At 40.8% G+C, this 72,089-nt stretch overlaps 1 protein-coding gene across 1 annotated transcript; it reads left to right on the top strand.

Annotated features, from left to right (window-relative positions):
- Positions 1 to 46,107: 46,107 nt before the first annotated feature.
- On the top strand, positions 46,108 to 70,144 carry NEDD9 (neural precursor cell expressed, developmentally down-regulated 9). The gene is made up of 7 exons (XM_075270808.1): positions 46,108 to 46,212; positions 56,423 to 56,839; positions 65,617 to 65,715; positions 65,947 to 66,036; positions 66,355 to 67,491; positions 68,745 to 68,834; positions 68,933 to 70,144. The coding sequence occupies exons 1-7, from the start codon at positions 46,201 to 46,203 to the stop codon at positions 69,440 to 69,442; spliced, it is 2,355 nt and encodes a 784-aa protein (XP_075126909.1). The 5' UTR covers positions 46,108 to 46,200; the 3' UTR covers positions 69,443 to 70,144.
- Positions 70,145 to 72,089: the final 1,945 nt, after the last annotated feature.

Below are 72,089 nucleotides of genomic sequence, written 5' to 3'. Positions count from 1 at the left end.
ATATGCCATTCGATGATTATTATTATTAATAAGAGTTTGACCTTTAGGACCCCCACCAATCCTGATACTGCAGGTGCTGCAAGTCTGACTTAACATTATGTCCCTTTAAGGTTAAGGCTCCACGGGATGTCCCACAGCAAAAAAGCGCTGCGGGAAAAACCATGGTGGCAACGCAACGCAGTTCTTGTGGTAGTGCTTTAGACAGAAAGTTCGGAGAGTTTTCCTCCGCTGACTTTCTATTACAATTATACCCATGGGGAAACCGACGGCGTTTCCATAGGTATAATTGACATGCTGCAATTTCCAAAACCGCACTGGTTTTGGAAATCGCGACGTGTCTGCAACACAGTTTTTACCGCAAAGTGGGCATGGGATTCACTAGAGTCCCATCCACTTTGCCATTACTGTAAAACACTGCGATTTTCCCGTGGCATTTCTGGCGTTGGAAAATCATGGCGTTTTCGTCCCATGGGGTCCCAGCCCTACATTGAATTGGTCTGACTGGAGCGGATGAATGGAAACACTGGGATTCAGTGTTGTTCTGCAGCTGTATTTTCAGTCTTGGCAGGTATCACAGATGTAAAGCCCCCTCAGATCATAAAACGATGCCATACCCTAGTAAAATGCCACTACTTTATAAAATACTTAGAACACTATGCTAAAAAAGCGCACTGCCACAGAAAATGTTTAGCAAAAAATATATAAAGCTTTATTTAAATACATTTTAAAACATATATAAGACAGAAATAATGAATGGGGTGATACAACCAAACAGAACAATGAAGGCCCAAGATGGAATACTAATGGTTGATGATGAATAAATGACACTTGCATTACATATATATATAAGGATATGTGAAACATCCATAGTTTCTAAAGTGCATATATAACATACATAGTTTTTTAAAGTGCAAATATTCTGTGAAATAACATGATACCAAGTAGTAAATTACCTATGGGTGGACCTTCATGTAGTGAACGCGCCCCGACGCGCGTTTCGCCACTACCGTGGCTTCGTCACTATACTTGTCTACCATCGTCAAAATACTTGTCTAACATCTAAGGGCTCGTTCACACAGGGCAAGAGGGGCGGATTTTGACGCGGAATCCGCCTCATAATCCGCTCCCTCACAATGGAGGTCTATGTAGACCGCTAGCTTTCTTTTTTCCGCTAGTGGCGGAAAAAAGAAGTGTCATGACCTTTCTTCAGGCGTATTCCGCCTCTTGAAATCAATACAAGTCAAAAGGAGGCGGAAAAACCACTAGTGTTCTTTGGCTAAAACCGCTAGTGTTCTTTGGCGCGTTTTTTGGCAAAAATGACAGGCAGTTTTTTCAAGGTCCATTCACCTGTGCTGGAGGAAAAAACCTGAAACAAAAACGCCTCATGTCAAAAAACGCTCAAAAAAACGCTTCCTAGTTCCTGAAGCAGATTTTTTCCTGACAAAATTCCTTGACCACCCTAACATGTGTGAACTAGCCCTTTGATAGTGAAGTGATTCTTGTGAGCCACATGAAACAGGAAAAATTATTACTCTGGCGACATGTGTGAAAACTGTCATTTATATGTGCAGAATATTTTTATTTGCCTAATCAAAAAAAAAAAGAAAAAAAAACACCACCCAAAAATTTAGAAATGTTTATAAAAAAAATAATTTTCTACTAATATATGCACTTTAATGACTTTACTCAATTATTTCATACTAGCACTCTATTTGCAGGTTCCTAGTACATGAGTATTACTTGAATATGTTTTAGAGTAAAGGCTTCCCTGATAGTCTGGAAAAAATGACAGATTGACACTGATTGACAGAGATGAGCGAACACCGTTAGATCGAATATCAGGCTGTTCGAGGTATTCGTTCCCAATCGAATACCACGCGGCATACGCAGTAAAAATTCTTATCCCCTCCCACCTTCCCTGGCGCGTTTTTTGCACCAATAATTGTGCAGGGGAGGTGGGACAGGAACTACAACAACGGTGGCAGTGAAAAAAATTGAAAAAACCCATTGGCTGCCGAAAACATGTGACCTCCCATTTATATGAACGGCCGCCGCCATATTTACCAGATTTGCGGTCAAAGATAGGGAGCGAAACATATCTGCTGAAGGCTAGATAGGAAGGGAAAAAACGAAGAACAACAATAGCTCTTCTCAGAGCTATACACTGCAGGGACAGGAGTCCAGCTTTCCATGGACGGTGGAAAACAGGGATACAGAACAGTTACTTGTTGCTATATATGTGCAAACCAGCTTTTATTAGGGGTGTCCCCCACAAAATAGCACAAATCCACAGCAGTTACTTCTTGCTATATACGTGCAAACCAGTTTTTCTTTGGGGTTTCCCCCCACACACACACACACAAATTTGCAGGAATACAGAGCAGTTACCTCTTGCTATACGAGTATACGTGCAAACCAGCTTTTCAGGCAGTGTGTAACCCCAAAACAGGGATACAGAGCAATCAGATCCGGCTATGTACGCTCAATCTAGATATCCAGGGTGTGTACCCCCAAAACCTAGGTGGCAGACACCGAAATTCAGTCCGGCTATGTACGCTCAATCCAGATATCCAGGATGTGTACCCCCAAAACCTAGGTGGGAGACACAGAAATTCAGTTCGGCTATGTACTCTCAATCCAGTTGTTCACGGTGTGTACCCCCAAAACCTAGGTGGGAGACACTGAAATTCAGTCAGGTTATGTACGCTCAATCCAATTTTTAAGGGTCTACCCCCCAAAGCTAAGTGGGAGACACAGCAATTCAATCAGACTATATCAGCTCAATCCAATTTGTACGGGTCTACCCCCCCACCACCACCCCCGGAGCTAAGTGGGAGACAGCCGTTCATTCAGTCAGGCTGTGTATGGTCAATCCAATTTTTAAGGGTCTATCGCCCGAAGCTAAGTGGGAGACAGCCATTCATTCAGTCAGGCCGTGTATGGTCAATCCAACTTTTAAGGGTCTACACCCAAAAGCTAAGTGTGATACACAGCAATTCAGTCACGCTATATCAGCTCAATCCAATTTTTTGTTCAATCCAGTATTGTTTGCTCTCCATGATCTGAACTATGCCTTTGTCTCTTGAAAAGCAACCCAACATGAAGACAGCCATGTGTGCCAGTGTGTTACTTGGCATGACGTCGCTGCCCCCAACTGTAAAGGGTCACTCTCCATTTCCTCCATTTTCCACTCCCTTCACACCATCCGTGCTGAAGCAATGGGATGCACTTAACTTCACCCTCAAGCCTCGTGTGGGACAGTGACATGAAATGCCACTTCATCCCCCTCATCTTCCTCCACCAGCCAATGGTGTGAAGATGACAGGAGTGTGCTCTGAATGTTTTCAGCCTAGCAGAGGCTACTTCTCACTTACTAAAATGGCCGCAATTTGACCAGTATATCAGGCACAATGGTGTAGGTTTCAAAGAACCTTTGCACCAACAAGTTGAAAACGTGGGCCATGTGTGGACAGTGTTTCAGTCTGGCAAGCTCCAGATCTGCTACCAGGTTCTGGCCATTATCACATACGCAAACATGCCTGGGCCCAGGTGCAGCGGGGAAAACCATATTGCCATATCATCCTGGATGGCATCCCTCACCTCGGAGGCAGTGTGCTATCTGTCCCCCAAGCTGATGAGCTTCAGCACGGCCTGCTGACATCTCCCCACGGCAGTGGTACAGCGTTTCCAGCTCGTAGCTGGGGCCAATTTAACGGCGGAGGAGGAGGGTGGTGTTTCAGCACTCCTGCCAGGAATATTGGGCGGGGAGACAAGGCAGGCCGCAACAGTTTGCGACCCGGTCCCAGCCTCAACTACATTCAGCCAGTGTGCCGCGATTGAGATGCAGCATCCCTGGCCGCATGCACTTGTCCACACGTCGGTGGTCAGGTGGAACTTTGTGCAACATAGTGCAGAACTTAGGGCCTTCCTGATGTTACAGGACACGTGCTGGTGCAAGGCTCAAATGACCCTAAGGGCAAAAAACACTGCTGGTGAATTTTGTTCCGTTCCAAAGGACTCTGTGTTTACATTTGGCTCAGTCGCAGCTCCAGGACATGCCTTTGAAGGCAAGGTTTCCTTTAGTGGCTCCATCTCAGCAGGATGATGATGGTGAAGCGTGGTTAAATCTGGTGTCAGAAGGGAAAGTGGTTTCTGATCTACATCTAAAGTACTGGAGCATGTTGTTTGGACTATTAACACCTGATCAGAACCCTGTAGAGGTAATGTAGAGTCCGATATTAGAGGACCATTACCGGTAGTAGTAGTTGCAGAAAATTCTCCACCTTTGCGGTCCTCAAAATAAAAGTTACCCCCAGGACTTGATGCCAAAATGTTATCAATTTTCCAATAAAAATCAAGGTCAATGTCTGGGTCCTCAGTCCAATCCACTGCATCAATCCAACACAATGAGAGTGATTGTTCTGGAACCACCGTTTTAGGGGCTAAGAATTTTAAAGGGGCTAAAACTCTGCTGGTGCAAGGATGAAATAAGTTAAAGGGCCTAAAACTCTGCTGGTAAGAGGCTGAAGTCACCTAAAGGGCCTCAATCTCTGCTGGTAGCTCAGCTTAAGGGCCTGTAACTTAATTTTGAAGGACTCACGTTAAGGGCCATAAAAGTGAATTTTGGAAGGTCTTACCACATCTCACACACATCCACAATGACAGTTCAGGTGGGTATTGTTGGCTTTCCCATTGCCTATTCCATCTGTGGTTGTCATGGGCAACGTGATTTAAAGGGGTGCTTGTTAATGTTTCTTTAGCTTAAATTTGGGTTTCTGTCCATCCATTTGGGGAAGAAAGAAGGTTTCCAGGTATTTTCCGACTTTGATAGAGGTTTTTTTGAGTGTGGAAAGTGTGTAGTTGATAGACTGTGATGGTGGGGTAAAACTGTGACTTTGGCGTGTTAGATGCCCCCAGGCATGCTTCCCCTGCTGTCCCAGTTGCATTGCAGAAGTGTTGGCATCATTTCCTGGGGTGTCATAATGGACTTGGTGACCCTCCTGAGTCGAATGGTGGGTTCCCCTGAAACGAAGCATTTTTCCCCATAGACTATAATGGAGTTCGATATTCGATCGAATAGTCGAATATTGAGCGGCTATTCAAAATGAATAACGAATATCGAATATTTTACTGTTCGCTCATCTCTAACACTTATGAATGTTATGTTCCCAGAAGATATACATGTGAAATTTTAACACTTGACAACAATAGGATTAACTTGAAACTGAATCATACATGAAAGAGTGAAAAAAGTTGTGTGTGCTTAGCTGCTGATGACAGTAATGGCAGGCCCTGGGGTGCTGAGTGACACTTCCTGCAAATTAGCTGAAACGTGGGCTTCTAGAAAGAAAGCTTCCCTAAAACATTTGGACATCCTTTTTCTGTGTGATATTGTTGAGAATAACTACATTTGGAACTTAGGAGCAATGTCTATTTATATATGGAAGTAAGCTTCTATATAACTGGTGTATATGGCATGAGCAAGCTCTCTTTAAAAATATGCTATAGATTTACAGCAAATCAGCAGATTTTCTATGAACTTCCCAACTACACATAAAAATCCACTATAAGACAGGGGACCCATATAGCGTAAATGATGCAATTTGACTGTGGCGGAAATGCAGAAGCGAAAGCTTTAGCATTATACAGTACCTGCAAAGTGGGTGGGATTCTGGCTAATCCCATCCACATATTGCAAATGCAGCAATTTCAAAAACCCTTGCGTTTTTGTAAATTGTAGCATGTGAATTATACTTAGAGAAACATTGGAGTTTTCCATATAGGTACAATAGAAGCTGAAAGTCCACAGAGGAAAACTCTGCAGACTTTCTGTTGAAAGCACTACGGGAAAAAACCACAATGTGTTTCAGCCGTGGTTTTTTCTGCAGCAATATTTGGCTGTGGCTCACTATCAGGGGTGAACCTTTCGCTGCCCGAGGTGAACTACAGAAAGCCGCCCCCCCCCCCGGGAGAAGGGGGCGTGGCCGTGCGGAGGGGGCGTGGCCGTGATGAGGGGCGAGGCTTAGCACCGTTCGCAGGCAGAGAGCAGGCACGGAGATGACCTGCTCTCTGCCTGAGCGTGAGTTGAGGCTGCTGGAGCAGCGCTGCTCCAGTGGCCTCCCCAAACCACCGCTCGGTGCTAAGCCAGTCCAGGACAGCTTGTCCTGGACTGGCTTAGGGAAGCAAAAATACCACCCTCCCTGGGGCCCTGACATAGCGCCGCCTGAAGCGCTCGCTTCAGGTCGCCTCATGGGAGGTGCAGCGCTGCTCACTATATGGGGCCGTAGCCTAAAATCCATAAAAAAATTGTGAAATAAGATGCATGGTTTGGATTTGAAGATCCTCAGCTTGCTCAAACTTAGATACATATATTTGTCTGCAACATTCGGATACTATTTTGAAACTTTATTTATGCACATTGTACTGATATTTGCTGCAGATTTCCAGTTTGTAATCCACACCACAAATGTACATTTATAAATTTAGGCTTTAGGTCTCCTCTAAGGGGAGTCCTGACAATTCCTTAGAGGATAACCCTGACTGGCCCATGTCTGTAAAAACAAAATCTTGTTAAATAAAAGTATGAAACCGCTTCCTGTAAATTCTTCTTTTTACGCAAATAAAAGAACCAATAATTAGAATGAATTAAAAGCAGAGAAAGTTACAACACAGAGAAATCCCAGGAAAGATGAAGTGAAAGAGGAAGAAAAGCAGATGGGAGAAAAAAGCCGAATACGGTGTATTTTATTTTTTTTTCTGATCATTTCTAATGTGCATGCTCAAGTTATAGCAAAGCTAATCCTCAATATCATAGTCAGAAATACTGTCATTCTAGTTATGAGAAATATTGCTGTGGCACTGTAGCTCTTAAGTCTGAAATTAGTGTACACCTCCTTTTATAAATCCTCTTTTAGGCTAAGGGGGCATTCACACGATGTAACGCGGCGTTGATTCTGACACGTAAACTCATGTCAGAATCAGTGATGCAAAACAGAATCCCATTGACTTCAATGGGTTCTGTTTAGCGCGCGTAACACATTGAAATCAATGGGTTAAAAAGCCTCCCATTGCTTTCAATGTATTACACGCGCTAAACGGAACCCATTAAAGTCAATGGGATTCTGTTTTGCAGCACTGATTCTGACACTAGTTTACGTGTCAGAATCAACGCCGCGTTACATCGTGTGAATGCCCCCTAAGACGCCTAGTCGTGGGCCGCAGCAAAAAAGAGCTGTGGCAAAAACTGTGGCGGCAAATTGCGTTTTTTCCTAAATCACTTTTCACAGAACGATTTTGGTAATCATTAGAGATGAGCGAACACTAAAATGTTCGAGGTTCGAAATTCGATTTGAACAGCCGCTCACTGTTCGAGTGTTCGAATGGGTTTCGAACCCCATTATAGTCTATGGGGAACATAAACTCGTTAAGGGGGAAACCCAAATTCGTGTCTGGAGGGTCACCAAGTCCACTATGACACCCCAGGAAATGATACCAACACCCTGGAATGACACTGGGACAGCAGGGGAAGCATGTCTGGGGGCATAAAAGTCACTTTATTTCATGGAAATCCCTGTCAGTTTGCGATTTTCGCAAGCTAACTTTTCCCCATAGAAATGCATTGGCCAGTGCTGATTGGACAGAGTACGGAACTCGACCAATCAGCGCTGGCTCTGCTGGAGGAGGCGGAGTCTAAGATCGCTCCACACCAGTCTCCATTCAGGTCCGACCTTAGACTCCGCCTCCTCCGGCAGAGCCAGCGCTGATTGGCCGAAGGCTGGCCAATGCATTCCTATGCGAATGCAGACTTAGCAGTGCTGAGTCAGTTTTGCTCAACTACACATCTGATGCACACTCGGCACTGCTACATCAGATGTAGCAATCTGATGTAGCAGAGCCGAGGGTGCACTAGAACCCCTGTGCAAACTCAGTTCACGCTAATAGAATGCATTGGCCAGCGCTGATTGGCCAATGCATTCTATTAGCCCGATGAAGTAGAGCTGAATGTGTGTGCTAAGCACACACATTCAGCACTGCTTCATCACGCCAATACAATGCATTAGCCAGTGCTGATTGGCCAGAGTACGGAATTCGGCCAATCAGCGCTGGCTCTGCTGGAGGAGGCGGAGTCTAAGGTCGGACCTGAATGGAGACTGGTGTGGAGCGATCTTAGACTCCGCCTCCTCCAGCAGAGCCAGCGCTGATTGGCCGAATTCCGTACTCTGGCCAATCAGCGCTGGCCAATGCATTCTATTAGCCCGATGAAGTAGAGCTGAATGTGTGTGCTAAGCACACACATTCAGCACTGCTTCATCACGCCAATACAATGCATTAGCCAGTGCTGATTGGCCAGAGTACGGAATTCGGCCAATCAGCGCTGGCTCTGCTGGAGGAGGCGGAGTCTAAGGTCGGACCTGAATGGAGACTGGTGTGGAGCGATCTTAGACTCCGCCTCCTCCAGCAGAGCCAGCGCTGATTGGCCGAATTCCGTACTCTGGCCAATCAGCACTGGCTAATGCATTGTATTGGCGTGATGAAGCAGTGCTGAATGTGTGTGCTTAGGAGGGGAATCGAATTTTGGCGCACTTTACCACGTGGTGTTCGATTCGATTCGAACATGGCGAACACCCTGATATCCGATCGAACATGTGTTCGATAGAACACTGTTCGCTCATCTCTAGTAATCATAGCATCTCCACTCTGTGTATTTCTCCGCAATGTGTGGATGGGTTTGCTAGAATCCCATCCACTTTGCATGACTGTAAAACAACTTGTTTTTTTCTGCAGTGGGCAAACTGTGACGTTTACGTGCCCAACCCCCCCAAGGTTCATGACATATTTTTTCACACTGATTAGTTTATATTCTTAACTTTTTTTTTTAAGTGTAAATCTACGACATATATAAAATGTAAAACACAGGGGCACGTACTGTATGTACTAAGGGAATTTTTTATGTTACGTTTTTGACTCGGCTTAATTTATACTACTGTGTTTTTTTGCAACAAATTTATCAAAATGTCTCATGCTGATTAATAAATTTGTCACATATTCTGCAGGAGGGAGTACCAGAATTCACTAAGGATTTTAATCTAAGGCCCCACATAGCAGGCCACAGCAAAAAAGAACTGAGGGAAAAACCACACCAGAAACATATTGTGGTTTTTCCTGCAGTGCTGGAAAGTCCACAGAGGTTTCCTGTAGACTTTTTGCTTCCATTATACCTATAGGGAAAAAGGCAGTATTTCCATTGGTATAACTGACTTGCTGCGATTTCCAAAACCACCACATATTTTTCTGCAATGTGTAAATGGGATTCTTTGCAGTGACTGTAAAATACCACGGTTTTTACCGCATCGTTTACACCATGTGAGGCTACAGCCTTAGGGCCAGTTCACACGGAGTTTATGGGCGCACATTCTGGCACGTATACACGTGTCATTCATTTCACAATTTGCAGCCGCAAAATTACGCATGCAAAATTACGCGCGTTATACGCCCGTAACGACTCATTGAAATGAATGGGATCTGTTTTCAGCGCTCACATTCTGACATGTGTATACGTGCCAGAATGCGCGCCCGTAAACTCCGTGTGCACTGGCCCTTAAAGCGAAGTGTATTTCCTCAAAAATGTGGTGACTGAGGCTAAGGCCCCACTAGGTGTAAAATCAGTGCTATCAGTGCTAAAGTGCTGCGGAAAGAACCGTGACGTGAATGCATTGCGGTTCTTCCCACAGCGCTTTCAACAGAAAGTTCACAGAGTTTTCCTCCGCGGACTTTCTGTTTCAATTATATCTATAGGAAAGCCAATACAATGGCCTTTTAAATTACAAGAAGACACCTCAAATATATTTCAACTAAAAAAATAGAAAATATACAATTTCATTACTATTCATCAGTAAAAAATTCTTTACAGACTAAAAAACACCCCAGTAAGGTACAAAAACAATGAATTCCTCCCATATAGCCACATATCAACACTAATAATGTGACTCAATAGCTAAATACTGTTAAATACTATTAGTTACTTTGAGCACAAATAACAATACCAAGTCTCCTATAGTAGAAACTACAAACCCCTAAATACATAACTATAACTCAAATAGCCATAGTTACTAGTTTGTTTCTGAGTGATACAAAGAGAGAGGAATTGCTGCTGCCTCAATTCACGTTTTGCGTTGGCTTCTTCAGGAGACGGCACTAGGGGAACAGGAAGGGGTGTACTTGTATTACTTTCCTAACAATAGGCATTTCACTACTGGAATGTGTAATCAGTCATGTGGTATATACAGCCTAACTGTATTAAATCATAGGTAAAAAGCATAGAAAAGGGCGTTTGCCCTCAATTACTATGGGACATCCTTCTCTCATCCACAAAGGCACATCCGCCCCAACCAATCCTTAGCTTATAGTTACTGAGCATTGCTTTTTAAAACAAACCACATAGCAAGTAAGTAAGCAAGCAAGTAAGCAAGTTAAGTGGCTTTATTTCTCATAGGGACTTAGGTTAGGTTCACACCTGCACCTGGATTCCGTTCAGGGCTTCAGTCTGCAGAGAGTAAAATGTTTCTGCATTTGTCAGGCAGAGCCCATCCTGGTAGACCCCACTAAAGTCTATTGGGTCTGTGGGTTTCTGTGAGTAACTGGTTTTTAAGCAGATTAGGTTTCCGCTTTTTGGGTCCCCAAGAGGACCCGAAGAACAGAAACCCAGGCGCAGGTGTGCACATGCCATAAATATAATTCCGCTGTTTCCAGCCCCTTACAGCATCCGAGGGCAGACGTCTACCTCCACCTCTTATGTTTGCACTCAACAGTATTTACAATGGACCTATTTTTGCTATATACTATAATATGAAAACATGTTCTTCTAAATACTTTTTTTTTTTTTTAATGTAGATTGTGAGCCCCATATAGGGATCACAATGTACATTTTTTCCCTATCAGTATGTCTTTGTAGTATGGGAGGAAATCCACACAAACATGGGGAGAACATACAAACTCCTTGTTCCTGGCGGGATTTGAACCAAGGACTCCAGCGCTGCAAGGCTGCAGTGCTAAACACTGAGCTACCATGTTGCCCCCCTTCTAAATACTTCTTAAACATACATAGTGTGAATGGTGTTAAATAAAAATCAATACTTCAATTTGAGCGGTATTAGACATATAATAAAAATAGAATTTACAGTGAATTCATATATACACTGTTACTTAAAATGACAAGTGCTATTAGCATTAATAATAAAATCAAAAATTAATACAATCAATTGACAGTTGTCACTTTAGGCAACTATAACAACTTCATCTACCAAGTTACAGGTTTTGATAAATGTTGATTAAAAAAATCAATTTGATTTAAAAAAAACACATTTTTTGCAAAAAAAAAAACCTCACTATGCAGATGATGATACATCTTACTGTCTTACATAGCCTATAGAACATAATGTCTCTTGATGTAAAAGCTGTGTGACCTTTATAAGGCTTCTGCTAGGAAAAGGCATATCATGCATCCTCAGGCATAACTAGATTCATACACTGTCAATTTGTGCAGAAGAGCTATAATTACAGTGATTGCAGTTGCCATGGTCGGAAACAACTAATGATATTATCCACTCACCCAAGTACGGATGAGAAAACTAAATAACATTTCTTCTATGCTAAGTTCATTTAGAGGTAAGGTTCACAAATCTAATAACCCAGATGGAGCAGTTGAGAAACTAAATTAGTAAATTTGGATTAAAATCATATCATTGGTATATTGTTTCTTTTGTCATTCGTGAGCTATTTCACAGATTTCCATTAAGTATGAAAATGTGCTGTTTACCCTAAGACTTGCCATGAATGTCCTACATGGAAGTATACTTCCCAACTTTCAGAGAAGCGAAAGAAGGACAAAATCTATGGCACACCTGGTACACTGTATTCTAGAAACCTCTAGTCTCCTTGTTCCCTCATACAGTATAATGTCACTGTAGTGGGCTTGACAGGGTATAATGCCTTATTGTCACCCTACTCAGTATACTGTCCATGTTGTGGCCCTCACACAGTATAATGCCCCAAAGTATAATTCCCCCTCTATTTCAACCCCACAGTATGATGCTCCCTCATTATGACCTCCATACTATAATCTCCCTTAGTGTGACCCCTACACAGTATAATGCTCCATCATTGTGAGTCCCCATACTATAATGCTTCCTTATTTCAGCCCCCACACTATAAAGTTTCTAGTTATGCCCCCCATGCATTTTAATGGTCTCTTACTATGACCCCTACACATTATTAAAACAAATCATTGTGGCCCCACAATATAATGCCTCCTTCTTGTGACCACTACAGTAAAATCTGCTACTGGTGGCCTGGGAGCAGCAGGCATGAACTCTGCTGCCTGCTTTCAAGGTTATGGCAGGAAAGACAGGGATTGAACTGTGAAGAAGGGAGTAATGATTCCCTGCTTTGCCATTGTTTTCAGCTCCATTTGAGTTGAAGCCAGGATAAACCTCCCACCACCCAGGACAGCACACAACGTCCAGGAGAGTTGCACTGAATCTGGACAGTTGCCAGGTATGTCTATAAGAGTTGTCATTGTAACTAATCCCTAAAACAAAGTGTCAAGAGCACATTGTCTTGTTCCCCATTGACTTCACTTCGTTTTTCTCACTGGCCACATGGTCATAAAATTATAGTCAATGTCCAGGTATGCATTAATGGCATATTCTGATGATATCTCAGCAGTGTGTGAGTACCCCTTAAATTGACTGTGCCCAAATCCAACATGTCTTTTGCTTTATGGATTTTATGTTGACTCATTTTCATATGATATCCTGGAATATTTGTATGACTACAGAAAATTGAATAGTTCATGCATTTGGTAGCCAGAAAATGTAGATGTTTGTGTAGCTAAGATAACCCCTTGTAAAATGTCCTACTAGTGCATGTGAAGATGAAGATTAGGGTCACATAATAATAATAATAATAATAATAATAATAATAATAATAATAATAATATTTTTTATTTGTACAGCACCAACATATTCCGCAACACTGTATACTTTGTAGGGTTCAAGTACAGACAAAAAAATACATTACAAAAAAATAGTCACTTTACACAATGGTACTGAGGGCCCTGCTCGCAAGAGCTTACAATCTATGAGGTAGAGGGGGTGATACAAGAGGTCTTCTATTAACCTGAGCAAAGGGAAGATGCAAAGAGTGGCTTTTGCTCTGGATCACCTGCATGTCTACTAATACCAATATATGGCTTAGTGATTTCAATGAGGGCACAATATAACTTAACTTTTACTTTAATATATAATATTTTTACTTTTCATGCAGCAATGAACAGGAGCGCTGAAAGCAAGTTTTCACCTTCATTAACATCTGGATATAAAACTTTGAAAATCAGCTGGACTAAGGATCCATTTACAATGCCCAATGCAGGCGCGGACGAGAACTAATCGACAATGTAAGGGCTTGTTCACACATGCACAGAGAGGGGGATTGTGGTGCATAATCAACGTCATAATCCGCCCCCTCACAATGGTGGTCTATGGAGACCGCTAGCGTTTTTTTTTCCGCTAGCTTCATGTTGCCGCAGGTGGAAAAAAGAAGCAAGCTGACCTTTCTTCAGACGGACTCCGTGGCTCGTTGAGCTGCGGCGTCCGCCTGGTGGCAGCAACCTCTGGAGTCGGCCCATTCATTTGAGCCGACTCTGGAGGGGGAAGCCGCAACCGCAACAGTCATGGCAGGCGGGTTTTGACCTGAGAGTGATGCAGTGGGGCAACTATGGAGCATGTAATACTGTCTGGGGGCAACTGTGAGTATGTAATACTGTGTTGGGGCCACTGAGTAGCACGTAATACTGTTTGGGGGCCACAGTGGAGCATGTAATATTGTTTGGGGTCCACACTGGAGCATGTAATACTGTGTGGGGGCCACTGTGGAGCAGTAATACTGTTTGGGGGCCGCTATGGAGCACGTAATACTCTTTGGGGGCCACTATGGAGCACATCATACTGTGTGGGGTCCACTGTGGAGCATGCAATACTGTGTAGGGACCACTGCAGAGCATGTTATACTGTCCCAGTACTGTTTACATGCTGGGTGATATGTTGCTCACTCACCGTATTCTTGATAACTGCAGTTGTGGAACTTGGTTCTTACTTACTAACATCTCCAGTCACATTAAAGTGCCAATGTGCTCATCAACTGTGGAGTTGGTGTGTGGTGTTAAAGTCTCACTTGCATGCTACAAGAATAGTAAACAATAGAACTCATTATATGTTCATTGGGGAAACCGAAATTAAGAAGTTATGGTATGTCTTAACATTTGCAGTCTGAAAAGTGACCAATATTTAACAGTTGCATCTTTTTCTTACACTATGTAAAGATGTTATTAAAATATTGAAACACATAAATTAATATTTCAATTTAGACATGCATTAAGCAGATTCACAAATATCACTAAAGTTGGCCATATGCAGTATATCAACTGAACTAGCCAATACCGATGGGATCGACCTGCTATCTAATATATAAAGGGGTATGCTGAACTGAGAGCTCTTTCCTGGTTACTGCTCAATTACTTTCTTCTTGTACTGTTGTCTCTTGTTAGTACAGACATCTGTACAAAGTATATACAGTAGGTGACTGATAGATGGAAGTTGCTAAATATTGAATTATATGATAACGTCATGTCTCACAGAAACTTTTGGCCCTGGGTTGCAATCCTTTCTGCTTTTATTTTGTAGATTAAAGGATAAAGTGACCAGAATAAGATCTCTCATTTTGGGGGGTAAAAAACTAGGTTTAAAAAAAAAATATAAAAAAAAATCAGGCAGCATCCCATATGTAACAACATGTAACTGCATAGGTGTAAAATTTCCATACAACATAAGCTTATATGTTTCAACTTGCCTCTGTCCGCGACTTCGTCTGCGTGTTGTTGGCGTCGATGATCTGCCTATATTCAGCAAATTGCTGCCGTCGATGGTTTGCCTGCTCCAGCGTTTCGGCAGCTCTCAAGCTGTCCTGCTTCTGAACTTGTTTCTCAAGCCATGCCTGTGATTGTTCTGGCACCTCAGCAGCTCACTGGGACCATACTGTATAATGAGTGTGCTGTTGGCATCGATGATCCGGCTGCTCCAGTGTTTCACCAGCTGTCAAGTTGGTCTGCCGCTGAACTCGTTCCTCACACTGTGCCTATGATTGTTCCGGCATCTCAGCAGCTCGCTGGGTAGACAGATAATGAGTGTGTTGTTGGCGTCGAAGATCCGCATGGTCCGGCGTTTCGGCAGCTCTCAATCTGGCCTGCCGCTGAACTTGTTCCTCGCACCGTGCCTGTGATTGTTCCGGCAGCTCAGCAGCTGGCTGGGACACCATATAATGAGTGTGTTGTTGATGATCCGCCCTGAGCTCCGCTTGAGAAGAACTCTGTTGACTTCTGCTACCTTCATAGCTCTCGTTGTTTTAGAATTTTGAGACAAATTAGATTTTTTTTCGCAGCTTGTTTAAAATTTGCAAAATGCCAATTTGGATTCAAGGAATTTTCCCATCCAATGTGTCAGCATTTTGCCTGGAGCAGATCAGATAATATGCAAATGCTTGTACACAATGGACTGAGGGTTAGTTGTGTATTTACATATAGAGATAACAGACCTGGCTTTATCAGCAATCTCAGATAGGCTGCTGCCAAGAGCAGTTTAATATAGTATGTGAACATAAATTCATAACAGTCTTGAGGCCATGACATTTACTGGGATAAAAAGGAGTCTATGTGTTAACTAGGTTACAAACTATCAATGTGCCAAATTTCATTAAAATCCATTCAACTGCTTTTGCGTGATATCCAAACATCCAAACAAAACACACAAACTTTCACATTTATAATAGTAGAATAGGATAGGATGTATCCTATATATATATATATATATATATATATATATATATATATATATATATATATATATATATTGTATATATATATATATATATATATATATATATATATATATAACCACCATTATCATATTCCGATCATATTTACAACTGCATTGTACTCTATTAGTTTTAAAGTACATGTGTTAATGAAATGTTTACTTGTGTCTCACTGTGCATATAGACCTCTGCAAATTCAAATAAATCTGCTATTTACTTACTGAAGGGAAATACTAAACATATTAACTTGTAGGTGTTAAAGTCAATTACAACTCCAAGGCACTCATGTGGAAGTAGTTCACTGAATGAGAAAGCAATTTACTGGCAATGAATGAGGTGGTGCACAAAAATTTTTGACTCAGGCCCGGTTCACATCTGCGTTTCCATTTGGGGAGTCTGCTTGGGGATCCCCTGATGCAAACCTATACACATAAAAAAGCGGTTACCTAAGGAAACCCGTGGACACCATACACTATAATGTATGTTTCTGCACTAAACATGCGGAGAGAAAAGTGCTGCTTGTGAATCTAAGATAGCTCAGTTCAGCACCTGCCAAAGGTAAAGGCAGCCGCCAACTTTAATCTTATGGATGCAGAGACTACTGAAGTGCCCATACAGGGGCTGCAGGGGACCTTCAACTGCAAAAGTTGAGTAAGGTATAAAATAGTTATAGTTTTAAAATCATAAAATATTTAAGTAACACAAGCAGAGCTGCAGTAGCCCGGCTTCTGGCTCCATTTATTGCTGTAGCTACCAGTATCCAGAGGCAGCAGATACTAAATACCTATCGTTTGGACCGGTCACAGTATAAAAATATACAGTATCTGGGTACCCAGAAAACCCATGTACTTCTGACCAAAGTGTCATTATATTGCTTCACTATTATAATAAAATGTTATAAAGCCACACAACGATTGCTGGTATGTTTTACTTATTCCCCCACATTGTTTGCTTTCTTTCTTTTGGCAAGACTCTCTGCTGTGAAAGATAAACTAAACTGGTTTTTATATAGAAGTGTTTTCCGTAAACTGTAAATTCCCCAGTAACATTTTTGGTATAGCAATGGTATAAATATGTGGGTTTTTTTTACAAGAAAGTGGATATTCAACTATCCAAGAGAACCACTTCAAAGTATTGTAGAATGTAGCCAGTAAAAATTACAACTGTTTATTAAAATGGCTTAAAATGGAATTCTCATCTTTTTGGGAGGACACCACTGAAAGGTAGTCACACATCAGCCTAAACTTGGCCATTATACAAATGAGTAGTTAAGTTTGACTTTCTTTATTATTCATTGTTGCTCAGTTTTACTGTTCAAAGTCTTCCTAACTTTGCTCCAGCTAACACATAGAAACCACACACTGCTGTAAATCTGAAGCCACACATGTAAAGGTATGCGCACAAATGGCGAGAGCATACGCATGTTTATCTTATGCGTCATTGCGACTAAAGATGAACGATTTTTCTGAAAAGCCGATTTGGCCAGTTCGCTGAATTTTCAAAAAGGATTTCATTCGATTTGCAGAGAATCGTGTTAAATAACAGATATTTCCTGGATGCAGAGTGCCAGTATAGTGGTGTAGAACACTGTGCCTTGCAGTAACATGCATAGGGAGTCTGATGTGGTAGTGAAACAATACTGTGAGTCAGTATGACATGCACATGACAGGCGTCGCTTTTAGAACCACTGCGCACTTCACTAATAATTTGAATTACACAGGTACGATCTGTTGCAAACCTGTAATGAGCAGCAGTATAATGGTAGTCAGTGCAGCAAGGTGTAGTAGGATTGTTCCTATTACCCAGCCTGTAAACACCCCAAACACCCTGTTCTGCTTTAATATTCTGCATAAACTCCTCCCTATCCTTTTCCTACACTGATAATGCTCTTTCTCTGAACTTCAATTGGGCAAAATATCAGTTTTGAAGTCTTTTCTATCACTTACCTTTGCGCCTGTTGATGTCTCGACTTGCACTAAATACACTGGAAAATGCCTGAATCCAAGATGGCAAAGGGTATTTATAGGGCTGTGACATTACAGGGCTGGCTGGCTGCTGATTGGCTGCACGCATGGCATTGTCAATGATTCCACATTCCCAGAGTTCTTTGCCCCATGTCCTAACATGCGCAGGAGCCATTTTAGGAAAAAATGCGATTCATTACCACGTAGCGTAAGGAAATCCAGATTCGATGAGAATCGAATATTTCCTAAAATTTGGATTGAATTCTACTTCATCAGTTTCGATTTATTCATCTCTAATTGCGACACATAATCACAAAAATACTCTTAATGTTTTATGTAAGGGGGCATTCACACTTGTGCCCCTGTGCCCCTGTGTCATTCCTTCAGTTTTAAAACCCATTCATTGGAATGGGTTTTAAAAGCAAACCACTGGTGTCTGTATGCAGACTCCCCACGGGGAAACCATTTCTGATGGCGCAAAAAAAATAACTATTTCCCTGTGGAGAGGCTGCATACGGACACCGGTGGTTTGCTTTTAAAACCCATTCCAATGAATGGGTTTTAAAACTGACCACCAGGAAGCCGTCCCCTATGCAGTTTCTCTAGGGAACAGGAAGGAAACCCAGCAGGTGGACACGAGCGCAAGTATGAACACCCCCTTTGTTTACCATTTTGTGTTAGACAACATTCATAGCTATCCTGGGCCCTCACATTGTGGGTTGAATACTCTTGCCTTCAAACCTTCATCAACATGTTTCCTACATTTAAGCTTCATGCATATGTAGAACTAAGTGCAGTAAACTGTATGGTAGCACATGGAGTCCCTGAAAATCTATACACTTTGTGTGCCATAGACAAAATTCCTCTGTAAAATGGCACCCAAAGTATTTTTCTATTTTTTTACGAAACTATAAGCATGCAGAGATGTACACGAACCTTAAGCAAATCTGTAGGTACCCTATTATGCGTAAAACATGAAGGTTTTACTAAGCTGAAATATGGCCAAGTGGTAAATCTCTTAGAAAAATATATGTAATTAAAAGCTATAGAATTTACTGTATGCTTTACTGCATGCTTGTTTAACAGTAGACAATCCTTTATTGTTATAGAAAATGGAGGTTTAACTCCTGTGTCCTCAATTCACCATTATGATTGTGAGGATATCATTGAGGTGGGCCTGCGGTGAAGACATCAGGTAGAAAAAACGAAGAAGACTACAAGAGAAAGTCTGTCTGCACACTACAGCTAAGCTGTTCATATTTACACTATGCTAGCCATGCTGAGGGCTCATAAAGGCTTCTCAAACAAAAGATAAGCCTGGCATTTCCTATGTAGGATTGTCAGCCAATTTACTTCTCATTCATTTCCCTCTATCACTTTGTGCTGGCTCAGTTTTATGTTTCATGGTTTCATTATGTAAACTAATTACAAGGTGGAGTTCATATTCCTCATTTCTACAGCTGGATCCTCCTCACTATGCTCAGCCATTACATAGATTGGAGTCATTATTTCCACTAAATTGGCTACATACAAAACAGCCACTTTTACATTTCCATTTAAGCCGAGTTAAACAGGTCTTGACCAAGTAATAAAGTATATCTATAATATTAACAAACCTTTTAACTGATTTAACATGAATGGGCAGAAGGATCCAGCTGAATTATCAGAACCTTATATTTTAGTTCTGCTGTTCTATCGTTTCTGAACAAGCATATATGACCCTTTCATAGATGTGTGTGTGAAGATATGGATATGGGTGCTATTAGAGTCTGACTAAAGGAAAGGAAAGCAGTCTGATAAGTGGATAAGCAAAGATTTTCTCCATCGTGATGTAATTATTCCCCCCAATACATCTAATTCGGCGAGTGATTCCTTTCTATCTGAATGCTTCTCTTCTTCTAGATCATGTGACCTCACTCTGAACCCATAAAATCTACAGGTGTTAATGCTCGTTTTAAAAAAGTCAGACCCTCATTCCCTGAATAATGGACCGTTTCACACAAGGGAGACAGAAACATTTTACCTATTGTGATGTACTAACTACTGATGAGCAGACATTTCCTGTCACACAGTTATAATGAAAGAGCTCATGGCTCAGCCTCCCTGACCATATCCTTACAGTCTTAGATTAGTATAGACAATATAGATAGAAGGATAATTACACTGTCCCAGTAGTCCTCTAGGTGCCCATGTGATACTGTGCTATGCATCATGGGACTGATAGCAGAATACTGACAAAGAGAAATATGAAAGCCAAGATAAAATATGATCAGGAATAGCTGGGCTGAATGGATATGAGCAAAGTAAATATGAAACAAGCCTGGAGTGTGACAAATAATCAGGTGAGTGGTGCTGGAATAGTAAAAGAGTGTTTTCACTGCAGTGCATCTTCAATAAGATATGATACAAAGTTTCTTATATTCACAAGTACTATTTGTTTAAGAAAAGTGGTTTTATCAATGATAGTATGCTGTGATATACAAAGCTACTTTACTGTTATGCTTTGACCCATGCTACTGTTTTAAACACAGGTGACTGCCTCCTTGAGGTATTACACCTATACATCTACAGTATACATGACAATATGCACCACATTTACATATAAATGCTGAATTAAAAACCCACAGTTTGGTGGAGGGTTAGAAGCTGCATGCCTAGAAAAAGAAGTAAGACTAATATAGTCACCAGTAATGTAGAAGTGGTTACATAGTTAGCATAATATTGTCATATGGAAAGTAAATTAGAGGCAGCAAATAACAAAACATGATATAGTCTGAGCTAAAAAAGGCCTTAGCATGGGTGTTGTCCTTTAAAGATTGCATATATTTGCACATACTTGGATGATATAGTAATTGCATTTATCAACCATTTGACAAAACAATAGTACACATAAGATTACTGATATATATATTCTTTTCTTAAAACTGTATTAATTCTTTATTTAGTTTTAGAACGCTGTCACTCATAAGGAAACTATATGGAACAAGGAAATCCAGGAAATGAAAAAAAGGAAAAATTGAATGTGACTCGACTAAAGCACTTTGAACTAAAGGCCGTCAACAGTAGCAAGAATTTCCCAGGGAGACTGCTATGGAGTTAGAATAGTGTATTGCCTGACACACAACGGAAGAGCTAAACAATGGTAAGTAACAAAGTTAGAACATAAATGTAGCATAAAGTGGTAAAACTAAAGCTGTTTTACTAAATTCTAAAGGTGCACACTAGACTTACCCTATAGACTGTAAAGTATTACTTACATTTTCTGAAATGTTCCATGGTTATGAGGTTTGCTATAGAAATGTACATTTACATGAATATATACATGATTATTTTACAAAATTAAGATATCATTCATTATATTTATACACGTTTGCAAAGCCATAATAAACTTTATTTATATAGCGCCAACATATTCTGTATTTTTTATTTTCCCCACATTCCAAGAGCCACAACTATTTTACTTTTCTGTTTACATAAGAGGTATGAGATGATTATTTTCTGGGACAAGATGTAGTTTTTTAATGTCACTATTTAATTCCTACGTGCATGTCACTAAGTATGGCATTTCGCTCTGAAGCAGAGTGGATGCACTTGCTGCCGAGTCTGTGCTATTTCAAACAGCAGGGACACAGCACCATTGCCGTGATCAGAGATGACTCTGATCACAGGCATTTAACCATTTAGCAGCAGTGATCAAATGTGACCCCAGCATCTGAGTGGTTACTTTCGCTTTCCATATCATGCTAACTAACAGGACGCCCCTCCACACCCGGCTGACAAATTCCCCCAGGCCTGCCATAGTAGCTATTGAAGTTTGAACTTGCTGAATACAAATATACAGCACTGAACTCAATTGAATATGCTGTAGGAAATCCAGGAACACTGGGCTCCAAATCCAGGTTATGATGCAGCTACAAAGAATCCCTGACAAAGAAAATGAGGGATCTGAGCACAATAAGGAAAACTGCTTGCTGTTAGTGATACCAACCTTAACATACAAGCAGCTAGTAAGTCAGACTTTTTATATATATTGCACAGTGTGATTAAGAAATGTTAATTGAATTGTTATTAATCTAATTAACAAACCTTTGTGTGGGGCTTCCTGAACAGACAGTCCGTCTGCATGTCTCAATGTGAGGTCTCAATAATTTCTATCAAACAAAAGTAAAAATGAGATCAAAAGCATGGATGTTATAATTTATGTTTTATATTCATGTACCTAATGATGGCCAGGGAACCCTAACCAGTCAGTGGCATCAAGCACTGGAATCTACTATGGAAGGGATAATAATTCAATAGGTAAGATTGGTATGCCTGGACTTGTAACACATTTGACATCAATTGCCGAGTATATCATACCTATATGTAGTACCCATCCATAGATAAGGCATATTCCAAAAATATTAGCTATCTCAGTGGATTTGGTGGTTGCAATTAGTCATCCCAGTCACAGTTGGGAGGTTCTGAAAAAGGGACTGGGTTAGGGTCCTTCACAAAAGGTGCAGTACATGATCCCCAGATTTATTAACTTGGAAACACAGCATAGCATGTGGTCTTTCCAACTTCATGCCATGCTCCATGGCCAGGCATACAAGAGGTCTTCCTTATTTTATTCCCTTTTTATTTTGTATATTGTTACCATGTATGTCTTTTTTATTGTTATTTTGTTAAGCAAGGTACGTTTTATGTATATTAAATCTGAAGTTTAATAAGATTGTCCTTAGTTCTAAATGTCCCCACAGTTTTGAAGAGAGAAAATACTGCTTTGCTTTGTTACCCTTTTGCTTGCTCTGGAGCTTCGCTGTGTGTGCCAGAGGGCAAAATTTGAGTAGTCTGGGTATATCGGTGTCTTGTCTACCATAAGTGGCAGTAGGTGGCCACTATTTGTGTGCATCTGCAGAGTTCACTTAATTTCTATATAGTTTAGTGTGATAGGTGAGAGTGTAAGTAAGCATGTAAGAGGAGTACCCCTTTATGGTCACATCCAGGGTCTCACATGCTTGTGTGGTAAGAGGGTGTTCAGATCCCTGGCATTGTGTGTATATACAGTTAACAATATAGCATGATAATAAAATCTATATATAAACTGTAAATTATGTTTACAGATTGGTATGTGCTTAAAGACAGCCAAGAAGTGACAATATACTGAAATTTCTACGCTTGTACAAAATGTTACTATTTACTGCCACATTTTGATTTTCAGCTTCTCTAAATATCCGAGCAATGTCACTGCCACAATGTCAGGATGTTCTGAATCAGTGTTTGCCAACCCTAGAGCTTAACTGAAAGGCAATAGAAAATTGGTTACCCTGAGGTTAACCACATGAACCTTATTTAATATTTGACCCTTTGACACATTATTGTGTTTATATGACTTCTAGATTCTGTATTGTTTTGTTAGTGCTATTCAGATGACGTTTTTTAATTTGCGTGCATTACAACCAGTCACTGGCTGCAGCAATTGACCTTCATGAAATTTGTTCTCTGTCCCCTACTGTTCCTGAACAATTAGTATAGTTAGTTATAATGACTGATATACTAGTTAGACTCTCTACTGTCAAATGGGTGGCCTTGAGCCCGAGCCGATGTGAGGCCTGATTCTGAGCTTTGATGCTTTCCACCTGTGCTGGGACAGCGTCATAGAGCCCCGAGGTATGGCCCCTTGGCTGTTTATACCTGAGAACACCCACTTAACAGTAGAGAGTTTATTTATCATATCAAGCAACAGAACTGAAGTGATCTCCTGGAAATAATGTAGGCTAGAAAAAAAACTCTAACTGTTGCAAAATCAGCGCAGAGATGCCTATTAAAGAATGTCTATAAATAGTCTTCTTTAATAGGGTTGAGCGATTGGGATCGTGAAAGATTGGATCCCGATCGGCGATCGGCTGGAAAATCATCGAAATTGGATTTTAAAAACGATCCTGAAATCTCAAAATCAACTCAACCCTATTCATATATATATCATTAATAGCGTTGAGCGATCAGGATCGGGAAAGATCGGACCCAATCGGTGATTGAGCAAATTTCATGATCACGATCAGGATGGGCTGGAAAATAATTGAAAATTGGATTTTAAAATCCTCAAATGTCAAGATTGGCTCAACCCCATTCTTTAAGCTTTTTCTCAAATTCAAGGGGCTGGTCAACTTCTATTAGCATGCCACTAGTAACATACAAAGTTTTCACTGCAGACAGGAGTGAACAGGGTGAATAGCCCCCTCCAAAATCAACCACAATGAAAATGTTTTCCTGCTTGTAACCTATAGTAGTTAAGTCCCAGATTTACCCTATTAATGACAGCTGAACTTCAGCAGACAGAACAGAATAGACATCTGAATAAAGTAGTTATTAAACGCTTATAAAGTGATAGCATATTTCTATCATTTAATAATAGGCAGGAAACTAGAAATCCCCTGATCCAGAGAGTGAAAAGGCCACAGCAATGATTTAGCACTGTAAACTTGCAAAAAAAACCTTTAGTGTAAAAGGACCAGTAGTTTACTTTAGTTCCACTGATATAAAAAGAGCTGCGGCACCAACAGAATTACAGGTTTACCATATTAGGGTCTGCAGTCATTATTACCATCTGCTATCTACAGTGTATCCTCAATTACACCACTGATTGTAGACATTCCCAACTAATTTACTCTTTGGGACCATAAAATACATCTTCGAGTTCACCATCTTCAATGTCAGATTCCTGTCTTATGCTATGCCAGAGAACAGCAATTACCTATTGAAAGACTGTTTAAAGGAATTCCAATTGTTCTGTATGAAAGTTTTCAGGGATCAATCTGTTAAATGAAACACTTCAATGTTTAGTGCTCTCAATAACTCAACAAGGACACACAAGAGCAATAGTTCAAGCACATTGTTAAAAATGGAATTCCAAGAAGTAAACATCACTTAAAAATAATTGACAAGGCTTTAGAATAGGGCATGAATGTTGATTATTATGAGACAATTAACTTCTCTGTCTAAACATTTATGTGACAAGTTAATATTGGGGATATTTCCATGAAAAAAACAAGAGGAAACTTCAACTGAAAAATGTTTCAGTAATAAGCAATAATGTGTTGAACTAGAAAGGCTTGTAGCTCATGACTATATATTTATACCAGTCAAAAATTTTAGAAAACATATATGGTATAATATGTGCTCTTCTGCAAATTATAACAAGTTGCGCAGTGACCATATAAGCCCTCGTTCACATCTGCGTTTGTATTCCATCCGGAGGAGTCCGCATGAGGACCCACCTGAACAGAATACCGAATGCAACTGCAAGCAGTGTGCCAGTGAAAGCACACGGACCCCATAGATATAATGGGGTGCGTGTTCTTGCCGCTGCTACTTTGCTGTCCGCATGATTCATGTTTGGGGGGGGGGGGGTACCCATGTGGACTCCCCGAACCGAATACAAAACGCAGATGTGAACGAAAGGTAAGGATAATGGTTAATGGCATTGAATTGAGGTCAGTTTTCTCTGCTGAAGAAACCTCGGAGTTGAGGGATAATCATGGAACATGGATGATGACGGTGGGAGGGGACTATATAAAAAGGATGGAGTGAAAGTCAAACTTATTCCAACCTTTCCATTTTATAACCTCACTTTTTGAATTTGCTGCTGATAGTGAAAGATGACTAGTAGAGCCCACTCCATAAGACCTCATGCTTAATTATACCGTTAAACAGGACAATTTGGGGTGCATTGAAATATTAGGCTATCTAGTGTGACTAGTAGATTTCATAATCATTTATAATAGTGATACGCCATTTGTTGTAATACAAAATTCCACAAAAGCTGTTTTTTAGACAGATTAAAGAAGTTGTGTGAGCTTTATGGCATTGATTTTTCTTAAAAAAAATAGTTTCTTCGGGTGCTAAGACCTACCAGTCATGTTTCCCTTATAGCAGTGCCAACCCCATAGTGTTCCATTCATTGTGACCCCAAAATAATTGTCAGCCACATTTCCCTCTAAAAGGGAAAGTGTCATTAGAAAGCAATTTTTATCTTAAGTATTTTCTAAAAAATCTTAATGATTTTTATTTTAATTTTCTAGGTCATTATCTATATTTTAAAATATTCTAAAGTCCTGTGGTTTTCACATTAACTACTAAGCCAAAATAAGGTCCGCCACTTCCTGCACAATACACTCTACATTATTCTGTTTTGAGCAGCTATTTTGTTGTCATCGCAGGCAGGATTACAGTGAAAGATAACACTTCTATAACAATATCCACCATTCACAGTAGGGAGTAGCCCAGCTCACTTTCTCCCTCTCCCTCCACAATAACATCTCCATAGAAAACTCTCCCATGAAAGTCAGTCATCATCTCTCAACTATTGCTACATATGAGTCTTGTGGTTACTGTAACACAAATTTCTATATACAGTTAACAGCAGCTCAGGCATGATGGCAGGCCTCCATAATCATGTACAGAAAATATGTACAACAGAATAGATTAGAAAAATAATATGTTTCAGTATTTTAAATTAGAATAAAATATAGGTAATACATTTCTGTTAACAATTAGAGATGAGCGAACAGTAAAATTTTCGAGGTTCAATATTCGTTTCGAGTAGCCCTTCAATATTTGACTACTCGAATCGAATATCGAACCCTATTATAGTCTATGGGGGGAAAATGCTCGTTTCAGGGGTAGGCAATATTCAATCAAATTATACTTACCAAGTCCACAAGTGAGGGTCGGGCTGGATCCTCCGAGCAGTCTTCTCCTTGCAGTGTCCCTGCGGCATCTTCCGGCTCTTCATTCACTCTGCCAGGCATCGGGCCTGGGCAGAGCCAACTGCGCATGCCCGCACTACAAGCGGACATGCACAGTCGGCTCTGCCCAGGCCCGATGCCTGGCAGAGTGAATGAAGAGCCGGAAGACGCCGCGGGGAAGCTGCACGGAGAAGACTTCTAAAGGTAGGAGAATAACCAGCGTTGATTGGCCGACTGTATAGCATTCGGCCAATCAATGCTGGTTCTGCATCGAACTTTTACATTCGAACAGCGAGTGGTACTCGATCGAGTATGAGTATTTCGAATACCGTAGTTTTCGATCGAATACCTACTCGATCGAGTACTACTTGCTCATCCCTATTAACAATGGCAGTCGCAGTGCTAATAGTTGCCTGTGAACTTTACTGTCTTGGGTTTAGATCCAACTGGGAATATGTAAATGTTACAAGGAATTTTCTTTTCCTGAAGTAAAATATTGTGATCGAATTGTGTATTAACATTATTTTCATAAATCAATAGTATGGTGTATATACATAAGAAATAACAATCTTTCTGGTCATTAAATGACTTATATTTTTCATTTTTATCAGTGTTCCCCTCTATAGATGTCTCCAATATATTACACACAGAAAATAGAGCAGAATCTGCCCCACATGGAGGAAGACAGAAACCCTCTATTCAGCCTAAAATACATTTATGTGTCCCTCTTTTCTTTCTAACTCAGCTACTGCTCAATCTTCTCCCTACCCTCTCCATAGACTTCTATGAAAAGCAGAATTACGAGTTTTTGTCATAAAATATATTACAGAGATACTTATTGCTTGTAATATTGTTACTTGTACAAAGTTTAATGAAAAGTTAGTGACTTCAGGAAGTGCAGCGGTTTTGTCATTATCTCATTATGAATTTGCTATCTGTTTTGTATATTTAAGTTGCAAAAAAGTTGAAGAAGAGAAGAAACCAGAATAAATTAAGAACTAGTTCATCTCATGTAACACATAAACCACAACCCAACTTCACATGAATTTACAATGTGCTCAGCAGGAAATTTAATTATCACACATTTGATGTGAAAAACCAATGGTATTGCCCCTGCATACTTATTCTAAGAATTATCCATTTTTAAATTACAGCTAAAATACACTTATACCATAGCTAGCTATCTAGATAAATAGATAGATAGATAGATAGATAGATAGATAGATAGATAGATAGATAACAATTTTTAAAAAAAAACAAAACCCTAACTTCATAATCATATTGCGAGGAATTTTTTCAAACTGAATTCTCCATTTTTCTGGTGTAAAAGTGGCCCATTTATTTGGTGCCAAGCCATTTTGCACCACTTTCTCCTTTCTCCTACCACAGTCGTTACTTGGGTGGAGTGGGGTGTGATCAAGGACTGACTGGAGATTTTTTTTTACTATAGCTTGCACCTGAAAACAAGTGCTATAGATTTCATTTCTAATGCACAGGAACTCCCACGATGTCCAAGCTGGGATATTAAGAAATCGAAGCCTGTCAATAATTCTGTCTCACCAGTGGAGAAATTGATTATGATGTGCATAGAAAACACCAGTCTTAATAGATTCTTTAAGTGGTACAAAATGCAGCTTAATTCCCAGGATTTGCATATAAAAACATTATGCTACATTTGGAGTTGCTGCAGGTTGTATGTTATTAAATGATTGTCAAGGGAATAACTATTTAAAGATTTTTTTCTCTTCTGAAAGGTCAAGAAGTCACACAACAAAGTTGTTCCTTTGACATTGCTATATTCTAATGGTCCATAACCAGTATGCGTGGTTGAATCAGGATAAAAAATGCTAAAGAGTCACACAAAGATATATCTAATTTCCAACTATAATAGAATGGATTGTCTGGTATAGAAAATACACTTTGTTAATAGAAAAAAAAAACTAGAAAAAACATCATCACCAAGGGCACAGCACATTTACGTTTACATATCACATGGACAGTCCATTGATTCTGGCAACCACATAGTGCTTCACTTTATCTGTGGTGGTGCTGCAGAGGACTATACATTCAATGAATATCCCATAGTCTCCTCTAAATGTTATAATCTGGAAGCAGAGGCATCATGGACTGGTCCTGAAGGTAGGAGGCTCTTGTCATATCTTGCCTCTGTGTTTTTGGGGTGCTCCTGACAGTGTGGGAGTTATGAAACTGGGGAATAATTTGCCTCAAGTTTGCAAGATTTGATTTGAGGAGAGTGCTATTGTCAATGGTCTGCAGGTGGAAAAGGGAAGATTTTAGTTGACATTAGGCAAAGGGAAGGTTGGTGGGCAACACTGCTGCTGCTGGGTGTTATTAGGGTGATATGTTGTGATATGATGATAATGTTTGGCTCCTGTGGGAGATATTTCTGTTGGACCCTTCTATTTGGCACTGCTAGTTAAAGGGGTATTTCCATCACGCTTGTTCACCAACCTGCAGGCTGTGTGCTCTCTTCACTTCCCGGTTTTCTCAGCACATTGGTGGGCGGGGTTTCACTTGCTCTGCTATCTGCTATGTTTGCAGTCAGTGATGAGGGATTGGTTGTAAATGAATTACCACAGTATGACGCTGATGTAGCAGAGCTGGATTTGAGTCAGTTTGTAATACATACAGAGGTACCGTATCTCAGCCCTTATCAGCCAAATTCAATTAAACTGACTGATGAGTGGAACAGCAGGAGATAAGAGCTCAGAAATCCTGGAGCTCTCACCTCCCCCCTCCCCTATCTGAGGAGCTCCATTACTTGTCTGTGGCAGACACATGCACAGCTCAGAGCTGCTCCCAGCACTCAGCCCCTCCCTCCCCCCCTGAGAGCAGGCAGCTACAACACTTGGGGACTGAGCAGATAAGCTCAGCACGGCCCCCATGGTCATGGAAACACAATGTAAACAATGAAGTGAATAAATTAAGATAGCGGCCAAACAAAGCAGCTTTGATAAAGCAATGTATTTAGAAAAAGTCTTATATTTCCATAAACTAGCAGTATAGATAGGATCCTTGTGATGGGACAAGCCCTTTAAGTATATTGTGCTGCAGCGTGGTATCTGGTGTTGCTATGATTATTATGTGAACAGTACTGTGGTATGTGGTTGCTACTGGTGTGAGTATTATTTATATAGCACAGATTGGTTAGGCTCGAGTTAAAAAAGTATAAGAAACTATAACTTACTGCACAAAACTGGAGTGAGTTATAGTTGAAATCTATGCTAACCCCTGGTGATTTCTACTCAGTATGGTCCCCAGTTATAAGTGGTGTACCACAGGGTTTGGTGCTAGGTCAGTGTAATTTAAGGTATTTATTAGTGATGTAGAATATGATTCTATGCATCTAGATACTAATATTCTGCATGCAACATACATCCTAAGGAGTGTAAGGCTGGGGGAGTCGCATTCTGCAAAGGACCTGGGTGTAGATCACAGACTAAATAACAGCATGTTATGTCAATCAGCTACTTCTAAGGGGAGGATAATTTTGTCTTGTATAAGTAGCTGTATGGAGTGGCATGTAGTAGTAAGCAAAGCACATACAATATGGACTCATCTAGAATATGCAGTTCAGTTTAGCACACCAGTTCATAGAAAGGACACCCTGGAGATGGAAAAGGTATGAAATATGGCATTGTTGCTTATGTAATTGTATGGAATTCCTTTTTCCCACACCCCTTACTTCACCCATGAACTTTCCCAACCCTTGGTTGAACTTGATGGACATATGTCTTTTTAGTAACCTCATAATCTATCACTCACACAATAAGTACAATGAACAAAGAGCTATGTTACATCAGCAAGCAGTTTTCATTGTGGGCAGGTTGCCATAGTTTCAAATGTATGTGATAGAAGTCTTTAAAAACTGTGTGAACGTACAAAAGTTACTTTTAAGGATTCCAGGATTTTAAAATTGGTAACATATTCTTATGATAGGCCATTAATTTCACATAGGTGGGAATTTGTCATCGTGCACTTGCACAATCAGCTATTGGAAAGGGCTAGGGCACTAAAACAAGTTGTGCTATACAATTTGTAGTGTCTGTATGTGGAACTGCAGCTAACTACAGCTCGATCCCACTCAAAAGAATGGAACACAGCCACCTGTAGTACCAGATATAGCCACTACAGAATGTATGCGTCATGCATGGTAGTGAGGAGAGCATATCAACAGTACCTTTAAAACATCTGAACAGTAAGGTTTCCAGGAGTTGGAGCACCACCAATCTGATAGATGACCTATACTAGGGATAGGTAAACAATATTAAAGGGCTTTTCCTGGCTAAAAATATTGATGATCTATCCTGTTCTCAGCAGGTGATAGACAGAGAATGGCAAAAGGACGTAGACAGCGCTGTACTCTGCATAGTAGTAGAACTTAGGTACTAAGGTCCCATTCAGTCAATACAAGTTGATCTACAGTACCTGGTCGGTCAGTACACAGAAAACAGAGCTGCCTGCTTCCTGCTCCAGATTCTGGGTATCAGCTGATCACAAAGGTTGGTGAGTATCACTCTTCCACATATCTGATATTAGGATAGGTCATTAATATTTTTAGCCCAGAAAACTCTTAAAAAATCCCTTAAACCCATTTTAATGGAAAGCAAATCAAACTAGATTTAAAAAAAATCACAATATACTGTATAATCACGTTTCTGTCCTTTTATCTATGAACACAGGAAGCAGAGACTCTTTACCCTACATCAGCTAGAGTTAGTCTTACACCAGGGGCGTAACGACCATAGAGGCAGCGGAGGCAGCTGCCACAGGGCCCGGGCCATTAGGGGGCCCGGTGACAGCCGCTACCGCTGTGTTTTTTTGTTGTTGTTGTTTTTTTTAAATTGTCCGTTACGGGCCCTATTTACTTGCCGATCCTGGACATAATACTGTATGCAGGGGCCACTATGGGGACATAATACTGTGTGCAGGGGCCACTATTGGGTATAATACTGTGTGCAGGGGGCACTAAGGGACATAATACTGTATGCAGGGGCCACTATGGGGTATAATACTGTGTTCAGGGGCCACTATGGGGGATAATACTGTGTGCAGGGGCCACTATGGGGTATAATACTGTGTGCAGGGGCCACTATGGGGGATAATACTGTGTGCAGGGGCCACTAATGGTCATAATACTGTGTGTAGGACTTACTAAGGGACATAATAGAGTGCGGAGGAGGGGGTCGGTCGAGGTCTTCGGCGTCTGTGTCGGTTGGGGTGGGGCCATGTCAAAAGTTCGCCACGGGGCCCCGCCATTCCTAGTTACGCCACTGTCTTACACAGTTGCCTTAACATGACAAAGTATAGATCAGTCTCTGCTGTGAATTTTGACATGGGCTGGGTTTTTTTGGGGAGGGGGGGCACATCTGTCATTTGGCACAAACTATTTTCAAAATATAGCCAATAATTCTACCTGATAACAAATGACTGTATTGCCAGCTTTACTTATCTCACACTAGAAATTCTCTGGAATCTCTTTACCATATTTCACCTCTATTATTTAGACAATGGAAACATACAAAAAAAAGCAAGTTTATTTCAGTGATATTGATTTTCATAAGTTTAGAGTTTGCAAAGGACACAGATCAGTAAACTATAGTCAGAAAAAATAACCCCCCATAGCTATAAGAGGTTCAGAAGTAGCAATTGCTACCTGGGCCTAAAGTCTTAAGGGGCCCAAGGCTCTCTCTACAACATAAGATGACTCCAGTATTAGAGAGAGCATATGATAAGTGGGGGCCCTATTACATATTTTGCATTGGGACTCAGGAGATTCAACTTACCATTCTGACACCCACTACATTATAAGAGCTCAGCAAAGCTATTATGAATGTGCCTGTTAAGAGTTTTGACATTTTCCACTACATTGTATAGGGTGTTGTACTGGACAGCTAATTGTATGAGTTACGTACAATGAGTCATTGTTAAATGGAAAAATAACAGTTTGAGGAAAGGGGCAGTTCATCTAGAATTCAGTAAATATGTCACTCAGACTGCCACCAATAGATATGGTCACCTGTAATTTCCATATGTGTATTTTATTGTTGCCTGCATTATTAAGCTCATGTCTAGAGAGGTGAATTTAGCTGGCAAAAATGCAATGTATAGCCTGTCATTTACAGATTAAAACTAGATACTGATGAGTACTCTTTTTTCTAACCAGTTTTTACTTTCTGTTGGTATTTTTTTATTCTATTTTCTATATCTGATTATAGGGGCAATTATTTTGTTTGGACTGCTGTTAATAGCATTCAGAGATAGATTTTACAATAAGCATATTGTTACGTCCTCACATGTGTGTCCTCACCACGTGTCCACTCATGATTACCTGCTCCCGGACTAATTTTGTGTTGGCATTGTTAGGGTTAACTTTTTTGTGCTTGTGATTGACAGCTTATCTGCCAATCAAGCCTGGGGCGGGTTCTGAACTTCCTTAACTCGCCATCAGCCCACATAAGGTTGCTGGCTATTGTGTCTCTGACTTTGCTAATCATTTCCCTTGCTCTTGTATTGTATTTACTGAACTCTGCTTTTTGACTGCTCTTTTGGATTGTGATTTGGTACTGTTTGTCTCTCTGGTTTGACCCTTGTCTTGCTCACTCCTCTTCTGTGTTGTGTTCTCTTGTCCTGTTCTGTCCATCACTTATCTAGTGTAGGGCTTGTCATCCAGTTGTTCCTATCATTAGGACAGTTGCGGCAAATAGGTAGGGACATGGGGTGGGCCTAGGTTTAGAGCTCACTATCTAAGTCTTCCCTTTCTCTAGCAGCTGTATTGGGAATTACCTTTGGGCAATTCTAACACATATAGACCATAAGAACCTTTAGTCTGGAGATGACTTATAGAACTCTATAAGAGACTATTCTGTTCATGCTCAGTGACCTGTGCAAAGGACAATGTGCAAAAGGGAGCAGGAGGTGAACTGTGGCATCACTTGTAGTTGTGCCTGGCTGAAATGATAATGTTATGCCTTGGGCCGTGGACAGAGCCGACTACACATGCGGTTGGCCATTTTTTTTGTGAGCAGGCGCAGTACACTCCTGTAGTTCTATGGAGTACAGAGCATACTGCACCTGCTCGCATAAGTGGCCACAAAAAATTGGCTGCCCGCATGTGAAATCGGCTCTGCCCATGGCCCGCAGGCAGATCCAACTTGCGCATGCATTGAATTTTGATCCACTGCACACCGGAAGAAGAAGATGAAGAGGCCGTTGCTGACGAAGATGGAGGCGGCACTGGAGACAGTTCTCTCGCAGCATTGGGGACGCCCCCAGTGCTGTTTGAGCGCTGGGATCCACCCCGAGTGCTGCGAGAGAACTCATTTGCATACCGACAAAAAACGGGATTTCGGGCAAACGGCAGCGCGGAGAAGACAACGAAAGGTAGGAGAAGAATAGCCTTTCTTAAGGCTATTCCGACGTGTTAGTTGTAAAAAAAATGCGTTTGAATGATAGGATCCCCTTTAATAATGACAAGGGTGTTGTAAAAATTTTAAAAGGCTGCACAAGGCAACATTGAGTATTTAGCACTGCTGTGGATTTATTTGCAGATAATTTTGGGAAGCTGGATAACCCCTTTAATCCCCCATATCTAGTGAAATAGTCAATGAAAGGCAAAACATTATAAGACATCCATGCAAAGCTCAATACAATAAATCAGTGCAGGATTGTTTAGCACTATCCACTGGGATGCTGTATGTGCAGAATTATTTTCACTAAATAAAAAGCTTATACAGTAATAACTGGTGCTATTTGAAACTTTACTTTCTATGCTAAATTTTGAGTTTATTCATTATAGGAGTTTTTTGGAATAAAATTATTGACTGCTGAGGCCAAACAGTGGCTTCAGGAATAGTGACATCTCATGCCCTTCGTTGTGGCCACTTATTGGCCTCTGCAGTCATGTGAGTCTGGGACTTCCTCTACATGTCAACACTGTACGAAGAAGATTGTACCGTGCTGGGAGATGTTTTGGTTTTTTTTTTTACCTCCCCCAGCCTATTTAAAGAATACATTTATTGTCCACTTTGCCTGGTCAATCCCCCTAAATCCCACTCAAACGATTGGGAGCTAATCTGCAGTACCTGATGTGGCCACTACACAAACAACATACCTTCATCAGCGGTGATAGATCTACACTGTTCTGAATACCATTTTAATAATACTGTCACAAGCGTTGGGCTATCAAAAGCATAGTTTGGAGTTAAAAGAGACACACTCACTTTTACATAGGATATACATATAGCTACAAAACCCCAAACTTTATCTGGTGCATTCAATGTAGGCAACTTGATATAACTGACATAATTGTACAAATGAATCATCAATGTTACCCACTATTTTTCCTAGGACACAAACTCAATCTATTATTGTGGGCCATTCACATATTTCCAATATTTATAGAAAACATAGAAGTGCCTTTATTATATGATTTTTCAGCTTTACATTGTGCATTTACAAGGATACAACTGAAAGATTAGCATATAAACTATGTAGGTAGGCTGAAAAAAATGATCTGTAATTCCATTATTCCCTGCTTTGTACAATATGATCTTCAAATGTCCTTTCTTTGTGGGAGGAGAGAATTAAATGCCAATTTACAATCATTTGTTTCCTGCTCTGTCTACAAAGGCAACAATCAGTATACTGTACCAGTGTATGACTCAGGGATATTGCAATAAGAGTGGGTGCTCATCAGTCACGCAGAAAACAATTGATACTTTATGTAACATTTGCAAAATTGCATTGGCTTAGGGACAACCATATCAATGAAATACTGGCTCTTGAAGAGTTTCCTAATGCGCAAGTATTGCCAGGACAAACACTGCAGATTATATTGCCATAAAGACATCTAAGACTGACATACTTTTAGACTGAAACACATAAAAGAAATATGTAGAATTAATAAACAAACACAAACTACATACATATCATTTTGCTGTTAATATACTATTATCCAATGGCTAACCTATTAACTATTACTATTACTACAATTCTATTAACCAACAGTTAGACGGTGTAAACTTAAAGGGATTCTAGCATTAAAATGACATTTTTTGTCCTAACACATAGGAATAGCCTTAAGAAAGGGAATTCTTCTACCTTTAGATGTAGTCTCCACGCCGCCGTTCGGTAGAAATCCCAGTTTTCTTCAGTATGAGTTCAAATGAGTTCTCTTGCAGCACTGGGGGCGGTCCCCACTGCTGCGAGAGAAATCTCCAGCGACGCTTTCTTGTGGCCGCTTACACAGTAAGCTGGTATAAGCGGCCATTTTCTTGTGGCCTGTGGCTGTATGTCATTGGAAGGCTCTGGCGCGCACAAGTGAGTAGTGCATGGCTCCTTGGAAGAACCTGCTAACTGCAATGTACTATTACAGTGCAGGGCAGGAACAGGTTAATTGCTGGCTGACACTATGAGGGCACATTATACAGTAAAAGCAGCTATTTCTAGGTTATGCTATGAGGTCAGAGGGGAATCTGGCAGTAAGAGGCTAACAAGACAGTATTTAGCCCTGGTATAGCGGTCAGCAGGTGACGTGACAGTATTTAGTCCTGCTATAGCAGTCAGTGGCTGACGTGCCTGTATTTAGTCCTGGTATAGCGGTCAGTGGCTGACATGATAGTATTTAGTCCCGGTATAGCAGTCAGCAGGTGATGTGACAGTATTTAGTCCTGGTATAGTGGTCAGCGGGTGACGTGACAGTATTTAGTCCTGGTATAGCGGTCAGCGGGTGACATGACAATATTTAGTCCTGCTATAGCGGTCAGCAGGTGAAGTGACAGTATTTAGTCCTGGTATAGTGGTCAGTGGCTGACATGACTGTATTTTGTCCTGATATAGCGGTCAGCGGGTGACATGACAATATTTAGTCCTGGTATAGTGGTCAGTAGCTGACGTGCCTGTATTTAGTCCTGGTATAGCGGTCAGTGGCTGACATGACAGTATTTAGTCCTGGTATAGCGGTCAGCAGGTGACATGACGGTATTTAGTCCTGGTATAACGGTCAGTGGCTGACATGACAGTATTTAGTCCTGGTATAACGGTCAGCAGGTGACGTGACAGTATTTAGTCCTGGTATAGTGGTCAGCGGGTGATGTGACAGTATTTAGTCCTGGTATAGCAGTCAGCAGTTGACGTGACAGTATTTAGTCCTGTTATAGCGGTCAGTAGCTGATGTGCCTGTATTTAGTCCTGGTATAGCGGTCAGTGGCTGACATGACAGTATTTAGTCCTGGTATAGCGGTCAGTGGCTGACATGACAGTATTTAGTCCTGCTATAGCGGTCAGTAGCTGACGTGCCTGTATTTAGTCCTGGTATAGCGGTCAGCAGGTGACATGACAGTATTTAGTCCTGGTATAGCGGTCAGTGACTGACATGACAGTATTTAGTCCTGGTATAACGGTCAGCAGGTGACGTGACAGTATTTAGTCCTGGTATAGCGGTCAGTGGCTGACATGACAGTATTTAGTCCTGGTATAGCAGTCAGCAGTTGACGTGACAGTATTTAGTCCTGTTATAGCGGTCAGTAGCTGATGTGCCTGTATTTAGTCCTGGTATAGCGGTCAGTGGCTGACATGACAGTATTTAGTCCTGGTATAGCGGTCAGTGGCTGACATGACAGTATTTAGTCCTGCTATAGCGGTCAGTAGCTGACGTGCCTGTATTTAGTCCTGGTATAGCGGTCAGCAGGTGACATGACAGTATTTAGTCCTGGTATAGCGGTCAGTGGCTGACATGACAGTATTTAGTCCTGGTATAACGGTCAGCAGGTGATGTGACAGTATTTAGTCCTGGTATAGCGGTCAGTGGCTGACATGACAGTATTTAGTCCTGGTATAGCAGTCAGCAGTTGACGTGACAGTATTTAGTCCTGTTATAGCGGTCAGTGGTTGACGTGACAGTATTTAGTCCTGGTATAGCGGTCAGTGGGTGATGTGACAGTATTTAGTCCTGGTGTAGCGGTCCTATTTGATAACTCTGTACGTATATAAATATTTTTTAGTGTGGGGAAGGACATGTGCCTTGTTGCTTCTGTAACTGATCTTTAGAGATAAGACACAGAAGCTACTAGTTTGCCTAGGCAAAAAAAAAACTTACACATTTACAAACAACCACTTAAAAGACATTAAGAACACCCCTGTAAGTACCAGTGATAGGCCTGCAGCACATTGAATTAACAGAATGTGACTATGCTGTATGTACAAGTGGGGCCCCACTTTTAATTTTGTCCAGGGCTCCATTTTGTCTATAACCAGCCCTGCTTATAGGTGAGCCTGATTGCAAATCTATGGCAATTCCTGATTTGTGATATTGCTCACAATCTTACCTCAGCCTGACTAGAATCCCATCCTGCCCCGTCCACTGTCTTAAAAAGGGGCTGAGGTGTACTACAGTGTGCCAAAAATGCTCCAAGTTTGCTCAGTATTACTGCGGATGATGCGGCTGATTCAGCAGCAGATTCCGTTGCTTGAGGCTCCCTTGCTGATCAGGCATACTCATCTGGGCAGAAAGCTGAATTGAATGCTGAAGCTGTGCATCAGAATCCCATCGCAAGTAACCCGTGTGGGAAACTGAAGTGGAATTCTTCTGGGGTATATCCACGGACATACAATTTGAAGCTGCTAGTATTAGATGAAGCCGGATCCCCACTATTCATCATAATACTTTAATACAATGTTTGAAAATTATTTTATCTACAGACAGATTTCAAATATAGAATAGTATGCAGGGCTGTGATAATCCATGCAGTTGTAACCAGTTTGGAAAATTGGTACTGGTGCTGGTTTGGTGAATGAACTGTTGCCAATAGGTTCCCTTTAACCAAAATAAAGCAATGGGAATGACTGCAAAAACATCAGTAAAGTAATGTATTAGGTAAAGTAATATGGTCATCCTGCAATCCCTACTGTACTCTTCTACTTATATGTATTTATTTTGATTGCTTTTGAGTAATTTGTTTTTCTCACCATGGTTCTCTTTCTTTTCGGGAAAGGGTGGTGACCTAAACCCACAGGGAGGTAGATTGTAAGAGACTTAATTCTCCTGACTCTGGCAGCACAATAAAAACAACATGGCAATTCTAAATATAGCTGCAAGAGAAACTTTTGTTTGACAAAGAGGAAACACATTTTATGAGCAAAATGATTTCTGTACCAGTTGCTAAAAATAATTCAAACCAGGCTCAAGAACTTCCACTAACATTATGTATTTGGTTCATGTGTTTTCTACATATAAAAGTCCAGTTAACCCTTTAAGGATGCTCTCTAGTTTGGACCTTAATATTCTGAACTTTTTTTTTTTTTTCCCCATCTCTGCATTCCATAACTTTTAGGGTAAGTTCACACAGGGTTGTTTGGTCAGGATTTTGAGGCCTCAAAATCCTGACCAAAAAGACGGCTCCCATTGAAATCAATGGGAGCTGGTTAGTTCTGTTTTACGAGAGCCATTTGTTCCGGCTCCCAGAAAAAGAAGCGAGAAGCTCATTCTTTCAGGTGGATTTGCCTCATGACACTCCCTCCCAACTAGGCCTATTCATTTGGGCCTAATCCGGAGCAGAGTGTGTGACTGGATGCCGATGCACTGTACCGGCATCCAGTCGCAGCTACCCGTATTTTGGTCCGGAACCTTTGCATTAAAAATTACATAATAACTTTTTCTGGTGGGTCATTATGATTATTGTCTCCAGACAATCCAGCAGTGGAAATAGCCTCTGCAGCATTGTCAGGTAGCCGGACTTTGATTGCCTTTTACCTTCACTACCCTTTCACTGAGCCACTGCCCCCTTTTGTTCCCACTACTTCATTTTCCCGATAGTATGCCTACCACCTTCTGTGCCCCTCTCCTCCTTAAAGAGCCCTGGCTATTTTCTTCATTTTCTTCCCTAACAAACCCCATCCTTTCTATTCCCCACAGTACCCCTGCTGTGCTCCCCCTGTGATGAAAGAACTCCACTCGTATCTATCCTTAGTGAATTATAATGTGTATGTATTTATCATAAGTGTATTATATTGTTATACGTGTAGACATGTAATGTCTGGGACTGGTGAGGAGTGGAGCACTTCCTTCCAGTGATCACATGAAGCACGCTCTTTGAAGTAGTAAAAGATATACCAATTTCATTGCTTGACAACTCTTTGTCATATCAGGAATCAGTCAGGCACAAGGGAGGTGGGTTGTGATTTGAATTGACCTCAGAGGACTGCAGGTATTCAGCTTACCCAGGTGGAGAGGAATAATTAATTCCCCAGCTTTCCCAGATGAGGATAAAGCAGTTCATCCCCCAACTCAGGGAAGTGGGATGAGGAGAGCACGCTGACAGGGAACATGGTGAGTATGAGACAGGGGGCACACCTTTACAAAAACTGTGACCTCTGAGAACTTTTCAAAACAACCCAAATGCCCTCTGTGTAGCATGGGGCAAATATATTCAAAAGCAATATTGTGTCCACTGGAAACCAGACCTACACCTATTTCTTTTATTAAAAGATATTAGAAGCAGATGTTATGTTGCCAGTATAGATAGGATCCTTGAGATGGGACAAGCCCTTTAATATATGTACAGGCGTAAATACAATACGGTGGGTCATTTATCAAAGCAGGAAAGTATAGATTCATATGAACTAAACAGATTTGCAGATTTATTTTATTTCCAATTCCCTAAATACAATTTCACCGGAGGGGTTGAAGTATTCTTTTGGATAGCTATACACTTATTAATAGATCTTACGTGGATTCCAAATGATTTTCTTTTAAAAGAACAGCTCTTCTCTATAAGAACTTTGTCAGTAACATATTGTATGTGCCAAACCCATCTCAGAACCTCCAAGCTCCATGGAAACAAAAGGACTCCAACTCACATGGGTTGTTTTGTCTTTCCTCCTTTTTTATTTTACAAACTGTTTTGCTTGTCTTGTCAACATTTGTCTTATTTTATACATAGCATTGAGTCCTTAATCACCCAATTTAACTGTAATTTGTGCTCTATCAACCCATTTTAAAAGTGTGTGGGTCTGACTGTTAGGGCCCATTCACATGAAAGAAAATGGTGAAGAATTTCAGCGCTGAAAAAAAAAAAAAAAAAGCCTCCCATTGACTTCAATGGGTTTCATTTTCTGCTAGCATATACTACTAGCAGAAAAAAAGGAACTCATTGAAGTCAATGGGAGGCTTTTTTTCAGCGCTGAAATTCCTCACCATTTTCCTCCGTGTGAACTAGCCCTAAGAGAGACGTATGCATATGAGAGTGGGATTTCTTCAGATCTCATTAAAAATCAGTAGAGGTGGTAGCAAGTATCTAGGGTGCATGGAGTGTATTGAGGTGCAATTTACACTGAATTTGCAGCCTGAGTGAAGGGTTAGTGCAAGATTGAGTGAAGTGAATTAATCTCTGACAGTAGTTGTACCCACGTCACATGCTAGGACAGTCTGTAGGTGACACCTCCCTTAACAGAACAGCTTCTAATTTGAGCCTCTGCTCCAAAAGAGCCAATCTCCCCAATCCCCTGGGCTCCACAATTCTTGTGACGCTACCACCTTCTGTGTCCCCTTTCCTAATGAGACCCTGCCCACCTTTGTCATCTATGTCTTCTGAATACCCATAGACCTCCTACCGCCCTGCTTCATTTTTCATTCTCTAACAGAGCCCCTCAAGGACTTTCACATACCCTCACTCACAGACCCCACCTTATGTCTCTAGTCCCCTACAGTACCCCTTTCACATTCATAGTCTTGCTCTAAAAGAGCTATTTTCACTTTTATCTTCTAACTGTATCGGCTACCCTGGATACTTGTTAGCTCTGCTCTCCTCTCAGTATTTGCTTGTTCTCTGTCCTCTGGTCCACACTTCCATAGCCACAACTTCTCCGCAGAAGGACAAGCTAATTGGTGACTAGGTCCAGGTCACAGGATCTCTAGAAGCACACATGCTCACCTACACTTCAGTTAATGGCACTAAACCTCCTTGTTTTAGGAGCTCTCTTCTAACCACCTTCTATCAGAGTGGTAACATGTGCATTGGTATAACCACACTCCACCGTTAGCACCAAGATCTTTTTGGGCTTATGCAGACCTCCATAACTCTCCTGCAATTGTCACCCAGAAGATTTTCATTTCTTGAGACATTAACAGCACCACTCATGCAGAAGTACTACAAGACACAGCAGCCTATCATCCAACTATTCTGCATAACAGAACGCATACATTGTAACACCACGTATATACATATATGTACAGATAAACATCTGAGTAGTCTTTTCACAAAGGTGCAGGCATCTGTACATAACAGGCAAATAGCTACAAATGAGGGCACCCACTTAACCCTCTAACAAGCCACCTTTTCACTGCAACATACAGAGAATACTGCAGCTGGTAATTGGCGAATACCCCAGAATTATTTTGCTCACTCAATCTTGCACTAACCCTTCACTTTTTTCCCCAGTTTAACAATGGTTAACATATCACATAATGAAGAACAAAATCTAAAGGAGTCAAGAAAATTACTTATAAAAAAAAAAATAATAGAAAAGCAAGCCTTCATCAGACATCACCACTTTAATAAACAAAAAGCAATGAATTGGATCCCTTCTTAGCAATGATTGTTTTCATTGTGCCTGCATTCCTCTTTTTTGGCCCACGCATAGCTTGGATTCTTCCTGACTGGTTTGCTTTTCCTTCCATACTGAGGCTGTGCGTGCCAAGTAGACTCAAGGAGTCCAAGCAGACCAGACATGAGCTGCACACCAGCCATACCTCACGATTTAGCTCACTGTCTGACAGCTTTCAGGCACTGCCAAATATAAGATTTCTCTATAAAGGTAATTGATTTGAGGTTAGCAAAGTCTTTAATAAACTATCTGAAGTTTTGTTTGCCTTTCTAATACGCTGCCTATTGTGTAAATCTGCCTATGTAATACTATACTAAATATCAATAAATATGTATTGTATAGAGCGACATATTTATTGAGGTTATCCAGATTTACAGGCACAAAAGGAACAAATAAAGCCCAGTGTGAGACAAACATAATTCCGTATGTACAAATGTATGAGAGATGCACAAGCACTCTCATAGGGATCACTGTGTTTGGTACCACAGCGAAGGGGTTGGGGGGCTATTGGAAGGATGGACCTTTGTGGATTGTGTGGCATAAAGTCAGAGTGGGTCTGGCCCACAGGTGAATCCTGAGCCAGGTGACTCCCCAGCTCACTGTATGACATATAGATTTACATCATGCAGCATCTCAAGTAGGCTATGCATCTGTATAATATACTGGGAATATTATTTAAGAAATTATCCGGTTTATTTTTAATATAGTTTGTCGGAGGCTAAGATGGCATCTAGATAGTCAGGACACCCAGTTTCTTTCACATCTGGGCCTGATCTTTTCAATCTCACTGTAAGGCACACAATAACCAGTCATCTGCTGCGGTGTAAGAACATAAACCTGAAACACAAAGCTAAATATAAAGTCTGAGTCTATTTCTGGTGGTACTGTCTCGCTATGAAATTTTATGAATGTATACTCTACCAATGTTAATGTAGGAGAGCTCTTGGGTTGATCTAGTTTATGTGGGTTTTAGAGCCAAAGCTAGGCGTGTATCGAGCACGAGGGAGAAGTGTAAGGGTAATGTATTACGCGCGTATCACATTGAAAGCAATAGGGGGGAAAAAAGCCTCCCATTGATTTCAATGGGGAGCGCACGTATGCCCATTCAAGTCAATGGGAGCTGCTTTTTATGCGCTCATTCTGAACGTGATTTTACGTTCAGAATGAGCGCAACGTAACTCCGTGTGAAGGCTCCCTTGGCGTGTTTAGTTGACAATCTTTATGGTTGTGTTTTCTATCTGACAATGTTTTTGAGTACTTGCTACAAAATTAAACCTCCAATAATCTCAAGGAGAATGAAATGATGTCAATATGTATTTTGTATATGAAACGTTTGCAGCTGACTTTTTATTATGGGTTTATGAATACTGAAACATGACAAAGTCTTTAACTTCACTTCAAGTGTCTTATACAAGTCTACAGAAGACTGGCTGACTCCACACGTTTCATGGAGCCTGCAGGCACAGTTTTAATCAAATGCGTTTAAAAAGGGTGGATTTGCACCTACATAGTAAGTGTAAATTGAAGACTTAAATGAAGTGCATCACTACTGTCTACAGCTTCAAGAACTGTGGCTTCTAAGGAGGTACCATTATTATGCAGAATTCTGGTGCTGGAAGACAAAAGTGCTTGCCATTGTGGATAAGGAATCTGATTCCTACTGTGCATATTTTGGTTAAGGGGGGTGCGCCTCTGTATTGTTTCGTAATCTCTTCTGGCTGACTCCTAGTAGCCTCAGGGGCCACATTTGTAATACATGATTAGCATAATGCTTACATGCATGCAAATGAACTAACACTGGCAACAGGTGGTTAGGTCACTTAACACATGACATACACCTTCATATATATGTAAAGTGACAGAAAAACAGGATATGAAGGTGACAGGATACATACTAACAATTCTCATAAATATAACACTTGGATCTATGCTCAGCTATAGTAATAGTCATTCCAAATTAAGTAATACCATCTGAATACAATGTATAACTAGCTATATAAATAAAAAAACCTGTTTACTACAATGTCAATATATACAGACCTACCAATTTTATATACAGATACTGAATACACTGTGGGTATTGGTGATAACCGCAGCTTATATCATACACTATTGTTTATGTATTTAGTAGTAAGACCCCCTATACTTGCCATTAAGCAGCTAGGGTTAAGGGTTCAAAATAGGATGGTCGTTTGTCTATTACAATCTGAAGTAAATTAATATATATCTTGCAGGGGGAGATCAATCTGGGAGTCCTCTTTAGTGTGTTGGCACACTTTGCCCAGTGAAGCCGAGGATAACACACCTTGCTGCACCGTGCAGGCATCTTGTCCACGTCTTCTTTCAGTGCAATGTGCATGCACTGATGTGCTAAATCAAAGGCGCCTCTCTCCTGAATGTTATACATTCAATTACTAAAAATTGACAAGTCAGGCAGCTTTACGGTAAGTTCCCACAGTTTTTTGGTCAGGATTTTAAGGCCGTATCTGCCTCAAAATCCTGACCAAAAAGACAGCTCCCATTGAAATCAATGGGAGCCGGTTCGTTCTTTTTTCCAGGAGCCAGTTTGTTCTGGCTCCCAAAAAAAGAAGCGAGGTGTTCATTCTTCAGGAGGAGTCGCCTCGCGATTCGGCCTGAAGACACTCCCTCCTCCAAACTAGGCCCATTTGTTGGGCCTAATCCGGAGTGGAGTGCACGGCTGGATGCTGGTGCAGTGCACCAGCTTTGTCGCGGCTACCCAGTTTTTGGTCTGGAATCTGTGGCCTCCGCCTCCGTTTCTGGACCAAAAAGCTCTGTGTGAACTTACCCTTAATATTGAAAGGTATAGGGCCCTTTAACTGCAGTTGTATAATGGTATCCCAAATGTTTAGTAGTACCCAAACCTGCTGATGGGCCCTGTCCACACTGGCATCGTGGATTTTGCTTTCACAATATGCATGAGTGAAAATAGCTGAGTGATGTGCTGTCCATCAGGAACGTATGTATAGGGTGTGCAGAGGTAGCCACAGCTATTGGCACTGGAGCTTTGGGGGACTAAAGGCCTCAATAAGACACCAGTATTACAGACTGCACATCATATGTGTAGACCCCACTACATATTATACATTAGGGCCCAGAAGCTTGACGCTATGCCTCTACTGTCCACCATGGCTACATGTTGTTTTGATATAGCAAATCTATGAAAACCTGACAGCAAAGAACTTGAAGAGGTGTGAACAAAGCCTTAAAGGGGCTCTTTCCAGGATTTGTATAAAGTTTTTTAAATCATATAAAACATAACCACCACCAACCCCCCCCCCCCCCCCCCCCCCCCGTGCTATCGTTTTTATCACTTATTTTCCGTGGCCTGGTCTGCAGACTATCCTTCCCCATTGTACGTCATTGTAAATCTCCTCAGCCCCAACACACCACATTCTTGGCCCTCATGTTGGGATCCTTTCCTGACACATTGGGGCTTGAGCAGTCTGACAGCTGCTGGACTTTGAAGTTGCAAAGGAACAAAAACAAGAGGCTGAGGTAAAAAGATGCAAATCTGGCCGAGGGGGAATGGACGTACATTCCTGTGCCCCCCTCTCAGCCTACCTACTGCATAACAAAGTTTATTTTCTCTCTCTACTCCAGGTCACAGGAAGCCATTTTGTCAGCACGTAAGAATGTGAGCCGCTGTGTGGTGTGCGCACATTTCTATTCCATACAGCCATGTCCTGATATAGAAATCTCCCCAATGTGAGACTATGAGAGCGCCCTGAGCAGAAGAGGCGTGGCCGCTGCCGGGAAGCCCCGCCTCGGCCAATCAGGAGCGACTATGCTAATTACACGTACACTCTGCATTGTGCAACCCAAACAGAGCGCTCAGATCGCAGGCAGCGTCCGGTGTTACGTGTGTCTTCTCGCAGAGTCCAGCAGACATTACTGCACTTACCAATGTGGTAACGCCGGAGATCAGGGAATCTGCAGACATGAAGTACAAGGTGAGGTCACCGCTTGTAGGGTCTGTGTATGGTAGAGACGTGCAACAGTGCTGGGGGACAAGTGGGAACAGTAGGGAGAGCTGCTATTCATTAGTGTGGTATAGACGTGCTATAAGGCTGGAGAGTGGGCTGGAGAGTGTATAGACATGCTGTAGGGCTGGAGAGTGTATAGACATGCTATAGGGCTGGAGAGTGTATAGACATGCTGTAGGGCTGGAGAGTGTATAGACTTGCTATAGGGCTGGAGAGTGTATAGACTTGCTATAGGGCTGGAGAGTGTATAGACTTGCTATAGGGCTGGAGAGTGTATAGACTTGCTGTAGGGCTGGAGAGTGTATAGACACGCTATAGGGCTGGAGAGTGTATAGACACGCTATAGGGCTGGAGAGTGTATAGACTTGCTATAGGGCTGGAGAGTGTATAGACACGCTATAGGGCTGGAGAGTGTATAGACACGCTATAGGGCTGGAGAGTGTATAGACATGCTATAGGGCTGGAGAGTGTATAGACACGCTATAGGGCTGGAGAGTGTATAGACATGCTATAGGGCTGGAGAGTGTATAGACATGCTATAGGGCTGGAGAGTGTATAGACTTGCTATAGGGCTGGAGAGTGTATAGACACGCTATAGGGCTGGAGAGTGTATAGACTTGCTATAGGGCTGGAGAGTGTATAGACTTGCTATAGGGCTGCAGTCCTCCCAGCTCCACTATGTGGATGAGGGGCTGACACAGATTAACCCCTGAGTGTGCTGCTGACACCAGCAGAGCATTCACTAGTGTGCTGGAATTCTAGTGATCAGACATCATGGCCAGTGACTGCTCTCCTCACTCCTGTCACCTTGCCCTGGTTGGCCGCTTGCTACTTTGTGCCTCAGTCTTCCTGTTTTTTACTAGTAGTAAAAGTTACAGTAGGTAAAAGTTATAGTCGAGTGACGCGTGCGATTTGCTTGTCGCCAACTTTTTATGGTTCATTGAAATCACGTATACAATTGGCACTACAGCCTTATTGCAAAAAGACTTACTATAATAGTCGTGACTAGACACTGGTGTAAACACGGTGCAACTTTGACACAGTATGGTTGGCTTTAATTTATTTATTTTTTGCTGTGTTATACATGTCGGTGTGGATTATTAAGAAACAATGGGGTATGGATTGAATGCACCACAATGGACAAGAACTTTGCCAAGGTTGTGTCGTAAACGTCTGGCTCAAAGTAAGCCATTTAAACGGTGGTAAAACGTACACTAAACAGTCTAAAGATACGCTGGCTACATCGTAGCCGTTATAATGTTTGCTTTTATGGGAAATTAGATTAGATCTATAGGTTAAATGGTACAATTATTGAACCCCTTGACCTGATGCTTTCTGAGGTTTCCCCTTACTGTCTAAGGATCTGACTAGTAGTAAGTGACCAATATTGTGCATATTATTGTTTTATTTATGATGACTTATTCTGAAGTGATGCAATGTAGATAAAGATATTCCAGGACTGGAGGTTGATTAAGTGAAGAATAGCCATTATAGTCGGAGTCAAATATGTGTTCATGAAATAGGTCGCAGCTCCCACCATAACAGAAGCCATGACATCACTGTCAACAGAGCATATAAAAAATGACTGTCCTGAAAATGATTTAAAACATTTTTGTCTTAGTATGTTTTTACTTAACAATTCAGTCTGCGGTTCCCATTTGTCTCTGTGGCACTTTAAGGGAGTTTTTCACAAGGAACTCAATATCAAACCTTACAGAGTATGTTGTAGGGAACCTTATATTGATCACATTATACTTTTTACATAGACCAATACATACACCACTTCCTTGACCAGGACATTTTTAGAAACATGCCAATGAGGTTCAGGTACAAAGGTGTGTGCCAGAGCCTTCGTGGGCTCCATATTCAAGTCTGAAACCTGAAAATTCTGGCACACTCGATTATATTTCTGAAAATTGCTTATTTTAAGTATAATAAACAAGTGACAGACTGGTGCAGAGAGATTCTGCTCCCCGAGCACTAATAAACTTCAAGAGATGGAGTGTAGAAGCTACTCACATGGTGATGAAGTGGCAGTGGGATTATTCAGGGTTGTAGGCTGTTCTGAAAACCCAGCTCTTGAGGTTGCTTTTGAAGGGTTTCACTATGGGAGACAGTCTGATGTGTTAGAGTAGCTAATTCCTTAATATTGGGACACAATAGTAGTCTTGGAGACAGCTGTGAAGACCAGATAAGAGGAGAACAAGGAGTAGGTTTTGTGAGGATCTGAGATTGCATTTAAGATGGTATTTGGAGATTAAGGTAGAATGGTTGCGGATGGGGCAGATTGTGGACTGGCTTGTATGTTAATGTTTTGAACAGAGTTTTCTGAACAATGGGTTATAGTAGAGGAATTTTTGAAAGGGAAACGTCCAAGGAGAGTGTTTAGTTTAGAGGCCAGCAATGTTGAAGATGAAGTGGAGGGATGCAAGAGTGTTAGTAGGGAAGGATGTTTCAGTATTCTAGGTGGGAGATGATGAGGAACTGCACTAGCATTTTTGCTGGCTCAGAGCTGAGCTTTATCTGACAAGTGATGAACATCAATAGGCCCCAATGACAATGGGGCCTGCCAGGTCATGGCGTCTGCCATTTACTGGAAAAGAACTGCAGTTTAAAAAAATAAATAAAAGTGCGAAATATCACTTTCATTTTGGATGTGTTTTATCATCTTGTGGGTCTTAAAGCATGTATGTAACTTTTTGTCACAAATGTGACATATTATGATGGATGCAAAGCTGTTGCCTACACTGGCCTATTGTATTAACACTGAAAGGTCAGCATTCACAAGCCGCAGCAATCTGAAGGGGTGAAGGATTCCTGTTTCAGCATGCTTTCTTGTCCCTACCACATCTACATGATATTGTGTCTACTGTAAGGCCCAGAACAAGCTCTTTGTGATTGCTTCTTGACATGTTATCTATACTGAAATAAAAGACTGCTCGACAAGCCTGAGCAACACAATGTGCTACTTATTATTCTTAAGGGTGTATTCAGAAGACCTTCAGGCATTGAGTCTGCTACTACCATTCATGTAGCTGTAGGGCTTGTTATATGTACCCATAGCAAGATGACTAAAACTAGCACTTTCTCACAGAATTTCACATCTTATTGTGTTTCTACAAGCTGGATACTTCTGGACAGTGTTTTCTATTATCCCTAACCAGACTGCATTGATACATAAACTAATATTTATGAAGGATACTAGTGGTTCATACAGTAAAGGACTTGGAAATCAAGTCAAGTTGCCTGCAGGTATACAACTGTTTTTTAGGGAAATATTTAGTATGACCTACAGGCATGCTTCTACTGGTCACATCCCTGAGAGACTAGCTTAGTTCATATTGCCATGAGGGGGCTCGAGGGCAAAACTTGCAATGTCTTTGATAACTCAACTAAAATCTTGAATCCTCATTGAGAATTTCTGCTTTGAAATAAAAAAGTTGTCTTGAAATCTTTACCTGTTACTCCAGGTCTGATACTGCCTGGTCCCCCACCAGCTTGTACTTTCTGCTGCAGCAATAATTTTCAGTGACCCTTGGTTCACATCTGCGTTGGTATTCCAATCGGGGGGAGTCCGCATAGGGACCCCCCAAACGGAATACTGAACGCATTTGCAAATGGCGTGCAGTGAAAGCACACGGATCTCCATAGACTATAATGGGATCCATGTGCTTGCCGCGAGATCTCCGCACGAGTCATGTGAAGAAGAAAGTAGATTGTGAAGTACTTTCCTGTCCGCATGTTCCCGACAGAGATCTGGTGGCAAGCACACGGACCCCATTATAGTCTATGGGGATCTGTGTGCTTTTACTACACACAACTTGCAAATGCATTCAGTATTCCATTCGGGGGCGTCCCCTGAATGGAATACCAACGCAGATGTGAACAAGGCCTAACAGATGAGTGATCACTGAAGTCAGTTACCCACTACAGTCAGTAATAGACTCTGTTATTAGAATTATAGGATGATATATAGAATATATCAACCATTTTGCTGATACAGATGCTTCATAGTACCTTGTCTTAGTTACTGTCGAAGTGGTAAGGGTTAGAAAAATCTTTCAGTACCATCCAAGATATATTTATTTTCTTGAGAAATGTAAGTACATCATTCCTAATAACATACTTCTAAGGTTTTCCCACTAATCTACATAGTTCTACTGAGACTAAGGAAACATAATACACCCAGCTCTGTGGATTAGTATAATGCCTACTTCTTATGTGCAGTAAATGGAGGAGAGGGAGACCTAGCATCCTATTTGCATCCACTTACTCAGTTGACCTAACACATCAGTACCATTTGGTCAATGGTCTAAGCAAACTAAATGCAATGACTTTCGGGAATTCTTGATATTACTGTGAAAGTGGCTGTCTAGCCACAGGCTCGAGGTTAAATTGGGTGTGACAAGAAAGCTTCTCTTTGCAGCTAGTGTAACAGACTGTTTAGCACATGAAGTATCATTTACAGCTTTAGCATCCAATGCACAGTTGGCGTGATGCTGTACATTCAGCTATATACATTGGAAGTGTGCTTAGGTCAAAATGAATGCTGGTTAGGTATATTTATGATCAGTATTTTGTTGCATTAGAAGAACAAGCAAAAACTTTGCCCAGACATTGATATGGTTGACACAGATATAGGTCCTCATTAACTATAACTGTGTCTGTCAGGTTCTAGTTATGGTGTTCCATCCCCCCCCCCCCTCCTTTTTCTTTTGCCAGAAAATAAGAACATCATGCTGCACTGTTTTGTCTGCGACAGAATAGCAACACCTAATGGAATTGGCAGTGCAAATGTGAACCTAGCCTAAACTGTTACCACCGACTTTGTCAAAGTACTGGTTTACCTGCGGGGCTGACATCACCTGGCAAACTTGGTTAGATGACAATTGCGCTCAAGGGGGCCACTGCTCAGTTAAGAACTGAAAACTTCAGTTTTATTAACAAAACCCCCTGCTAAACCTACTGTCATCTGTCTTCAACCTAATGTTGTTTACATGTGAAAGACACATGTATGACAGCAGTCTGCAGACCTCCACATGTCCTATCATGGCCTTTACTGATTCACAGCAATCTGCTGTTGAAGTAGTAACACAAGGTGGTGTGCACTGTTCTTGCCACAGATCATTGGATCCGGACATGCAAGATGACTAGATTAGATTAGAGTAGTAAATAATGCTCTGCCAGGAGACGTCTTCACATCTTACATTAGGACAGCCTGCCTATCTAACCCTCTCATTAGTATGGCTGTTATTTATGATGGCTGCAGATGAGCATTTCCTTACAAGTCAGATTGGTAACTTCAAAGAAATGGTAGTAACATTCCGACTTTATTACAAAGTACTATGACTGTAGCAACATGGGAACTCTTAATGGCGAGATTGACAGGAATAGCAATAGCGGGGCAGAAATTACCTAGGCAACACAAGGCCCAATGTATTTTGTTATGTACAGAGGAAAAGAGAACAGCATGTGCTTTGTAGGCTTTGAGTTGCTTACCCCTCACATTCCTCATCCCTGCGGTTGTTAAATGTCTGGTAACTTTGTAAATAGAGCTGTGAAAAAACTCTGAAAAACATCCTTTAGACAAACTAACTTCTAATGAAAAGCATGACATAGCCTTCTAATTCTGGCACGCCTAATGCCAAAATAGATGCTTAATTCCCATGTATTCTAGAGGTGGTGTTATGGGAAAGATGACTGAGATCTAGTAGAGAAAAAGCCATTTGTGCACTTTGTAAAACTAAATTATATATTCATGGGAGAGCCTGAAAAATTAGGTTTTTGTTTACATGGGTAAAGTGGATGTAGATCTTCTCCCCAGTTCCTTATTGGTCTAACCATTGTAACTTGCTCAAATGTTTTATTTACTCATTAGATTATGAGAAAACTTCACAGCATCTGAAAGAGCCGGTTACGTTGAACATACAGTCTGAGCAGAATGAGATATAGTCTTGTGGGAAAATTCTGTACACCCGATTCATTAAAATCCCTGCTAGGAGTCCAGTGGGCGGTCCTCCTCAATGAATAACAACCATTAACAATTAGGTGACCCCACCCACTGGACTCCTAAGCACAGAATGTATATTGGTTTTCTCAGCTCGTGTTGCTCTATACCAGGGCTAGGGAACCTTTGGCTCTCCAGCTGCTGTGAAACTACAACTCCCATCATGCTCCATTCCCTTCCATGGGAGTTCCCAGAACAGCAGAGCCAGTATGCATGCTGGGAGTTGTAGTTTTGCAACAGATGGAGAGCCATACGTTCCCTACCCCCTGCTCTATACCATGCTGCCTGTAGTTTGTATAATATTTTCATTGTGACAGGTTCCCTTTAAGTTGGCCATACACAAAGATTTGGCTTGGCCAGAATGTGCCAGATTTATTGTACATTGGAGCCTTCATATGAACAATCAATGTTGACATGCCAGATTGAGGTGGGAAGTGGCAACTCATTGGCTGTAATGGGCTTGTTATGAGTCAGATTCTAGCTACAAAGTACAAATGGCTTTAGCAGATACTTGCCCATAAAGCACAGTGGGGAGAGGGACTGGCCTAATATTTTCTAAGCGGTCACATCCATTCTAAAATGGATGCAGTTAATAAACACAAAGATCCAATGAGAGTTATTTTTGAGAGAAAGGAAAGAATTGGTCACGCTGATGAATGTAGCCATACTGAAGGTCTTTAGGAAAAAGTGGCCTATTCACTGCTAGGCTGGTTGCGGTTCTATGAATTTCAAAGGTATAAAGGGCGCTAAACGACAGAAGACTTGCTGGGAATCTTAGAAGACCTGCAATGAATGCCTTTGTACAACAGACATCCAGCGGTGAAGTCACTGGAAACCACCATCAAATAGCTTTAATATTCATTGTACAACATTAGGACTCCCTGTCATGAGTGGAATATACGATATATCGTATAATATGTACCATATATTATGTTTATATCAACATATGCACATAATAAGCTTCTAAAAGATTCCTCCTTTAATTATATGCAGATAGCTCTAGCCGACAGTGAAGGGTGGGACGTTTCGTGGCGCTAACCACTGTTTAGGCATCTACCAGGATGACAGGGGAAGTTAACCATTTAATTCTGATGTTACCATTTATAATTAGGACTTGTGTGACTGATGTGGGCTTGGATGGAGCAGGTGTTGGTTGGAACCCCTCAGTAGCAGTTCAGTGTCTTTTTCATCTTATTAATAGGCACTTGCTTTATTAATTAACTCCATGTTCCCTTTCCAGTTGTGGTAGCCTTTGGCGTCATCACCTATCGCTTTAAGTACATAATAACACACCTTGCCAGAGCCTCAAGCAATGAACCTAGGATTTCACACACGCCTTTGAGTAGATGTTTGTGTTTTTACTTGGTGTGGCAACTTTTAGTCACAGTGAGATCATTTCACTGTACATAATGCTGTGTTTCTTGCTTTTTTTAGGCTGTGCTGTCATGGATTGGAACATCTTTTATTGAGTGAAAATAAACACGCTCATATATAGATTTTATTAACCTGTCAAATCCTGCCCTAGATGTTGGCTAATAGTAGTGTTTCTGATTGATCCCTTAGGGCAGATCCTCCTGATTCTTCTTATTGTCCGTGTTTTTATCGCTCAATGATAAATGAGTCTTGGTTAGAAAACCTATTCTCTGGAATGGGACAACACTGCAGTGCCCAGTACAGATACTACTGAAAGTACAAATGGCTTTTCCCCTACTAGTTATAATAAAGGTCCATGACATGCCTGAGGTCTATCCAGGACGGATTGCACTTTGTGTTTCTACATGAAAGACCTAACAGCTGGAATAAGCTGACCAGTTGCACTGCTCTTTGATCTTGACAGATAATTCTCCTGTATCTACCCACTTTCATCCAATGTCTTCTTCATTTAGCCGATCAGCCGTTCTTTTGGCCCAGAATACATCAGTGTATAGCAAACCTTGAGTTGGTCATCTCAGTGTGTGTCATTAGAGTAAGTTCACACAGATTTTTGGTCAGGATTTTGAGGCTGTAAACTCCTCAAAATCCTGACCAAAAAGACAGCTCCTATTGAAATCAATGGGAGCCGCTCAGGAGTTTTTTGTTTTGTTTTTTTTTTTTCCAGGAGCCGTTTCTTCCGGCTCCTGGAAAAAAGAAGCGAGATGCTTATTCTTCAGGCAGAGTCTCCTCGTGATTCAACCTGAAGACACTCCCTCCTCCGGACTAGGCCCATTCATTGGGCCTAATCCGGAGCAAAGTGTGCGACTGGCCTCAGGGTCCAGTCCAAAAAATCACGTGTGAACTTACCCTTACTGTGTTTTTCGTTTTATTATATTGACACACCCATAACCTATTACACTTCATGAGACGTGACCGTTTGCAGCTTTACCAGCTATAACTCTAACAGACAGACTTTACTTTTATGATAGTTATGATTGCTCAAGGTGAGTGAGATATAATGCCTTCCTTTTCTTTTCCAGTGAAGCATTAACTCACATTTTTATTGGTCTGCCGCTAAAACCCAAGCCCAATGCACTGGACATTGCACTGACTAAAGACCTGTACAAACATCCTTCATTTCAGTGTCTGAATACCATTGGCCATTGAGTCAGAAGTTTAAGAACTATGGGTTCCTTTTGGGGCTTTCTTTTTACTTAAATACATAATTGCATACATCTTTTAGGCTGAAAATTATCTTGTAAAGGGGGATTTATTAAAATTGTATCAAGTATGACCAATGTTACTGTATATAGCAAGCTGAAGAATGCCCTTGTCCAAGGGCTTGTGTTGCTTGATCCTCTTTCTCGTTCCTCAACAATTTTGTAAGCTAATTCCTAATAAATCAAAGTTCCTTCTATCGTGTTATGGGCAGGTTTCTTCAGCCTGATATATGCTAGATGTAATTCTTCCTATTGATGTAGTTAGCTTGTCAGTCATACTGTAGTTGGCTTGTATAATCCTGGGCCTCACCAGAACAATCTGTTATATATTAATATAGCTAATATATTAGATATATATTATGTCTGTTAGAGTCTGTTTGCTGTATAATCTCTTCTGGTCTAAAGATACCCTTGGAAAGCAGTTGCTATTCTCCTCTATTACTCCTCTATTGCTGCCAAACATTTATTGCTTCTCCTAGCAGTAATTTTATTAATAATCAAATGAATGGGCTTGATGCATGAACATACCCATAAGGCACCTGCTTGCGTCAGTCCTATTGTTTACAGGCTGGAATTGATTTCCTCCTATCATTTGATCAGGTTGAATAGGCCCGGCATGTCTCCTCTTTAATATTGCGTTATTAGACGACTCGAGATAGATTACTGCCTTATTCTGCTTTTTTTGATGTTGCCCTTACTTGGAGAAGTTGCTGAAACTTAATTCTGGAGTCTGAAGTATTATGACATTCCTGAGGATCACGTTGTTTCTCTCAATGAAGGATTTATAAAATATGCTGCCACTGTTACGTGGGATAGGGTGGGAGCGATCACACTTTAATAATGTTAGAGAGACTTTAGTTATGGAGTTATCTATCACATTCATTATTTAGAACTTATGAAACTCTCAAGCGCTAGAAAATTGCTCAAGGGGATTGTAGCGTAGGTTTTCTACTGGTTGCCTTTGCGAAGAATATATACCCCTTCCCCCCCGATTTAGGTTATAAAAGTAAGGTATGGGTATGCATTTAGAATAAACCACATCCAACTATTTAGCCAAGAATTATCTGCATCGAAATATCGAATTGTCCCCATGGTAAATAGTACATCAATTAAAGCCAGCAAGAATAAACAGGTGAATTGCTTGCAGCAGTGTTAGTTCACGATAACAATAAGCAAGCATGAATATTCACTGTGAGAAAACACTTTCAGCTGACTAGCCAGCCTCTGCATTGCACATCAGCTGATCAGATGTTCAGTGATAAGTAACAACATGCTTTTTCACATGGGAATTAGCTAACACTTTAGGGTTTGATTATTTCTAGTCAAAAAAATATTCTTTTTACCATGAATATAAACAAAAGCACATAGTACATATGCAGATTCATATCTAACTGGCTGGCTCAAGGGCCTAGTCGCACATGGTGGAGTTGGCACAGAGTAGCTAAATATAGCTTTTCCAGATATTTCATTAATTCTTTGTTTGTTTCCCTGTATAATAACCCCTTATTAAAAGTGAAATATTTTCCTTTGCTTTTAGAATCTCATGGCAAGAGCTTTGTTTGACAATATTCCAGAATGCGCAGAAGAATTGTCCTTCCGGAAAGGGGATATCTTAACAGTGATTGAGCAGAATACTGGTGGGCTAGAAGGCTGGTGGCTCTGCTCATTACATGGTCGCCAAGGAATTGCACCAGGAAATAGACTAAAGCTTCTCATTGGCCCCGTGTCAGATTCTTCTAAACATGACCTTCCGAAACAAGAAGCATCGCCTCAATTCTGTTACCAGCATCAAATCTATCAAGTGCCACAAAGCTCTTTACAGGATTCTGTCTACCAGGTTCCTCCATCTCACCATAGTCCTGCTGTGTTTAAGGGATTCAGGAGCCCTGATTTAGAAGACCTAAAACAAGCGCCACAATTTGTGGAAAATGTGGATGTTTCTTCCGGTGCTAAGGTAAGCTATGGTTTATTCTGCATTAACTCTATTACCTTTTTTGTTTTTAAGTTGCATCTAAAACTCATCTATGCTGACAGAGAAGGACTATAGAAAAGTAAAGTCAAACAAGTATAAAGAGCAGTTTTAGGTTTGTTAGGGTAGTCCGTATATTATTATAGTTGTGTTGACTATTTACGTAATAAGGTTGTCTCTTTACAAACAACCCCTTTAATATGGGAGCCATCACCACATGGATCAGCTGATCAGCCTGGTGCAGCTCCAGAAACTCCTGCCAGTCAGATGTATTTCTCCTGTAGCTGTCACTGCAGGAAAAATATACCATTATATAGCAACTCTTTATATGAATGTATCACATAGGTGACCCAAATCCTCTTATTTGAAAATGTCTTGTAAAGACAACCCATTGTTCATATGTCCCATTAGGGCGCCTGGGCATCATAGACTCATGCCATCCTTCTATTACATGAACGACTATTTATCTGAATGGTCATAAAGTAATACTGCACTCTAAATTTCCCCTACAACTGTTTGCTGGAAGTCCTAGAAGTGAGACTTGGGCAATTGACCCTAGGAGGCCACACTGATGAAACAACCCTTTTAATGGCTCTGTGATCTGTCCTACAGATCATAATGTCCTAATGCCACAATAGTGCATAGTACGTGAGCACATATAACAAAGAGTGAGGCTTCATGTTTATTAATATCATAAGCTGGTTATAGGGCACATCAATATTTAGTTCTATGTTAGTCCAGAATCCAGTGTTTTGCAGTAATGTCTGTCACATCACTCATAAGCACCAGACATTACTGACTTCTTGTCAATATGTTTTCACCATTCACAAGCAGACAGGCAGGACAGTAGAGGAAATGCTTGGCTGCCATTGCAGTTTAGCCTGTGAAAGCCAGCTTATATTGGCAGAGAGGTCAGACATTTTCCTCTCTAGACTTAACGCTGCTGCTCGCAGACCTCTGTAATATTTCTTGTGGGACTTGTACTCCAGCCGACATTTATTTTTTTTCTCTCTCGCTCTTAATGCATATTTGGAAAACCAAGGCTCTCATGTGGAATTTCTGTTTCATAACACTTGGAGAAGCTCCTCTCCGTTTTGATCAAAGCCAGGTGCAGGATTATTATTCAGCTAGCGTATATTACCTGAAGACAGAAGAGCTGCAGACTGGTGCCTTTGCTTACTGGGCCTTTCATTACCTACACACCTTTATAACCTTTATTTGCCTGTTTGGTAATAGTAGTGAATGCATCTGGGATCCCTTTACTATCCAGTTCATGAAGAATTGGACTCCTATCATAGCACATAACGGTGGGCACATCGTCAGTGGCAAAGCAGCTGCTATTTCCCTGTTCTTACTGGGAATAACCACAGAATCAAATAGATATAAAATATCTTTATATTTATCAAATATACTAGCAAGTCTGAAAGAAATGTAAAGGTTGACATAGCCATTTATTAGATATCATTTTCTATGCTTCTGATGTACAATAACATATTTGCATTTTCTGTGTGAGCACAACTAAGCAATTACATGGTGTTAATTCCAGATAAATCCCTGTATAGTGAACAGGGGATTAGGCTCTACATTACAGACCTTGAGACTTATTTTGTGGACTTGTTAAGTTCAGAGAAGGTCGATATATAACACTCCTCCATCTGTTCCAATGGAATGCAATAAAAGACTGATGAAAACCACCAACAAACCACATTCTGACCTTGAACTACACCCTTCTAGGCTAGCCTGGAACTGCTTGAAAGTGGTGGTTGTCAGTTCACACCCAGCCTTTATTAGGCCGATTGAAAGTAAAGCTCCTCCTTGTTCTAAAGCATGGATCCTAAAACACAAAAAAAAACACCAAACCTCTATTCTAGTGATGTATGGGTATCCATTTTTGTTGTTGCATACCCTTGTTTCAGTTGGACAAGGTAGCCAATAACAGAAAACTGCTGTTCTGTGAATGGATGCTGTCTGCAGGTATTGGACTGATAATTGGCTCATTAAATAGATACATTTATATAGTGCCCTCATATTTCACAGCGCTTTACATACAGTGCCATGTACATAAATATCTTCTAGCAAATAAAATTTTCCCGTCTGCGGTGGAAAGAAAGCTGAGACTGGTGACAACAGAGCACTAATGGAGCTCGATTTAGTCCAGTTAGCCATGTCCGGATAGTATCATGTGGTTTTGGTCACATAATATACAGTGTGACTGCCACTAAAAATGAAATGTTTAATAACGTTCTTAGGTTATGACTGGCTTATACCGTAGAAGACTGAATAATATCATAAGACTATTCTCATGAGATGTTGTTAGTCACCAGTGATCTGTATAGGGAACTGTTATCTAGACCGCTTTTGTTCTTCTATCCAGCATGTAAGGAAATAGTCCAAAGGTCTGGTAAGTCACTGATAAGCGCAGTGACTACACAGGTCTGTGCTTTCTTGGCCAGTCATAGCCATATCACAAGTCCATAGCAGTGATGTAATAATGTGACTGTGTGGCAATAGGCTTCCTCTCTAAACTGCACACAAGCTTTATATAGCCTTGGGAACTTTACCTATTCACTCAGCAAGTTTTGACTAGATATGCTGCAGGTTTTAGAGTTTCAAGGAATCATTCAGGCTTATTACTTCAGCAACCACGTGGTCTTCACATATTCCAAAATTAAAACAAAACGAAAAGTAGTGTTACCAGTTCTTTCGGGAGCTGTTGCTTTAGATTGCCGGTTATAGACAGCAATATTTCTTTTTCAGTTTAATATAGTGGATTGCTTACATAGTCATGCCTAATACATTCTTGAAGGGATATTCCCACCTTTAGATATTTAGGCTTGGCCTTAGGATATGCCATAAATGTCTGATAAATTAGGCACCTTTCTCCTCTTTTATTTAGACTCCCATCCCACGAATGTCGTAGCCACTGGCTGACTCATCAAGGGGGAGTATTTGGAGAGGTGGCCATGCGTGTCCGTGGCTCTCCCTCCGATTGCTTAGATGGAAGAGAGCTGTGCACGTCCATGGTCTCCTCTCCACTATTTCTCTGACCTGATCCAGCAACCACCTCACTAGATAAAACCTGTATCTAAGACATTAATGTCCTATCTTGCAGGATACTGATTGGGTACTGATATGTGGTTCTTCTGTCTCCTCTTCACTGGCTGAAGAAGTGTATCATCCGATCAGCTTTATGCTTTAGTAACATTGGATGTTGTGTTCTAATATATTTACAGCAATAGTGAGCATGAATCTGGTCAAACTATCAGAACAATAGCAATGTTTCGTCACTCCTACCATGTAACAGACCAGAGGTCATTACATTGCAGGGACCCGCCACATTGACTACTGCTCCTAGGAGCAGCTTTTATTCATAAGGCTGTTGCTATGTGTGCAAATAGATTGAATCATTAATACAGCCAGGGCTGTTGCTTTTTATAGCTCTGGTGTCTAACATGATTCAGATTTTTGGCCACACAAGAGTAAAACCCACCCTTAGAGAAAACAGAGCTAGTAGGATACTGAAGTAAACACCATTTGCTGCAGCCATTTGGGTTTAACCACAGCAATGTAAACATAGTGTTTGGTCAGTGTGATAATCTCTATATATTCATTATGTAGATTGATGACTTGACTTGACAATGGGTGTAGAATGAAAAATTATCATGTGCATGTCAATTTTTCTTTTTACTATCTTTACAGGGTCTTGATGGGTTTGCGCCTTTTGTCCACTTTTAGCGGTTATCAAACACATATGTAAAATGTGTCTTTGGATTTTAACGCCATAGGGGCTCACAAAGGGTTAATTAAGTCACGTGGTGCATAAGCTCTATTCAGTCTTGACTGTTTGTACAGAGAGAACACCTGCTGTTTGCCCAGTCCCATACACTTCATTTTTTACCTGAGGCTGTCTCAGCAGTCAGTAAAGCCTTTGTTACGTCTCAGAATATTATTTACTTGTTTGTTTTAGTGCAGGATATATGGATTCTGTCTCTATGCAGCTCTGTCTTTTATCTGTGTTTGAAGTTCTGCCAGGCAGCTAATACTAACAGGGTAAAGTAACTTAGTGACCGTAGAGAGAACTGGTCCTATCTGCAGTCAGTACATTATATGACATCGAGAGTTTTCAGTGACCTAGAAGGACCGCCCACTTGACTCTTATCCTAGAATGTTTAATGAGGCAAGCTTCATTTACATTGCTGTCCACAGGAACACCATAGGTGATGTAGGGTATTCTACGGCAGGTAGAATTGACTCCCTGGCAGCATTTTGTTGAATATGTCACTTCATTTACTTTAACTGTGTTATGAAATCAAATTACCCTATAAAGTGGTCACCAGATTGTTCTCCACTGTGGGTACAAGATATATACATTACATCTAGTGATAACTACACTACCCTACATAAAATACACTGTCGAAATGATTTCTTGCCATGAAGGACAATAGTTGGTAGGGCCGGCCATCCCACCGTTCCAGTAGTCACTAATAGTATTGTACTTGTTTTGTGTGTATTTTATGTAAATCCTCAAATGTCCAGCATCATGGAATTAATGGTGCCCTATAAATACACAGCCATAATAGCTGCCCGGATGACTCTGAGCCAGTACACCTGTCACTGCCTGTAAGAAATATTTAGGGCCACAGGTCAGGTTCTAGATCTCTACTCTCAGGCCAGTGTACAGGCTGTCACCTTTCCTTTCTGATGTCTGGAGAATGTTCAGTAGCGGAAAGAAATGATTTGTTTCACTGTTTTCTCACACTAAATCCTTTATTGTTCTCCCACTGCCTCTTCATGAGAAAATCGGTCTCTTAATGGAAGGACCAGGAACTGAAACGTGAGCAACAGGAAGTCTAGTAACCTCGGAGCGCAGAGGAAATTACACAGTACAGTGCTTCACTTCAGTGTGGGCCCTTACTGTAAGAGGCGGTTTTGATCTGCGCCTCTGTATTCTTTTATTGCATAGGACTTTGTGAACATTGTTTCTGATCTTTCACTATGGAGGCTCTGTTTAGGGTTTAAAAAAAAAAAAAAAAAACGTGGGCGTGCAAACAGTAGGAGGACAAGTAGTATTCTCCAGCAATGGAAAAATCATTGTGAAAAATTACAACAGGTTTATTTTTCTAAAATGATATATAAAGGCAAAATGATGACAAGATTGAGGAACAGATTAACTTGAGCATATAAATTTAAACAGTGATTTAAGAAAATACTCTGAATTCTGGAAACAAAGTTTACCTTAACTACTGTGAATAATTGCATGAAAAGGTTAGTTCTTGTCAGAAGGTTCCCTTAAGTTAAAGGCGTTATCCAGAGGTTGTTAATTTACTTACCTGGTCCTAGGTATCACTGATGGACTTGGGGGTTCCACAAACCCCAGGGTCATGTGATCCAAGGTGTATTTGGCCCTCTGGGTTCCTTCTCCCCGAATCTTACAGGTAAATAATTACCTGTGTTAGGACTGGTTGAGCTATAGTCAGCCAACACCCCATAGTACATGTAATTATCTGTGAGATTGGAGAAGAGGAGGTTGGAGCGACCTGGGGGGAAAATGTTGCATCGGATCACATGACCCAGGGGTCGTGACGTCACCTGAATCCCCCGAGTCCAGGTGAATACTCCCCAGACAACCCTGTTAAGCTGACCATTGTGTGGCTGTTTGCTTAGCTGCCAGCTATATATTTTTAGGGTCCATTCACATGGAGGAAAATGGTGAGGAATTTGGTGTGGAATTTCAGCTAGCAGCAAAAGGAAACAATTGAAGTCAATGGGAGGCTTTTTTTTTTTTTTTTTTTTTTTTTTTTTAAGCGCTGGATTTCCACACCAAATTCTGCACCATTTTCCTCCGTGTGAATGGACCCTTAGGGAACACAGCAGCTAATGTTCAGTTTTCCTTCAGCACCACCATCTGTATACATTCAGCATCACTTTTTTGCTATTAAAATCAATAGGCTGTCTGTATAATGCATGGACATGTCAGGCCCTCCAGAATAAGATGCTGTTTGTGGTAAGTCTCCCCATTACTGTAGCTGATATTGAAGTCTGTTATGAGGTAGAAGAGTTTCTAGATGCCCTGTCGAATTGTTCAGCTGACCAATGACTAAGCTCTTGTTAGTCAGATGACTACATCTTTTCTGCAGAATAATAGTTGGGATATGCTGCGCAAAAATCTGCATATGAGTTGAGGAGGGGGAGGGGGGTGATCACTATTACACAGGCCCATGCAAGCAAGTGCTGATCTGTGTTTATCGTTGGTCAGTCCTCGATCTAATGGGGAACCAGACTGCCTCCTACAGCCCGAAGTCATGATTTCCAGACAACCTATATTGTTGTATTCTTCCTGTCCACGAACATCATACGTAAAGGCCATTTCCTCTTCATATCAAAGTAACAACCAGCTGTATTCCTTTTTTTAACCAGTCATCCCTTACAGGATTATATTATTATATAAATGACTGACATCTTTTTAACATGACCAGATGATTCAAGATTCAATATTGATTTAAAGATCTGTTCACATTTGTGTTGTGGATTCTAGTTCCATAGTTATGTAAACTACACCACAGAGCGGGATCCTTCATACAAATCATGCCAATATAGCGGAGCACACCCCATTGGGTGATAATTGGGTCCATTGTGTTGTGTCATGCTGCCTTGTCAGATAGGACAGAATTTATAGTGACTGCTACAATGTCAAAGCCTATGTAAGCAGAATAGTGCTGAGCAACAGTAAAATAGTAACAGATATGTTTAGAAGGCACATGCATAAAAAGATTACTTTAAATTGATCTTAAGTAAAAGCCCTCTATCTCAAATATCCATGTTAAAGGGGTCATCCAGGACATAAACTCTTGACTTTCCCTTCTGATGTGACAACCCAGCTCTTCTCCTCCTGCTTGTCCTGAGGGTAAGGCTGGGTTACCAAGAGTTGGTATGTCAGGAGAGAAGGCTGAAATACAAGACTTGTGACTTCCAGGCAGTAGTTTAAAAAGCTTGTATTGGAAGACATGGGGATACAATACATATATTAGCAAGTGGGACTTGGTGCTGCATTTAATACAATGCTAGCTGTGTGTGTTCCCCTCATAAACCCATTAACAGTGATGCATCTGTGTTGATTACTTTTGTTTTGGTCTATTTTGCAGCTTTTGAGATTGAAACCTTTAATGTATAGAGGGAACCCAAGTTTCGGAAGTCTAGCTGTTACCATTCATGTGATTGAAAGCCCTGATACTTATTATCTGTTCTATTTAGCTTAGCCTGTGTAATGGTTCAGTGAAACCATAATATGTTCTGTAGCCTGGTACGTGCACACGTCTACATTCAGAAAAGGGATGTGGCGTGTTTGGTTTACAGCATACATTACATGCAATCTTTCCAGCTGCTTCTTTAGTTACACAAACATGTAAGGATTATATGGAGGGAATGCATTGTTATGTTTTACCAAATGTCTGTATAATGGAGTGGTAAGCGGTGGCTTATAGCTCCTTATTGTGTAAGTCAGGAAGTGCATTCTGAGGGTCTGAGAAGAATGGAAATATTTTCTCTTGCTGGAATGTAACTTGGTATTCTCTTAATGGATGAGCAGTTTATAATGAAAATATGCTTTATTTCAGAGTCTGTATTGTCATCCCACACGGATGCTGGGAAGTCGGCACTAGACACAGTAACAAACATTGTCTACTTGCGGATTGCTGGACTACATCAATGGGAGTCTGTCAGCCCCAAAAGCATTAGTAAACCAGCCCCAGTACCATATAATGCTCAGGGACTCGAACACACAGCGCTATCATTTGTACAGTGGCTACTTCAGTTTGATGAAAAGATGCTAGCTATTTATTTATTTTTTGTTAAAATCAGGTAGTCTACAGACAAAATTATATAGTATTGTTCTCATGGCTCTGAGCATTATAAGGTACTGGGGATGATTTATTAATGTTTTTGGTACTGACCGACTTCCTTTTAACTGTCTCTTTGATGGAATTTAGCTAGATTTCTTTTGTTTGTTCATTATTATAGCACTGTCACTTAGTTCTAAGTATTCTATAGGAATGACCCTGATACTTAAGAGGCTGGAAACTGTAGGCCTGTGCTCCTCTTCCAACATCATAAGTGGTTGATACGCCAATATGGGTCACAGACTGAACATGGTGCTCACGTGAACTAGCAGTAACTGGATCTTAGTGTTCAGAGATACATGCATTCATAGTATACATTTTCTTATGTATTAGCCAGTATGCTGACAATGACATCAGCCTTGACCTTTAAGCACTCACTTTAGATAATGATAATTGCAGCAATCTGTCTGGTGCCTTAATTCTAATGCCATATAATTCGTACTGGCTTGAGATACTGGACTGGATCTATTCGGTTAAACCTATAATGGTTCACACAAACTTTATTATATCCTGTTCATAGCACACTCTTACGTCAATGCACCCTTACAGTAAACTGTGACCATTACCCTGCCAACGATTCTTAACCTTGTTCTTGACCTTCCTGATTGAAATAACCATTCCTTGCACAGTTTAGAAATGCATTTACCTATATATGTGAAATATTTTGCTTTTGACAGTTTCTTTTATTTATTTAATGTATTTATATCTATTTGATCCAAAGCATTATCTGTTGGTTCTAATATTGTATACTACTATTTTGTAGAAAATTGCACTTGCATATTTGTTCTAGTTTTAATGGGTACAAACCTAAACATCAAGGCGTTTGGTTCTCTTACTAAAATTGTATTTTTGTTGTATTTTCTACAGGTCGTAACTCCAGTAAGAATGGGACAAGGATACGGCCACGAGTCTTCACCAAAGTGGCAGACCAATGTCTACGATACTCCTCCTGCTCGACCACAAGGGGTATGTAAAGAAATAAATGAAAAAGCAAACCCAAACAGAAAATCCTAAAAGCATAGAATCGTAAATCTAACATTGTTGGAGTCACTCACATCTCATAGGTTTCTTTATGATGCCTCTAGCTAATGTACAATGCTATACTAAACAAAAATATATTATAAGACTTTATCTGCTCAATAGCTCCAAGTAGGTTTCTATATAATACAATGGTTTTTGTTTTGTTTTTTTTTAAAGGTATATGATGTTCTTCCAGCTGCTAAAAATACTATGTACTTGAATCCAGCCAGAGATCAAGGAATTTATGATGTTCTTCCTCCTCAAGGGGTAAGTGCCAATTCCTTTCGAAAAGACTTTAATAGTCATGATCCTTCCTAAGTATAGGTGATCGGTATCAGATTGGTCAAAGTCCTATATATTGTATAGTGGCAGCACCAGACCCCTAAAAAGGACTGAGCTGTCCTACTATTCACGGCCACTACACCATTTTTGGATCTGCATCTGCCTCCAGATTGTCGTGGACTCCTTCAATCAGCAGAGCAGTGGGGGTACCAGGCCCCCCATGATTTTATACTGATGACCTATCTTTTGCCCCAGAAAACCTCTAGAAACTCTGTTTCTTACTTGTTATATTTTTATTTTCAGGTTTACAACATATTGCCCTCTGCTAAGGATCAAGCGTATGACTTTCCATCATCTTTGAAACCAAGACCAGAAGCAACTTATGACACACTTCCTCCAAGCTCTAAGACTTGTCAAGAGCAGTGCAAGAAAATGAATGGCGTTACCCAATTGCACTCTGACGTTGCTTCAAGGAAAGGCAGTGTATATGACTTTCCTCGTAACCATCTCAGTCAAGCAGCATCAGATGACTATGACTTTCCTCGAGGAGTTCACATCTCTAATGATCCTGGATCAGATGACCAGGAGGGAATTTATGATTTCCCACCACAAGTTCAGCAGGACTGCAAAAGAATGCAGGATGTAACTGATGGTGTAAATAGGTTGTCCTTCTCCAGCACTGGAAGCACTAGAAGCAACATGTCTATATCTTCCACAACTTCCAAGGAATCCTCTGTGGCATCTTCACCTTCTCAAGACAAAAAACTGTTAATGGACCCAGACTCTGCCATAGAATTGTTGCTTCGACTCCAACAAGCAGTGGAAACTTCTGTGTCTAAGTTATTAACCTTTGTTAATGCCGAGTGGCGCTCATATGCTTATATGGAAAGACATGTGAATGAAATACATTCTGCTGTAGACAAAGTACAACAGATGCTACATGACTATCTCCGGTTCTCCAAAGGGGCTACAATAAATGCCTCTCTTATTTCCGAGTCTGGCCTGTATAATAAAATGAAAAGGGAACTTCAGAGACTGGACGATTCCCATCAGATCTTGACCCAGACCAGCCAGGACCTCAACAACTGCAACTGGTCAGTCAATGTTCTATCTAACAAGAAAGCAACCAACAAATGTGACAGTCTAGAAAGATTTGTCATGGTAGCTAGGACAATTGTAGATGATGCTAAGCAGCTAACCACTACTATCAGTATTAATGCTGAACTTTTATTCAAGCAAGCAACTCTCCAAAATCACAAACCCTCAGACACGACCAACAGTAATTCTGAGTTTGTGTACAGTGGCACAAAGCCCCAGCTTATACAAGCAGATGGTGTTCAGCCATTGAGCCATATGGAAAAAGAGCAAAATCTGAAATTCAAGAGTCGGGAAGGTTCAATAAGAAGTTGGATGGATGACTACGATTATGTCCACTTACAGGTAACAGAATAACAAGTTCCTGTTTTTGTGTTCACCATTGTGTATATATGGTAGTGTTTTATAGGAAATCTAAATTGGCCCCTGTAAAGTATTCTGTATACTTTTGTGATCAGTCCATGGTTCCCTTTAAAATGTCTAAGCTTTATCAGGTCTGGTATCTCTTACACTGTTTGTCTGAAAACTATGTTTCCAATGACGTTTTAACAGTGGTGTGTGTTGTTTTTTTTGTTTTTTTTTGTTTTTTTTTGTCTTTTTTTCCATTTCAAGATGTTTGAATTCTATAGTACACTACTTGCAGTAGGCATTGGTTTGTTGGATCTTGGTGGTGCTTCTTCAGTTGTGTATGTTTTTATTTGTGGTTTGTTCTTGTTTTTTTGTTTTTTGTTTTTTTTTCCTCCAAAATGCAGTGTGCTTTACTACAGCGTTGTTTCTGGCCATTACTCTCATAGATGTCTATAAAGTGCATATTACAATTGAAAAAAGTATTTTAAAAAAAAATAAATTAGAATTTTATGGTATTTTTACAAGCCAAAGTGTTTGAGGGAAAGCTCATGACCAATCAAGAAAAAAACATTATAACTAGTGTGGATTTAAAAAAAAAAAATCTGTCATGGCCAGTTGAATAAGAGTTTGTGCTGATATGGCTGACTTGCTGCCAATTTCTCAGCTATTTGCAGTTAAATAAAAGTAGATAGGGCTTTCAAACCCCCTTTCTTACGCCGGAAAACAGATCCACACAAAAATCACGGCATGTGGTTTGTTTTTTTTTTTTTTTTGTTTTTTGTGTCTTCTAATTCCCAGAATGGTCATTCTTGTCCATCAAAGGACCACAACAATGGACAGGCACACTTCTAAAATAGTGGTTACACACAAAGCCCAGCGTACACCATTGACAATCGGGTCCGTTGTTTTAAAACTGAAAGCAGCGGATGAAAAAGCCATGCATGTAGGACTCTTTCATCTGCCAATTTCAGGCGGACATTGCAAGGATAATGTAAATACAGCCTTGGCACTAGTGTCTGCCTCGGTTTCATATAGTATATCAATCTGTAAGGTTTATAGAGTTCATTTCCATAGACAGAGTTGGTTACAAAGTTTCCCCTGTCAGCTGGGTGAGTGTTACGTCTGGAAATTTTTGAAGAGTTGCGTTTAGTTTCTATATATACACTATAAAAGCATGAGATCATTATCATCTGTAATGTGATTTGGTATTTCCATTGTATAATGACTGAAATGTGCGGATTTTTTTTCAGGGTAAAGAAGAATTTGAACGTCACCAGCGAGAACTTCTAGAAAAGGAAAATATCATGAAGCAAGGGAAACCGCAGCTAGAGCAGCATCAGGTAAACTCTTGTGCCGTTTTTTTTTTTTTTTTTTCTTTCGGCCGGCGACTATTTTTAGAAAAGGAAGGAGATCATGTTTTTCATTATCTGTGTTGCAGCTGAGTCAGTTCCAGCAGCTGGAGCGGGAGATTACCACACCAATGGAAAATGATATCTCAAAGTGGAAGTCACCTCACAGCGTTCCTGCTGAAAACAGTTCTCTGACCCCTCAAGATAAGCAGCTACTGTCTTTCTACTCCGAGCAGTGCGAGACCCTCTTCATCTCCCTTCTTAACGCAATCGACGCCTTCTTCAATTGCATGAGCACAGCTCAGCCTCCCAGGATTTTTGTTGCTCACAGCAAATTTGTCATCTTGAGTGCCCACAAACTGGTATTTATTGGCGACACGCTTTCAAGACAAGTTTCCACAAAGGAAATCTGCCATAGACTGATGAATTCCAGTAATCAGCTGTGCGAACTGCTTAAGAATATTGTAATGGCCACAAAAATGGCGGCACTGAACTATCCAAGTGCTGCATCGTTGCAGGAAATGGTGGACCGTGTGACTGAACTGGCCAATCAGGCCCAGCTTTTTAAACTTTCTTTGGCACAGATGGCTTCTTTATGAGACCGGATATATATATCCAAGAGCTGTATATATTGTTCTTATTAGGATTTTACATTGTATATAGAAATATATTTTTGTAGACTTTTACTGCGCAAGCAAGAACAAATGTGCCGTTTTGCATAGGGCACAAGGGTTAATACGAGAGTTATAATTTATGACATACATATCACATGCTGATGTTCACTCATTGCACCTTATGTCATATGTAAATACATTGAATCCACAAACCTGCCGTTTACTATAGTATTTCTCTATAAAAATATAATTTTTCTTTGTGCCTTGGTGGAGGGTAGACAGTGGTCACCCCCAGCACAATATTTATTATGGTGTATAGTGAGGTGAACAGCAGTGGATTATATTACAGTATATCATATGACTGTTGAGCTTTATATCCCAATCTCTACATTGTCCATTTCCACAATATGGTAACTATTCCAATGTACCCAGGAGATTTCTGGACTAAAAATCACAACTGGCCAGTATGTAAGATATGTTATTTTCCTTCTATAGTACTCTTGTACAGGAAGGTGTTTTTTTCCTATTTTATTTTTTTTTTAAAACTGACGTTTAGTATGAAACTACATTTCAAAGTAACTTGTGGGAAACTGTGTCATAATTTATAAAGGAGGTTTCTAAAGGTATTTTTATCAGAGTAATATTATTGAGGTAAATAGTTAATGTGCTGTATGTAAAATGTATGAAAGCAACATGATTTTTTTTTTTTTTTTTTTTTGTATAAAGAAACTTACTAAAGACAACGCGTTCATGGTTTTGATTTCACATTCCTGTCGCACATAATTTCACCACAGTTCGCCACTTAATATCAGACTAAATGACTCAGGCATCATACTGCCTCTCATACCGTATCCGCTTTAACTGACTGTCCTTATATTCTATACAACTTCAGTAGAAATTCCATCATACTAGCAAAATGTAATGACTTAAACGCATTTCTATTAGAGATGAGCGAACAGTAAAATGTTCGAGATTCGATATTCGTTTCGAGTAGCCCCTCAATATTCGACTACTCAAATCGAATATCGAACCCTATTATAGTCTATGGGGGGAAAATGCTCGTTTCAGGGGTAGGCAATGTTCGATCAAATTACACTTACCAAGTCCACGAGTGAGGGTCGGGCTGGATCCTCCGAGAAGTCTTCTCTGTGCAGCGTCCCCGCGGCGTCTTCCGGCTCTTCATTCACTCTGCCAGGCATTGGGCCTGGGCAGAGCCGACTGCGCATGTCCGCACTACAAGTGGGCATGCGCAGTCGGCTCTGCCCAGGCCCGATGCCTGGCAGAGTGAATGAAGAGCCGGAAGACGCTGCGGGGAATCTGCATGGAGAAGACTTCTAAAGGTAGGATAAGAACCAGCATTGATTCGCCGACTGTATAGCATTCGGCCAATCAATGCTGGTTCTGCATCGAACTTTTCCATTCGAATAGCGAGTGGTCCTCGATAGAGTACGAGTATTTCGAATACCGTAGTATTCGATCGAATACCTACTCGATCGAGTACTACTCGCTCATCTTTAATTTCTATCATAAATCAATTTTGTAATCTACTTTATTAGCAAATTTTGCCTCCTTTCTGTGAAATTCTGCATTTTTTTTTTTTTCCCCTCTACCTTGTTTCTGTATTGTGAGCGGTTTCTGTCTCTGAATGTTATTGTGTATGGTATATGGGAGTACAGGGGAGGGGAGAGTCACTTCATGGGTTATATCGCCGGCATTATAAAACATACAAGCTTGCTTTTGGTGTCCTATAAAGGCAAGGTTATAGTTGTCCATTTCCAGAGATATCACTGGTTGAAAACTACATCAGGATTGGGTTTTTGATCTAATATACACTCACCGGCCACTTTATTAGGTACACCTGTCCAACTGCTCGTTAACACTTAATTTCTAATCAGCCAATCACATGGCGGCAACTCAGTGCATTTAGGCATGTAGACATGGTCAAGACAATCTCCTGCAGTTCAAACCGAGCATCAGTATGGGGATGAAAGGTGATTTGAGTGCCTTTGAACGTGGCATGGTTGTTGGTGCCAGAAGGGCTAGTCTGAGTATTTCAGAAACTGCTGATCTACTGGGATTTTCACGCACAACCATCTCTAGGGTTTACAGAGAATGGTCCGAAAAAGAAAAAACATTCAGTGAGCGGCAGTTCTGTGGGCGGAAATGCGTTGTTGATGCCAGAGGTCAGAGGAGAATGGCCAGACTGGTTCGAGCTGATAGAAAGGCAACAGTGACTCAAATAGCCACCCGTTACAACCAAGGTAGCCAGAAGAGCATCTCTGAACGCACAGTACGTCGAACTTTGAGGCAGATGGGCTACAGCAGCAGAAGACCACACCGGGTGCCACACCTTTCAGCTAAGAACAGGAAACTGAGGCTACAATTTGCACAAGCTCATCGAAATTGGACAATTGAAGATTGGAAAAACGTTGCCTGGTCTGATGAGTCTCGATTTCTGCTACGATATTCGGATGGTAGGGTCAGAATTTGGCGTCAACAACATGAAAGCATGGATCCATCCTGCCTTGTATCAACGGTTCAGGCTGGTGGTGGTGGTGTCATGGTGTGGGGAATATTTTCTTGGCACTCTTTGGGCCCCTTGGTACCAATTGAGCATCGTTGCAACGCCAAA

This window comes from Leptodactylus fuscus, chromosome 4 (assembly GCF_031893055.1).
Source record: "Leptodactylus fuscus isolate aLepFus1 chromosome 4, aLepFus1.hap2, whole genome shotgun sequence".
NCBI lineage: Eukaryota > Metazoa > Chordata > Amphibia > Anura > Leptodactylidae > Leptodactylus > Leptodactylus fuscus.
The sequence above is the reverse complement of the archived record's forward strand: the minus strand, read 5'-3'. Positions and strand labels throughout refer to the sequence as shown.

Excerpts from the sequence above, each read along its gene's own strand:
- NEDD9 (XM_075270808.1), top strand. Across the intron at positions 56,840-65,616 it reads ATGTTTCTTCCGGTGCTAAG|GTCGTAACTCCAGTAAGAAT; the intron begins GTAAGCTATGGT and ends TATTTTCTACAG. Across the intron at positions 65,716-65,946 it reads CTCCTGCTCGACCACAAGGG|GTATATGATGTTCTTCCAGC; the intron begins GTATGTAAAGAA and ends TTTTTTTTAAAG.